General features: G+C 38.9%; 1 protein-coding gene across 1 annotated transcript; it reads right to left on the bottom strand.

Annotated features, from left to right (window-relative positions):
• Positions 1-43,311: 43,311 nt before the first annotated feature.
• Positions 43,312-47,093, bottom strand: LOC114313836 (F-box protein At3g07870). Its single transcript, XM_028260242.2, has 2 exons — positions 45,894-47,093; positions 43,312-43,773 (listed from the first exon to the last, which is right to left on the bottom strand). Exons 1-2 carry the CDS (start codon positions 47,085-47,087, stop codon positions 43,720-43,722), a joined length of 1,248 nt encoding a protein of 415 aa, XP_028116043.2. The 5' UTR covers positions 47,088-47,093; the 3' UTR covers positions 43,312-43,719.
• Positions 47,094-67,461: the final 20,368 nt, after the last annotated feature.

Genomic DNA, 67,461 nt, shown 5'->3' on the forward strand with positions numbered 1-67,461 from the left:
GATGAGGTACCTCGAAGTGTGTGCGTACGGACACGCAAACTGAGGCGATGGCAGAAACGATGCGAATGAGTTGCCTCGAAGTGCGTGCACACGGGCACGCAAACCGAGGCGATGATAAATGCAGTGAAAATGAGATGCCTCGAAGTACGTGCACACGGGCACGCAAATCGAGGCGATGATAGATGCAGTGAAAATGAGATGCCTTGAAGTGCGTGCACACGGGCACGCAAACCGAGGCGATGTTAAATGCAATGAAAATGAGTTGCCTCGAAGTACGTGCACACGGGCACGCAAATCGAGGCGATGATAAATGCAATGAAAATGAGATGCCTCGAAGTACGTGCACACGGGCACGCAAATCGAGGCGATGATAAATGCAGTGAAAATGAGATGCCTCGAAGTACGTGCACACGGGCACGCAAACCGAGGCGATGATAAATGCAGTGAAAATGAGATGCCTCGAAGTACGTGCACACGGGCACACAAATCGAGGCGATGATAAATGCAGTGAAAATGAGATGCCTCGAAGTACGTGCACACGGGCACGCAAACCGAGGCGGTGGCAGAATATGATGAAATGATATGGAAATGACAAATGGGCTTATACCAACATGAGTGATCCTCAGCCACACTCATATCGGATGCCGTCGGATAAAAAAGGAGTGCCTCGAAATGCGTGCACACTGGCACGCCAACCGAGGCGATGCTAAAATGACATGGAAATGACAAATGGGCTTATACCAACATGAGTGAGCCTCAGCCACACTCACATCGGATGCCGTCGGATAAAAATGGAGTGCCTCGAAATGCGTGCACACGGGCACGCAAACCGAGGCGATGCTAAAATGACATGGAAATGACAAATGGGCTTATACCAACATGAGTAAGCCTCAGCCACACTCACATCGGATGCCGTCGGATAAAAATGGAGTGCCTCGAAATGCGTGCACACTGGCACGCAAACTGAGGCAGTGGCAGAATACAATGAAACATGGCGAAAATGATATGCAAGCATGCTAATGGAATTTCAGCAACAACATATGGGGGAAACAGTCCCGAAATGAAGCGAAATGATGTGAAATGCAAGGAAATGTCCCGAAATGCAACATTAGGCACCCGAAATGGCCTATAGCCATGCTAAACATGCACAACATGGACATGCAATGCAAAGACAGAAGCTAGACAGCCCCAAAATAAGCACTTTTCCAGTTATAAACATGGCCAAACAGCAAATATAGGTATGGAAAAAATAGCATACAAGAATAGGGGCCAAGATAGGGGTAATGAAGCAAGTGGTATAAGCTAAACCCAAACTGAAAAATTTCCTTCTACAACACTGAAGATGGACCAAAAATATGAACATTTACAGTATATGGCAACCTCAAAATCAGTATACAAACATGTTAAAAATATGATGCAAAATAAGGCTCAAAAGGTGCTAAAACATGAAGTATATAAAATAATCAGCAAACAGAAAAAAAGTGTGAATGAAACATGAAGTATAGGCCAAAACAAGGCCACTTTCAGTTCGGACCAAGGTCCAAAAACAGAAGCAAAGAGGGCTATCAACTTATGCAAAAATGGGGCCAAATAAGGGATTGAACTACAAGTGACACATGGAGACACCAAACAATGTTGAGCCCTTCTCCAATGTTGAAGAGGGTCTCAAAATAAGCCCTAAATCAGTTTACCACATGCTCGAAAATAAATTTCTCATGGGTCAAAAATAGCATGCAAAACTATGACATACAAGATGGTCAATGAAGCAAGTGCATCATGGAGGGCTCAAACAGGGTTGACCCCTTAATGAGAAGTGAAGATGAGCTCAAAAGATGGCCCTTTTCAGTTAGGGCCGGAGCTTGAAACAAAAAGGAAGTGAAGCTTAGAAATGGATCAAGAAAAAGGGTCAAAAGGGTAAAAGTGTAACTTACCCTTGAAGATTCGAATTTTTGTTGCTTCTTGGATGGATTTGCAGCTTCTTTAGCCTTCAAGAATCCCTCCTTGCTGCTGGAAATGAGATGGTGGTGGTAGAGCTTGGTGGTGTAGAAGGAATGAAGGTTATGGACTTAGGTTTTTTTGAAGAATTGAAGAAGAAGAAGATGGAGGTGGCTATGGAGCTTTGAAGAAAAGTTTTTCTAACCCTTGTAGAGGAGGCCATCAGCTGGTTAAAAGGGCCAAAAGGGGGTGTAAAAGGTGGGGGAAATGGAGAGGAAAACTCCCCCACAAAATATCCCCCGGATACAGAAAATATCTGGGGGATATTGCCCAACAGCTGGAAAGGGTACAGTGAGGAGAATACGGCCGGCCTCATACTTTTACAGGAGGTGGCCGGCCGGCCACACCCCCTAGCCGGCCGGCTAGGGGTCAAAAGGGTCAAGGAGCTTTTCTGGCCGGCCAGATATTGGGGAGGTAGCCCTATGTGTGTACACCACAACCATCACTACTAAAGAAAGGGTCTTTTGAGTCGGTTTTTTGAGTCGGCAAATTTTACCGTCGCAAAAGTTAGCCTTTTTGAGACGGCACAGAGTTACCGACTCAAATACCAAACCTTTAGTGTCGGCACCGTTGGCCGACACAAAAAATTAATATTTGATAGTATTATTTGAGTCGGTTGAATTTACCGACGCAAAAGATAGACCTTTTGAGTCGGCATAGACCTTTTGCGTCGGTAAATTTGTGCCGACGCAAAAAATTAGACCTTTTGAGTCGGCATAGACCTTTTGCGTCAGCAAATTTGTGCCGACGCAAAAAATTAGACCTTTTTGTGTCGGCAACTGATGCCGTAGCAAAAAAAAAATTTATAACCAAGATATATATTTATTTACTTGATTATATTTAATAAATATATTTATTTATACATATACTTTTATATTAATATTGAGTGTATATACTATAAATAATATATATCTCGTTTAATATCTGAAAGAGGTGTGGTGGTGAAGTGGGTGTAGTGCGTTGACCTTGGGTCAACTTGTCCAAATGGGTGTGTGTTCGAACCTTGGGAGCCTCAGTGAGAAAATTATGAGTTAAATTTTTTAAAACATTTAACCGCTTTTTGAGTCGGCAATCTACCGTCTCAAAAAATTAAAACTTTTTGCGTCGGCAGATTGCCGACTCAAAAACTTTTTGCGACCCCACCATTTTCGTCCCTTGAGTTGCCGTCGAAACGCCGTCGCAAAAAGTTTTTGCGTCGGCAAATCCGCTATTTGCGACGGCAAGCTGCCGACTCAAAAGCCCTGCTTTTTAGTAGTGCATGTAATTGAAATTCCAAGAAAGTGGGCCCAAGGGGTTCAACAATGGCTCGGAAAGAGGGGGTCAAAAGGGTCAAGTTGACTTACTGGCCGGCCATGAACTTTTAGGGGCCTCTCAGGTGTGTACATCACAGATATGTGGTTCAAAGTTCAAGAAAAAAGGTCCAAGGGGTTCAACATTAGCCCGGAAGAAAGGGGTCAAAAGGGTCAGGTGACCTTAATGGCCGGCCACCAACTTTTAGTGGCCTCCCAGATGTGTAGATCACAGATATGTGGTTGAAAGTTGGCAACACTAGCTCTAAGGTATTCAACATTAGCCCGGAAGTGCGAAAAACGGGCGCCGGGAGGCTTCGGAAGAGAAATAACTGGTTGCTGCAACAATTGCTGGCCTCCCACCCTTCAGTGACCTTCCCTGTGATAAAACAGAGGTACTTGCCAAAAATGAGCGAAAACCGTTGCAAAACGAATGTTCCGGAGCCAAAACACGCAATTCGGGGTCCCGGAAATGGGCCGTTAAGCACCGAAAATGGTATTCGACCTCAAAGTGGGTTTCTCAGCCCCCAGTGTCCCTCAAAAGGGAGAAAATAGGAAGTATGCCAAAAATCAGAGCAATAGGAGGTGGTTAAGCGGTCCCGAACCGAGGCACACGGCCTGACGGCTCCGAAAACCGGGAACCGGACTCCGAAATGGGCAAAATGGCCTACGGCCACCAAATGTAGCCTACGGACATTGAGAGATGGTCTACGGGACCTCTCCCTTCCCTCAGGAAAAGAAACAGAGAAAACCGAGTCTGGTTCGCAAACCGGGACAAGGCACAGAAAAGGGTTCGGATGTCCGGAGGCAGGGCTCACGGCCGCAACTCTGAAGCTTCTGAACAAGCACATTATGCAACATCACCAAGCGCTCAATCGGTGACGTCTGAGTCTTAAGGTCGGTCAAAAATGGGGTGTCTACAGCGTGAGAAGTATCAGATTCTCGCGAAAATAGAGTTAAAACTGCCGACATTAAAGGAGAGGCCATCCGATGCTCGACTGGAGTAGTTTTCCCTCCACGAAGAGGCGTTAAAGGGGGGTTTGAGGTTGCCACTCCCCGAGATAGTAGTGGACGTGTTGGATCGGCTGGAGGTGGCTCCGGGCCAACTGATGCCCAATACATGGAAGATCTTACTGGCCTATGCGAGCGTGTGGCTGTAGGCGAACGAGGGGGCTGCAATGACGGTGGATGAGTTTTTTGCATGCTACAAGGCTTCGGGCCAGCAAGAGACTTGGGTCACTTTACAAGCGGCGACAAGGAAGGGTTTGGTGGCGGGGTTGCCGTCGTCAATTAAGTGGTAGAGGCTGCGGTGGTTCTATGTGTCCGCCAACGGGGGAGTAGGAGTGCGCACAGTGTGGAGAGTGCCAACCAAGTCGGTGGAGCCAAGGTTGGGGGCAGCGGCAGAGGAGAGGGTGAAGAAGGTAAAGGCATGGAGGGAGAATGAGGGTGCCAAGTGGGACGACTTCGTTCAGCCATCAGCCTTGTTTGCCTCAAGGTTGGGCTCTCAGCCGACCGGTGGAGATCTTGCGCCGGCAGAACTAGAGGCGAGGAGGAGGGTGCAGGAGGCGGAGGATAGGACAATTTTTGCCAAGGCTAATAAATTCAAAGAGTCACAAGTAGGCCGTCTGCCGAAGCCGATAGCGAGGGAAAGAATCCGACCGTGCCCCAAGCCACTAGGGGAAAAAACTTGGGTGATTTTGAGCCACGACCGCCCCCAGTGGATCCATTGAAGGAAAGAGGCAACAGGGAGTTGGAGGCTGTGTTGAAGGGAAAGAAGAAGAAGAGGGTGGACAACGGTGAAGAGGGGCCAGCGTTGAAGAAGATGAAGGAGGGAGTGGCGAAGGTCGCCCCAAAGGTGGAGCTAGAGCTGGAGGAGACAAGGGGTGGGGTGGGGAATGCCATGGACCCCGAAACACAAGTGGAAGGTGGAGCGACTAGCCCTGAGCAGGGGGCAGAGCAACAGCCCAAGGGGGGTCCTGTGCCCCAAGGAGAAGGAGAGAGGGCCAGGTTGAAGACCGCCATTTACCACGCTCCAGCAGTGTCCGGGCGACTGAAGGGAGAAGGAGGCGAAGCCAGGACTGCTGCTGATCGGCTCTTGGGAGTAGTGGAGGATGCGGCCGTGCGTTCGTTGGCAAGTTTCACAGAGGCCGAACTGCTAAGGGGGTTGTGCTCAGCCCAGATGGAGGTGACGGCCTTAGCAGGAGCCTTACTGAAGAAAGCGGCGTTCGCTAAAGGCGAAGTTAAGCCACTGAAGGCAAAGCTGGAGGAGGTGAATGCCCGGCTTAAAAATTTAAGGAGGGAGATCGGGGGGTGGAGGAAAGCCGCACGGAGTGCGTGTGTTAGAGGGCTGGAGTATGCCCAGAATGCCAAGAAAATGGAGGTGTTGGCGATGGTGCAGGGCTATTCAGCAGACCGTGCTAATGCTGAGCTGCTCGCGACCAAGTTAGAGCTGGAGACGGAACACCGCAAGGTGGTGTCGCTCGAGTTCCAGTTGGTTGGCGAACAGAGGAAGCTGGAAAAGGCCCAGAAAGCCTGCATCGTCGCCAACGAAAGGCGGGATGAGGCCATGGTCTGCAACGAAGATCTACGCGCTCAGTCGATCAAAGAAAAGGAAGAAGCAGATTAGAAGATCGCTGAGTTGGAGAGGGCGTTGGCGAACGAGCAGGTAGAGAAGGCAGGGTTGGAGAAAGCCTTGGAAGAGAAGAAGACCAAGTTGGCATCTGAGAGGGCAGCGTACCCCGACCTATGTGTTGCAGCAGTAGAGCAGTTCAAGGGGTCCACCAACTTCCAGATGTCTATTGACGTCGTTATCGCTAGCAGTTTGGCGAGAGAGGGGGATAGGGGGGCTGGCCCGTCGGGAGCGACCGCTGGAAGTAGAAGCAAAGAGGAAGTGATCCAGAGCTTCTAGTGGTCGGACTTCTACAAACATGAGATGGCTAAGTTCTGGGACAGTGGATGGAAGCTGTTTAAACGTAAAGTAGAAGAGTTGTTCCCAGACTAGGACTTCAGCAATGTGAGAATAGATGAAGACGATGTGGCCCAGACCCCCCTAGATGAAGGGCTTGACGAGGAAGACCTGGCCTCGAGCGAGGATGAATGATAAAATTTTGTTGTCGTTATTTATTTTTTTGTGATCGTGTAATTTCTGTAGAAAGTTGTATGTAACCGTAAATTTTGGGAATAAAACAACTTGTCTTTTGTATCATTGTTGCCCTTATTTCTTCTGAGCTGTAAATTTGGAAATAATTCAACGAAAAATGGGTATGAAATTTAGACTTTTGTGCAGATTAGCCTAACTTGTGAGAAAGGCATGATGCCAAAATCATTAAAAAATGGGCGCACATGAAAATGTTAAAGATGAAAGATGTAAGACTGATTTAGACGACGATGAACCTGAATTTTAACGATGTGGAAAACGTAAGATTAAAAATACAGATACTGCAAAAATGGGTTGGATTTTGACTAAGTATGGCCACCATGCTATAACATTAAATCATTAAAATCAGGCGCTGCTCAGTCTGGCTAAGGTTCTAAGTAACTCAGTTTGGCTAAGGCTTTAAGTAACTTAGTCTGGCTGAGCGCTTCGTGCTCAGTCTGGCTGAGGCTTTAAGTAACTCAGTCTGGCTGAGCCCTTCGTGCTCAGTTTGGCTAAGGCTTTAAGTAACTCAGTTTGGCTGAGCTCTTCGTGCTCAGTCTGGCTGAGGCTTTAAGTAACTCAGTCTGGCTGAGCCCTTCGCGCTCAGTCTGGCTGAGGCTTTAAGTAACTCAGTCTGGCTGAGGTTGCAAGCAGGGTGTTATTGAAAGACCACGCAGATAACTGAGATATAAGATTTTTGTCATTTAAAGCATAGCCTATTGATCGCAAATTTACACTATGTGAGAAAAGGACAAAAACATCCAAGTGTGTTGATTGTCAAAAAGAACATACAGCAATTGATCAATACAAAAATAGGGCTTTATTGAAAATAACGCTTCAAGTGCTCGGCGTTCCATGGATAGGGGAGATCTCGACTTCCATGTCTTGAAGCCGGTAAGTGCCCGGACGAGGTCTGGCCTTAACAACGTAAGGTCCCTCCCACTTGGCTGCCAGCTTGCCCTCAGTCAGATTTTTGGTGGCATGGGTTGTTTCACGCAAAACCCCCACGGCGAACTCCCTCGGTTGGACTTTGTGGTTGTAGTGTGTTTTCATTTTTTGTTGATATGAAGCCCGCCTGATAGCAGTGGTCTCTCGGAGCTCTTCAATCAGGTCTAGGTCTGCCCGACGCAACTCTTCAGTTAGTTCCAGATTCGAGTCTAGAACCCTCGGGGTGGGCAGACCGATTTCCACTGGGATGACCACCTCAGCGCCATATGTTAAGCGGAAGGGGGTCTCCCTAGTGGGGGTTCAGGCAGTAGTGCGGTAGGTCCAGAGTACGTTTGGTAATTCCTCAGCCCAGAGTCCCTTAGCTGCTTCCAACTTAGTTTTGATAATCTTCAGAAGAGAACGGTTGGTAACCTCAACTTGGCCATTGGCTTGGGGATGACCTGGGGAAGAGAAGCATGGCTGGATTTGAAGCTCTGCACAAAATTTCCTGAACTTGGCATTGTCGAATTGTTTGCCGTTGTCGAAGACGATGGCTTAAAGGATGCCAAATCGGCACACGATCGACTGCCAGATGAATCTGGTTGTGTTCTGCTCGGTGATTGTGGCGAGGGGTTTCGCTTCCACCCATTTAGTGAAGTAATCAATGGCGACGATTGTGAATTTGGTTTGGCCTCGGCCGGTGGGCAATGGGCCAACTAAGTCGATCCCCCATTTGGCAAATGGGTAAGGACTGCAGGGTGTGATTAGTTCTGTAGGAGGAGCCTGATGGATGTTGGCAAAGCGTTGGCACTTATCACAATTAAGCACGAATTCAGTCGCATCTTGATTGAGAGTAGGCTAGAAGTAACCGGTGCGAAGTATTTTGTGGGCTAGTGACCTGGCACCCGAATGATTACCACATACACCCTCATGGACTTACCTCATCACGTAGGTTGCTTGAGCAGGATTGAGGCATCTCAGGTATGGGCGTGAAAAGCCACGTTTGTACAAGAGGCCGCTGATGAGAATGTAGTTGGACGACCGAGCCCTGACTTTGGCAGCCTACTGTTTGTCGTCTGGCAGTTCCCCCTTTGTCAAAAATAGAAAGATGTCAGCCGCCCATGGAATAGGTTCGTTTTGGAGGAAGTGGACTTGCTGCTGGTTTGAGAAAATGGCAGGGTGGGCTAGGTACTCGAGGAGGACACCATGGCTGAGGTCTGACTGGTTTGTAGAAGCTAATTGAGCCATCTCATCTGCCTTGGAGTTTTCCGCCCGAGGGATGTGCTTGATGTGAAAAGTGTTAAAGAGGCGAACAAAGGAGAGTGCAATATCTTTGTAAGCCCGCATTGTGTCTTCCTTGGCCTCGAACTCCCCCGTAATTTGTCCAACGATGAGCTGGGAGTCGCTGAACACTCGGATATGGCTCACGTCGATGTCTCTGGCTAGGCGGAGACCTGCGATCAATGCCTCATATTCAGCCTCATTATTGCTTGCATCGAACTAGAAACGGAGAGCGAACTTGAAATAACCACCCTCGGGGCTGTGAGGATGAGACCAGCCCCATTGCCTTCTTTGCGGGATGATCCATCGACATTGAGGGTCCAAGAGTGGGGGTCCTCTGCCTCAGTGTTAAATTGTTGGGGCAGTGGGGACGTGGCTGGAGTGGGATTAGTAAATTCTAGGATAAAGTCAGCGACAGCCTGCCCTTTGATGGTTGTTCGAGGTCGGTAGGAGACGTCAAATTGGCTGAGCTCGACTGACCATTGCATAAGTCGGCTGGATAACTCTGGTTGTTGCATTATCTTCTTTAGAGGTTGATCAGTGAGGACGATAATGGGGTGGGCTTGGAAGTAAGGTCGAAGTCGCCTTGAGGCTATGACCAAGGCCAGAGCCATCTTTTCAAGTAGTGGGTAGTTCTGTTCTGCTCCCTTGAGAGCCCAACTGATGTAGTAGACCGAACGCTGGATAGAGCCGTCCTCCTTGATGAGGGCTGCGCTAACTGCGGTGTTCGATACGACTAAGTATAGAAAAAGGGGTTCACCCGTGATTGCCTGAGAAAGTAGAGGGGGTTGGCCATGCACTACTTCGATTGCTGAAAGGCTTCTTCGGATTTAGCAGTCCACTCAAAGGCCTGTCGAAGGACTTTGAAAAAGGAGAGGCACTTGTCCGTTGCGCGGGAGATAAAACGGTTGAGGGTGGCGACTCTGCCCGTAAGCCTTTGAACCTCTCTAACTGTTCTGGGTGATTTCATCTCTATCAGAGCCTTGATCTTTTCAGGGTTAGCCTCGATGCCCTGTTGACTGACCATGAAACCCAGGAATTTCCCAGATCCGACGCCGAAGGCGCATTTCTCCGAATTCAGCTTCATCTGATACTTACGCAGAGTGTCGAAGGTCTCCCACAAGTCTTCCAGATGATCAGAGGAGAGTTTGCTCTTGACGAGCATGTCGTCAACGTACACTTGCATGTTCCGACCTATCTGGTGATGAAAAACGGCATTGACTAACCGTTGGTAAGTTGCTCCGGCGTTTTTCAGCCCGAATGGCATGACACAATAGTGGTAAGTCCCCCGGTCGGTGATGAATGAGGTGTGTTCCTGGTCAGACGAGTGCATCAGAATTTGGTTGTACCTAGAGAAGGCATCCATGAAGCTAAGCATTTGATGACCGGTCGTGGCGTTAACAAGCAGATCTATGCGAGGAAGGGGATAACTGTCCTTGGGGCAAGCTCGATTGAGGTCGGAGTAATTGACGCAGAGCCGCCATTTACTGTTGTTTTTACAGACCAAGACCACATTCGACAGTGTAATAACCCCGATTCGAAATTAGCTACTAATCCGTAATTAATGATGCTAATGAGAGAATTAAAATAAATTATGGTTTATTATGTATTTTGCTTGATATTTGGCTTTCTATTTGTTACTTGTAGAAATATCTGTTTGGAATTCCGCTCTAATATGTAAATTGAAAGCCTTATCGGCATCTGAATTCGGAATTAGTTACGTTAATGTGTTATTTAGAATTTTTAGAACCTTTTGGCAAGTTTTATTAAAAATTGATTCAGAACGATTCATTAAGTTGCGTTTGGCAAGCCTTATGTTTTAATTAATGTATTTTAGCCTCATAACTCTATATGCATCACATTTAGCTCATTTGAGCTCATTTCTTTCATTTCCCCTTAGTGCAAAAATCTGAGAGTTTGTTTTAGAGAGAGAGAGAGAGTGCAATTCTAGAGAGAGAAAGGTAGAGAAATTGAAGGCTATAGCTTGAATTGATCAAAAAACTGTGCAAATATCTAGCTATTGAAGACTCTAGGTAAGATTACAACCTCTAGATTGTGTAACTAAGTCATTTAACATGAAATTTCTTCAAGATTAAGAGTTTGAATGTGTACATTGAGCTTAGAATAAAGATTTGAGTTGCAATTCATGCATGCATGTCCATTTTCTCACAAATTGAGCATAAACTCCAAGAATTCTCTCATGCATGTTTGAAATTCATCTTAATTATGGGAAATCTTCAAGTTTCAAGTTGTTTTGTGGTGTTTGATCATGTTTTGAGAAGTTTGATACAAGAAAAATCCATGCATGTTGTGTTCATAAACATTCTTGAAGTTTAAGTTGAAATTGGGAACTTTTGGCAAACCCTTGGGCCATGATTTTATGAAATGATCCTAAATGCTTCATGTTTTACAAGTTTACTTTGTTATCTCAAGTTTTGGGGCCCAAGAGATGTGTTTTGGATGGTGGAATTCGAGTTTTGAACTTGGGAGGTCAATCTGGATTTTCCAGAAATTTGACCCACGTTCGAGCGGGGACTTTCACGCTCAAGCGTGAACCCTGAATACATGCGCCACGCTCGAGCGTGGGTTGAGCGCTCGTCGAGCGTGAAAGCCTTGCATCTAGCACTTTTTGAGTTTACAGTCCGCTCGAGCAGGGAAAGCCACGCTCGAGCGGGGAAACCCAAGCTCGAGCGTAGACCTCATTTTCAGAAAATTTGACTAAGTGTTCCAATTCATATTTTGGCATCCTCATTGTATCTTAGGCATTCCTAAGACCTAATTAAGCTTTGATAATGAGGTTATGGATTAGAAACACACTAAGTGAAGAATGTACTAAGTTATGAGATTCAAGAGTGTGTTTTGAGCAATGTGTTAAGCAAGAAACCTATGTAATAAGAAAGCTAAGCCGTGTTGGCCACATGAATGTGTAATGATAAGACATGCTTGTGTTATGTATTTTGTGATTGTAGGTCAAGACTCGAGGATTGATTGACCGCTTACTGGAGCCACTGTGAGTAACGTTATCGTAAAGATACGTTTATATGAAATTATGTTCCAAATGAAATGTGATAAGCTATGATTTCTGAAATGATATATGTTTTCATGAACGAATAGTCCATGTTTGAATTCTATTATGGCATCCACAGATAGTCCCAAGTCATGGGGGACGACATGAAAATGCGGGTCCATGACATACAAGTAATTACGAGATCTCGTTAGCCACTTCATTGTGGTGATATGTGTTTAATCGGTATTTGGAACCGATTACTTTAGTCGGAAGACGTTTTGTGATATGTTCTATGGGATGTACTATTATTATGTTCTGATATGAGGATGATTATGCTATGATCTGTTTTCTGCTTATGATATGTTCGGATTTCATTCACTAACCCCTTTCCCTTAATGTTATTCACTGGGCTTTAGCTCACTGTTTGTATATATATATATATATATATGTATGTATAGGTGAGCATTCTGGAGTTCGACCCTGAAGGCTTTTGTTTGGATCTGTATTCCGTTGTCAGCCAACCATTGTACCTCACGTGGAGGTTCCCGAAGCGTCCTGTGTTTAAGTTCTGTGGTTTCTGTATATATAAGACTCGGTTGTTCTGTTGGCTGTACTTAAGATACTTTAATGTGTGTGGGTATAATATATGAATGACTTTTGATTATGTATATAAAGTTTTTAAATATTTTGTTTCATATAAGTCAGCATAGCTCATTGGACAACTATATTTATGTATTTGCTTCCGCTAGCCCCTTAATCTTGTTAATCTGTTCAGAGGCCTTCGGTAGTCCAAGGATTACTGGCCGGTTACGATGCTAAACCTATAGGGGCGGGTTTGGGTCGTGACAGACAGCCACCTGGGGTAGTCCACGTTTTTGATAAATTGTGCCTCAAGGAGCTTATCTACTTCAGAAGCAATAAGAGTATTGCGTTCCGGGTGAAAGATGCGCTGCTTCCGGCGGAAGGGTCGGAAATGGGGCTCAATGCTGAGACGATGGGTGATGAAAGAGGGGTCAATACCCGGCATGTCGGAGTGGGTCCAAGCAAATACGTTGTTGTGCTCAATCAAGAGGGCCGTAAGGTCGGCCTTGGCCTGGGAGGATAGTTGGCTGCCGATCTTGGCAGTTTTTATCGGGTTGGTGGGATTGATGGGGACCTCGACAAGCTCTTCCGCTGGTTCCCCTCTGACCAGCTCGTCCTCGTCTCTAACGTCGAGTCCTTCAATGATCATAGCCTCCTTTGGCTTGACCTCTTTAAGTGAAGCGACGTAACATTCTCTGGCCACGGTCTGCTCTCCCCTCACCGTGCCGACCCCAAGGTCGGTAGGGAATTTGATGGCAAGATGGAAAGTAGATGTGATAGCTTGGAAAACATTTAGGGCGGTGCGGCCGAGGATAATGTTGTAAGCAGAGGGACAATCGACGACGAGGAAGGTGAGCAACTTTGAGGTCTGTCGCGGGTATTCTCTGATTGTGATGGGAAGATCGATGGAGCTGATAGAGGTCACCCGATCTCCAGTAAAACCGACCAATGGGGTTTGGAGAGGGGACAGACTTTCTTCCCCGACCTTGAGCTGGCGGAAGGCATTTAGGAAGATGATGTCTGAAGAACTGTCGTTGTCGACGAGAACCCGTCTGACTTTGTAATTGGAGAGGAGGGTAGAGATGACGAGGGGGTCATCATGGGGGTAACAGATGCCTATGCAATCGGCCTCCGTAAAGGTGATGGGCTTCATCCACTGCTTGGGCTGTTTGGAGGGGCGGTCCAATGTGGCAACGTCTTTGTCTGAGCCCTGCTTTATTTTTCTGAGTTCTGCCCGCTGAGCTGAGCTGAGCGGGATGGTCCTCCACAAGCAAGCCCGCCAGCAATAACTCTGATCTCTCCAACAAGGGGGGCAGGGTTACCTTATGCCCGGGGTTGCTGTGGAGGGCGATCATGACCTTGGTTTGGTTGTGCGAGTTGTCAAGGAGGGGTGCGCCGGCGGTTGTTTCTAATAGGTTTTGCCTCTACTGAGGGCAGGCTTCCATGAACCGACTGAGACGTCCCTGACATATCAAGCCCTCGACCTGATCTTTGAGGTTAAGACACTCCTCGGTATTATGGCTATGGTCCTGATGAAAGCGGCAGTATTTGGACTGGTCTCGTCGGTTGGAAGGAGACCGCGACGGTTGAGGCCATTTTAGGTGATAGTCTCGTTGAATCTGGTTCAGGACTTGTTCCATGGGGGAGTTGAGGGGTGTGTATCGTTCGAACCTGCCGGGCGACCGGGTTGGCCCCGACCGGTCGGCTCGGGCTGGTCGGTCGGTATACTGAGGTGTTTGGTGAGTGTACTGGGTGTTTCTAGTTTCTAAGTCCTTTCTCTTCTCTCTGGGGGTCGGGTTTTTGGCTGTAGGATCTTGTCGGGCGGCTAGGGAATCTTCGGCGTTCATGTATTTTTGGGCTTTGGAAAGTGGGGTTGCCATGGAGGTCGGGGGGTTTTTGGAGAGGGAAAAAAGGAAATCAGATGATCGTAGACCGGCCATGAAAGCCGTGAGGATGACCTTATCGTCGTTTTTCGCTACCTGCAGGGCTTTGGTGTTGGAGCGGGTGACGAAGCTACGCAGCGACTTCCCCTCGATCTGACGGATATTGAGGAGCTGGGTTGCCGGACGCCGCTGGCGCTGGGCACCAATGAAATGGCTGAGAAAGGAGTCACTTAGGTGCTGGAAAGTGGAGATAGAGTCTGTTGGCAGTTGACTAAACCAGAGTCGAGCTGACCCCTTAAGTGTTACGGGGAAAGCCTGATATATGATCTCGTCAGGGAATGCATGAAGGACCATGAGGGTCCTGTAAGTTTCCAAATGGTCGACCGGGTCTGTTGTGCCGTCGAAAGAGTCGAGTGAGGGCATTTTGAACTTAGAAGGTAAGGGTTTGTCCCTGATGAAGGCAACGAACGGTGAGTTGGTTGTGGTAGATGGTTTTGTCTGTATATTCTGCATGACTCCTTAGAGCTGGAGCTTCATGGCTCGGAGTTCTGCATCCCAGAGAGGAATGTTATCACCACCGGAATGCAGCGGAGGCTGGACACTACTGGTCTCTCCCTCGGGAGTGGGTGCCTGGATCGATGGATGTGGGGCCTGGGGTGGCGGGTTCATATCTGGGGGAGGGGGTCGCAAGCCTTCCAAGTTGGGTGGGTAGGGCTGTTGGATAGGATGGCTCAGGGCTCGTTCTTGGTTGGGTGGGATATCTTGAGGTAGAGGAGAATGAGGGACGAAAAGGTCTCTTTGAAGCAAAGCATTGATCAGAGCTTGGTTTTGCTCTGCTAAGCGGTTGATGTTATTGGTAAGTTCTGTGAAGTACTGCGGCGGGTTATTTGGATTAGGAGGGTCGGCTTTGTGGTCGGCAGCATTGAGGTGAGAAGCCATGGATCTAGTAGTGACCATCCACCTTGGTGGGTGGTAGGGAGGGGTTATTGGGAAGGGGTCTCCGGCGACAATGAGCACAACTGGCGCGCAGAGCAAAATGTTTCCCACAAACGGCGCCAACTGATGATGCAGCATGTTCCGGATGGAACGAGTCAGACTGATCCACGCTTCCCAAACCAGTGTCCGAGGTACCCAGCCCACAAAGAAACCTGCACAAGAGTTCAACGGGGAACGAGGTGTCCCCCAGTGAACCCTCTGACGAGCAAGTTAGAAAAAGAGATGGAATGTAGAGATAGATTAGTGATAGAAAGCTTAACCTTTTTATTGTCTTCGATGCCTGCTTATATCCTTTGCTAATCATTTTGTTGTCCCTTCCGACCTGTCACCTTGGCCGAAAGTCTATGCTCTAGCTTACCTTGTTCATAGTGAGGTCGTTCTGTCCCGACAGAGAGGGGTTATCACAATAAATACTGTAAGGAGCTCCATTAATGGCTGATGTGCAGTGCAATAACTTTGTAGGATCTTTGTCTACTTATGTGGCTTGTCCTTTTCTTTCCATGTGTTTAGATGTCATTGGTTCTTAATGCCACGTTGAGCTCCAGCAACGTTGGGCCTTAGTATTTGAGTTATGTATTGGGCCCTAAGTGGTGGGCTATAACCTTTATGGGCTTACCCGTGTCACTTTCAATCTGAAAAGGAAGAAGAAAAAAAAAATGATGAAGCAGAGTATCATATCGAAGAAGAAGAAGAACAAACAGTCCATCCCAGAACAAGTTCCAATCCAAATCATCCTCGAAATCCTCTCTAGACTCCCCATCAAATCCCTCTTTTGTTGCCAACTCGTTTGCAAAGAATGGTTTTCTTTAATCTCAGACCCACACTTCGCTAAACTCCACCTCTCAAGATCACCCATCAGCCTCTTGATCAAACCCATCTTCAGAGACCACCGCGAATCCAGAAAACTCCACTTGTTCGACCTCCAAATCCTCCACAAAACCCGTCCCCGTGAATCCCATCTCAAGCTCACTACTGAAATCAACATCCCATATGCGGGTCAAGAAATTGTGAATTCTTGTAATGGGTTGCTCTGTTTGTGCTACAAATCTGTGATTTGTGTGTGTAATCCGATTCTAGGCGAGTACATTACCTTACCATATGCAACCTATGATGGACATTACTGTGTTCCCACTGTTACTGCTTTTGGGTTTATTCTCAGGACTAATCAATACAAGGTTATACGGTTTTTTATCGAACGGGTTGTCGAGTCAATCAACCCCATTACTGACTTAAAGACTTATCGTGATGATCCAAAGGCTATGATTTACACAATTGGTGATGGGTTGTGGAGAAACTTAGGTAGTGTTCCTTATTATTTGACGAATCACTCGTTCAATTCTTTCGTGAATGAAGCTCTGCATTGGCTTAATTTTACACGTGATAGTCCTGATTTCATTCGATGTTTCGATTTTGATAGCGATGAATTTCGGGTTGTTCTTGAACCTCCTGAGTTCGGTCTGCGTAAGGAGTTTTCAGATCATATACGTGTGGGTGTTCTATGAGGTAGTCTCCCCATTTGTGATTTTTCTAGTCCTCTTCGTATGGATATATGGTTAATGAAAGATTATGGGATTAAGGAGTCATGGAGCAAAGAGTTGGTTATTGAAAATGGGATTGGTAGAATAGGGAATTTGGATTGTTATGAGCCAATTATGATTCTAAAGAGTGGTGAAATCTTGATGCTTGTTAACAAGGATGCTCTTAAGATGTATAATCCTAAGTTGGGTAAATTCAAGAAGCTAAATACTTCTGGGATTAAATAAGAATTTAATGTGACTGTTCATGTTCCGAGTTTTGTTTCCCTCAGGGATGTTACCAAAAGAGAGAAATTTTCTTTGTGTGTTTAACAGTTGCCAATGCAGGTACATATTTGTATTTGTGGTTTTTTTTTTTTTTTTGGTTTTGTGAAAGTAAATTTTTGAAATTGAAATCGTTTTGCATCTTTATGAGTTTTTAGTATCTGCCATGGAAGCTCTTGTATATGTTATACTTGCTGATAATTTTCTCTATGTCAAGTTTGTCCACTATATATTTCTGTTGTTTGGCATTTTAACTTTGTTGAAGTTTAGTCTTGACCATGCTCATTTGTGTTATGTACTTTCACAAATGCGCTGTCACAAAATTTGTTAGGATGGAGTTTTGAATTTAGAGTCCAGGGGCACTTTCCACAAATAGAGACAATAGGCATTAGGGTTCAAGGAAAGGCCCAAGACAGATTCTTGCTTATTGTTAAGTGTTTTAACCTTTGCAAGTCCAGTCCAAATGTTTGTGTTTTTATCCTCCCTTGTATCTATACTCAAATACGTAATAGCTACTTTTGGGGTTGTTTTTGTTTTTTGAAAGAACACATTATGTAAGTAAGGATTTAAGTTTGGAAGAGCCTGGAGCTGCCTACCATCTTCTTCTTCTTCTTCTTCTTCACAATGAAATATACTTGATTGGAAGGCAACAGGTTTGGTTTGGGAAGTTCGAGTGATAATTAATGTCGAGGAGTGGCATATGCCATGGCGTAGAATATGCGAATAGGACCTTTTGCATTATTCTATCTTTTAACCAATATTATTGAGGTATTTTAATAATAATGAAAAAACTAGCTCTCCTTTGCCTTCAACATTTTCCTTGATGTGGCTTCTTGTTCTATAACTCTTTTTCCTCCTTACCACCATGTCATAAATCATTGATTTTCAATTTGAGGAATCCTGTGTTTCCCGAGAAGACTGTTATCAAAACCCTTAGGCATTATTAGAGTTTGGAAACTGCCTCTTGCCCCTCCCAATCTTCGAAAGGGGAAGAGCCAGAGGTCCCCTATGCCTTCTGCGTTTGGACCAACATCCCTCAAGGGATTCATAATGATAGTGATGGATCATTTATACTTGGAGTTACAATCACAACCCTTGGTGTGGTAGTGAGAAATATTGTTATTGAGGGTGGATAGAATAGGTTTGAGTCTTCTTGTTTCATCCCCTTTGATTTCTGCAACTTCAGCTTGGAGTTTTGAAGTCGTTTATCCAATCTGATTGGGGAAAACAACCTGATTTCTCAATCATTTGTTGGAATAATCTTTTGTGTAAAATAATAAATAGAAACAAATCAAACAAATAAAATAAATTACGTACAGAATTTATTTTACCTTCTGCAAACTTGGGGTGCCCCTTGGGGCCTAACCCAAGTGTTGTCACCTAGAACTTATATACACGCATAAGTTCTCTTCAAGTTTTAATGTGGGATAAGCCTTACAAGGAAACTCACATTTATTCTTGAATTGTCCATTCCACAAACCCAAAAACGGCGTCAAGTTCCCATTTACTCATAAATAGTTTTGACGAATTGTCTTCACCGTGTGATTTGCCATGCAGTAAGGAACACATCACCTCTTCGGACCCACCTCAAAAGACATGTGGACCCCATCCAAATTTGGGCTCAAAGTTGGCCTAAAATAAGCCTATAAAAACCAAAATTTTCAATAATCCCCCACATGAATGGAATTTGACGGAGAGAAAATGTAACAACATGATCTAATTACAAAGAGTATAGAAATTGGAAATATTCTGCAAAGGATAGGTAGCTTTTGGCTTTAAACCTTTCATTATGAGACACTATCAGATTTACTTGCTAACCAGTGAACATGATGTCTTGAACTATTCAGCCATTTGTGTAAACCAAGACAGTAGAACTCACACAATATATCCCCAGACACAGTTTAGTTCTCACTATTGTGTTCATTTTGGCCTTGAACAACCTGATTTTTCATGAGTGCTTTAGAGAATTGTAGCCCTTCACAAATCTCATAGAACCGGCCTAATTCACTCATATAGGTGATTCTTATGAAGAGTATCCTGCCATACTCCACTAGGTATACTTAGATATAAGAATCATTAAAAGTATTACTTAACTTAAAACGCTGCAGACATCACTATTTTATCATAGAAATAGGTAGGAGTTTGACTCCCTAGTGATCCTTATGAGTCATACACAACTCGGTTGTCCCTTTGAACCTAGATCTTGGGATCTCCAGTCAACTAGGTTGGGTTGCCATTGTGGTAACTCTTATTTAATAGGCTTAAGTTCCATTCCCCTCGGTGAATTTTCAACTATGTTGTTTTTAGACTTCACATATTTAATAGGCTTACTCTCTTGCTAACCCTTTGGTTAGTGGATCCGTTATGTTGTTTTTAGACTTCACATATTCAATGGAAATAATTACATTAGAGAGTAGTTGTCTCACGGTGTTATGTTGATGACGAATGTGTCGTGACTTACCGTTATACATATGATTTTGTGCTCTGCCTATTACTGATTGACTATCACAATGTATGCATATAGCAGGTACCGATTTTGGCCACATTAGAATATCTTTAAGGAAGTGGCGAAGCCATTCTACTTTTTCCCTAGCTTTATCTAAAGTTATGAATTCTGATTCCATAGTAGACCTAGCAATGCAAGTCTGTTTGAAAATTTTCCAAGATACAGCTGCATTACCAAGAGTAAAGACATACCCATTGGTGGACTTTGAGTCTCTAGTATCCGATATCCAGTTTGCATCATAGTATCCTTCAAGTACAGCTGGATATCTAGTATAATTAAGCCTAATGTTACGAGTAAATCGGAGATATCTCAAAACCCTTATCATTGCTTTCCAGTGTTCTACTCCTGGGTTATTCGTATATCTACTTAATTTACTCACTGCATAAGATATATCCGGGTGAATACAGTTCATCAAGTACATTAAGCTTCCAATAATTTGGACATACTCTAATTGAGAAATACTTTCATGTACATTCTTAGAAAGAAACAAATTAACATCCATAGGTGTTCTAGCAAGATAATCTTCATCTTTGTTAAATTTGTCAAGTATTTTCTCAATGTAATGTGATTGTGACAAAGCATATCCTTCTAATGTTTTGGTAATTTTCATACCAAGTATTACATCAGCAATCTCCATGTTCTTCATGTCAAAATGTTTATTCAACATTTTCTTGGTAGTTTTAATCATATCATTATTACTACCTATGATGAGTATATCATCCACATAAAGACATACCATAACATAGTCGTTGCTAGTGTTTTTAATATAAACACATTTGTCACATTCATTAATTTTGAATCCATTTGACATCATTGCTTTGTCAAATTTCTCATGCCATTGCTTTGGCGCTTGTTTTAAACCATATAATGATTTAACCAATTTATACACTTTCTTTTCTTTTCATAGAACAAAAAATCCTTCTGGTGGTTCCATGTAAATTTCTTTATCTAACTCACCATTTAAGAAAGCGGTTTTTACATCCATTTGATGAATTTCTAGATTGTACAACGATGTAATAACAATTAGCATTCTAATGAATGTTATTCTAATAACCAGTGAGTTCATCCGTTTTTTTTTTTTTTTTTGAAAATCCATTTGTACCCAAGAGGTTTACAACCTGGTGGCAAATCCACCAATTCCCAAGTGTGATTTTGTAAGATGGATTCAACTTCGTTGTTTATAGCTTCTTTCCTCATAGAAGCTTCAGGACTGGACATAGTTTCTTTGAAAGTTAAAGACTCATTTCCTAATAAAAAAGTTAGAAAATCTAGACCAAAAGATTTTAAGGTTCTAGCACGTTTACTATGCCTAGGTTCCTCTTCTTCATTTTGATTTATCTCTTGCTCTTGTTCTTGATCATGTTCTTAATTATTACTACTAATAGTATCATAAGATCTTTTATTAGTACTAGTCTCTTGTCTAGTTTTGTTTGGAAATACATGTTCAAAGAATGATGCATTTCGAGATTCAATAATAGTATTTAAATGCATTTCAGAATGTTTTAATTTATAAATCAAAAACCGATACGCACTATTATTTTTGGCATAACCAATGAAAATACAATCAACGGTCTTAGGACCTATCTTAGTCTTTTTAGGACTAAGAATAGCTACTTTAGCCAAACACCCCCACACTTTTAAGTATTTGTAAGATGATACTTTTCCATGCCACAATTCATAAAGTGTTTGATTCACTTTCTTTCGGGTTATTTTATTTAAAATATAATTAGCTGAAAGCATTGCTTCCCCCCACAAGTTTTGAGGTAATCCAGAACTTATTAACATGGCATTCATCATTTCTTTTAAAGTCCTATTTTTTCTTTCAGCAATTCCATTTTGTTGAGATGAGTAAGGAGTGGTGGTTTGATGAATTATTCCATGTTCTTTACAAAACTCACCAAAAGGTGATTCATATTCACCACCTCTATCACTTCTAAGTTTCTTAATTTTCTTATCAAGTTGATTTTCATATTGAATGAAAGTTTTTAAAGCTTCATCCTTGGTTCGAATTAAATAAACATAACTATATCTAGTATAGTCATCTAATAAAAGTGATAAAATATTTTTTTCCATCTCTAGTGTGAATTGATTTAAAATCACAAATGTCACTATGAATTAATTCAAGTGGTTCCGTACTTCTTTTAATTGTATAAAAAGGAGATTTGGATAATTTTGTCTCAACACAAATTTTACATTTATGATTTAAATCAATATAATATTTAGGTAAACATTCCATATTAACTATTTTACGCAAAGATCCATAATTAACATGTCCAAGTCTACCATACCATAAATTTGAAGACTCAAGCAAGTAAGAAGAAGATGTATTTTTATTAATAACAGAGGGTACAACAGTCATTACATTCATTTTGAAAAGGCCATCAGACATGTAACATTTTCCTATATACATCTCGTTTTTGGTAAGTACAAACTTGTCACTTTCAAAAACTGTCCTAAACCCATTTTTACTCAACAAAGATCCGGAAGCAAGGTTCTTGCGAATGTCCGGTACATGCAGCACATTGTTGAGAGTAAGCTCCTTTCTAGATGTCATCTTCAGAATAATCTTTCATTGTCCTTCAACTTTAGAAGTCGAGGAGTTGCCCATAAAAAGTTGTTCACCGTTGTCTACCGTAGAATAAGATGTGAACATCTTTTTGTCGGCACAGATATGACGAGTAGCACTAGTGTCCACCCATCATTCTTTAGGATTTCCGACAAGGTTTGCCTCGGAAATGGCTGCAAAAAGATTTATGTCATCAATACCATTGGAAATTTTGTCCACTTCGGTCATATTGGCTTGAGTAGACTTCTTGCTTGATCTTCTTTTGCTTTTGCCTTTGCTATGGCAATCTTTGGCCCGATGTCCCTCTTTGTCACAGATGTAACACTTGCCATTAAATTTGTACTTTTTAGTTTCCCTTTCTTTAGAGCCTTGTGAGGAACTTTCTCTAGAAAACTTCTATTTCTTGGCTTTTGGAGCATGTTCCACCACATTTGCCTTTAACTCCATTGGATGCTTACCAGCCCGCTTCTCTGAATTGCAGTTGTCCTCTTCAATCCTCAAATGCACAATTAATTCCTCCAAAGATATTTCTTTGCGCTTGTGTTTGAGGTAGTTCTTGAATTCCTTTCAGCCTTGTGGTAATTTCTTAATTAAGGCTATAACTTGGAAGGATTTACTGAGAGACATGTTTTCTGCAGGAATGTCATGCAGAATGAGTTGGAGATCTTGAACTTGGCTAATCACAGTCTTAGAATCAACCATCACAAAATTCAAGAATTTGCCAACCACAAATTTCTTTGAGCCAGCATCTTCTGTTTTGTATTTTTTCTCCAAAGACTCCCAAAGTTCCTTTACTGTCTTGATAGGGCTGTAGACGTTGTATAATGTGTTGTCAAGTCCGTTTAAGATGTAGTTCCGACAAAGGAAATCAGCATGTTTCCAGGCATCGACCGCAGTAACCACTTGTCGGTCAGTTTCATCCTCGTTTAGAGTAAGAGCATTCTCACGGAGAAAACGAGCCAAGTTTAGAGTTATAAGATATAACAGGATTTTCTGTTGCCATCTTTTAAAATCAGTTCTTGAGAACTTCTCTGGCTTCTCACCGTGATTGACTGACACAATCACAATAGGAGGAGGTGTAGGCGTAATTGCAGCCACCATACTAGTACTTGTTTGAGCATTAGTTTGAACAATTTCAGTAACTATGAATTCTAAATTATTAAACAAAATTATAATTCGAATTTTATACTACACAGAAAATTTAAACCAAAACCGCAGAATTAAATTCTGTAAAATAAAAGAAACAAGAATTGTAACTTTTATTTTCAATTAATTTGAAAATAAAATAAAATTTTATTTAACCAAATTAATTCCACACAAAAAAATTAAATTTCTGTAACACTTCAATAATTAAAATACTGAAACAAAATTTTAATTAATGAACACTCAAAAAATCAAAATTAATTTTTGACAAATTTCACAAATAAATATTCTGAATTGTTTATGACACCAGTATAGTACTACTAGTTGTCAAAGAAAATAGATAGTATATTACTACTATTTGTTTTTCCAACCAGAATATTATTTTGTAAAACCATAGAAAATAATTTTTGTGAGAAGAAGAAAGAGAAAAAGAAAACAAACGAAAAATTCTGTAAGTAGAATAATTCAAATCTTCAGATTAATATCAAGTTCTCATTCACTCATAAATGAATTTGACGAACAGTCTTCACAGTGTGACTTGCTATGCGGCAAGGAACACATCACCTCTTCGGATCCATCTCAAAAGACGTGTGGACCTCACTCAAATTTGGGCTCAAAGTTGGCTCAAAATAAGCCTATAAAAACCAAATTTTCCAACATCATTATATCCAGCCTTTTTCATGGCTCCTCATAAAAGTTCATGCAGTTGGTGCGAACATGAGCTCTCTTGCAGAGTCCCTTCAATTCTCTTGACCCAAGACAAAAAAAAGCGAAGCATGGAGATCTACATTCCCCTTTAAGGGTTCGCTCATGCTCAAGTTTGGTTGTTGCTGTTTTTTAGTCAGATGAAGTCTACATTTTCTTAAAAAAAAAAAAAAAAAGAAGCCGAAAGGAAAAGAAAAGAAAAAATAAGAGTTAAATAAATAAATAAAGAGCAAGAAAAAATCACTAGATAGCCATGGCATACATAATATTAGAGGTGTTTGGGTTGGTGTTGATTGCAATATATGCTCTGGGCTCTCTATAAAAGTGTAGTGTTTTGGGTAGAATGAAATTCACCTGAAACCATTATCAGGGACCACAAAGTGTTCATAGGATCATCGTTATTGTTTATGTATATATATCTATATAGATTTAAATATATAGATAGATAGGTTTAAATATATATATATATATATAGTTAGGGTATGCTTTAGCCTTTACCCTTTCGACCACTTTCCACTTTAGGCAATAATATTGTTTGTAGATTGTCTATAATCTCTCATATATAAAGGAGACCATGTACATTGATTCAATACAATAAATTCATACAGAGATTTCTCTCTCTCTCAACTTGTTTTACATGGCATCAGAGTGACAAATTTATGGCTCATTAACCAGAAAGCTTCAAATTTTCTGGTATTTATCTCTATTTCGTCACTGTTTAGATCTTTTTTGTTCTCCAAAATTTTCACACAACCTACCAAAGTGCTCGGAATCTTCTCACGATTCCAATGCCACCAACGGCGTCTTGAGATCAAATCGCACGCGCCTTCACGTGCCACTTTTGTCGTCGCCGCGTCACTCGCTTCCGCCCTCGTTGTCTCAAGCGTTCGACATCAGTCCCGCAGAATCGCACTGCTCGCGTCCCTCAGCTGCTTGAGTCACCTCAGTCGTTCACGCCCTAGTCACCATAGACTCGCGTCGTCTCAGCTGCTTGAGCTGCCTCAGCTGTTCACACCTGACTCTCTCACGTTACTGTTGACCCACGCTGCTGACATCAGCTCAAATTGATTTAGCCTCTTCAATAGGCCGGCTCAGTCCTGTTTTTGGACTTTTTGAGCCGGTTGAGATCGGTTCCCCACTGATTTCGACTCTCTGAATTCATTGGTACCCTCATTTTTTTTCAAATTCTGCATCTATAGTGTTGTTTTTACTTCATAGATCGCCTAGACTCTTCTCACCACCTTATTTCAGTTCTTAACGGGACCAATTATGTATTATGGGCTCAAGCCATGCTCGGCTTTCTCAAAGGCAAGAAACTTTGGCATATTATCACTGGGGATGTGCACAACCCAATCCAAGACACTGCTGAATCAGTTGACAAATATGTAGACCGCTTGGAGGATTGGGACAGTAAGAACTATCAAATCATCACTTGGCTTCGGAATACATCTACTACATCTATCAGCCTTCAGTTTGGTCGGTTCCAACTTGACTCTGTTTCCACTCTGGCAAAAGACATCTGGGATTTTTTGAAAGACCGATATCAGACTACTGGCCTTGCTCACCAATATCAGCTTCAGTCATCTTCACCGTATGCGTCAAAAGCCAACTCAGACTATTAATGATTTCCTCTCTCAAATTTATTCCGTTTGGGATTAGTTCGCTCTCTCTGAACCTCCATAGCCCCATACTGAGGATGCTTCCTTGTTTACTACTTCTCTCTCTATCGTGTCATCTAACAAAAAAAATTTCTCTACTTTTTTTATGTGTAAAACTCTCTCTCTCTCTCCAAAGATTTCCATGGGGTTTTCAATGAGTTACAACTCCTTCGAGCTGCGAAACTGCCGAAGTCTGTCGATCGACTTCTCCGGCCGGTATTACCATCGCACCTGAACCCTAATGTTTGTTAACTTTTTATTTTGAAAATTTATTAATTTTTACTTATTAGATAAAACTAACTTATATAAGTTGATTATTGATTTTTTAATTTATGATTTTTAACCGTCAAATTACAAATAAAATAAAATAAAACAAAACAGAGTGCATCAAACCGGGCCTAATGTTGTGTTTTTATTTTTGTAATTTTTTTTTTTGGTTGTTGATTATTATGGTTGTTGTTGGTTATCTCTTTGGTTGTGTATGTATGTGTGTGTCTATCTATTGTGTTTTGGACAAAAAAATGTTGTGTCTGATCTAAAATAGAACAGATAATATTGTGTTTGATACAAAAATTGAATAGTTAGGTTAAAAAATTGAAAAGATAAGAATGTATGAAAAAAATTTAAACAAAAAAAATCAAAAAATTGAACAGATATGATCAAAATTTGAGTAGATAGAGTAAAAATAAGCTTAATAAATTTAACAGATAAATTCAAAAAAATTCAACATAGAGAAAAGAGAAGAGAGAGAAACAGATAGAGAGAGACAAATAGGTGGAGAGAGAAAGTTTGAAAATAGTGTGAATTTGAACAAATAGAAAAAATAAATTATAAAAATTTAATAGATATGTTAAAAAAATCAACAAATAGACAAAAAAATTTGAACAGATAGATATAAATTTGAATAGATAGACACAAAATTTAAACAGATAGAAAATAATTTGAACAAATAGAAAAATAATTTAACAAATAGATATAAATTTGAACAAATAGTTGACAAAAACTTAAACAGATAAAAAAAGATAAGGGGTAAAATTTGAAACAAAATGTTCTCCAGGACTTCTCACCAAATTATTTTACAAAGTGTGGATCTCTTATCAACAAAAAATATCCCACCTAATGCCTTAGACAATTGTTAGAGTGGATTTTTTACCAATTTTCTCTTTTATATTTACTAGTGTTTGGCACATGTAATGTGTGTCAGTATTACCTGTCTCTAATTTTTCTTAATATATCGTGGCGACTCCAAAAATTTATAAGAACGGGGTCATTCCAATTGGTAATGATTACTAAGTTTCATAAAATTTATGAGAAAAAAAAAATTAAACTAATTACTAACATTTAAACTTGAGAAAATTATAATAAAAAAAATCAGAATGTAACCTTTGTAACAAAATGAACTCTATGAATCTTTAATTTTGTCAATTTAAATCATATCTTTAAAATATTTTATAAGCAACTACTTTGTTTCTCACTAGATCTCATAGTTTTTGGTGAAAAATGAAATAGGCTTGGTAAAAAAATTCTTTTTCCTTACAATTTCTCATCACTTTTCACCCAACTTATAAATGAAACCTGGAAAAAGAGTTCGCTTTTTTCATTATTTCTTCTCAAATCACCTCCAATCAGAGTGTAAAAATTTTGACTTTTAATTAGTGTATTTTTATTGTTATTTTTTTTATTGAGGTCAATTTGTTATTATCCAAAACTTCTAACATAAAAAAATATTTTAAAGCTTGTTGGTGTGGGTGGATGGACCCCATCTTCTGCTTTATAGGGTAAGCGAATTGATTTAGTTTGGGGTAAAATTAGAACTAATTCATTGTCTATGGTTTTCTAAAAATTAGAATTAAACCAATTCGTTTAAATTATGGAATCAATTCGAATCAAACCATTTAAATATGGTTCGGATCAATTTGGAATTATAGTTTCACATAATCTCAACATGTCATTATAAGAAAAAATATTTTTCCTAGCATTTTCTAAATCCTGGTAAAAGTCTCAAAAAAGCTGGAAAAAGTCTTCTCGGCATTTTTTTCAACGATTTTGGCAAATCCTGGCAAAATCAATGTCGAAAATACTCCCGGCGTTTTATAAATCCCGGCAATAATGCCAGCGTTTTATTCCCCGAAGATTTGTTAAAACTACTCTAAATTATAGGCTTTCCTACGAAAAGACTGGAACACAATAGTGATGCATTGAACAAACAAACAGAAAATTGGCTAAAGCATAGCAAAATGAGCAAATATTTTCACTTCACCTTACCAATCAAAAACTAAAGAAACATGCCTTCACAAGAGATATTGAAATCATGAATCTTATATCCCAAAATAATTATTTTAAATCACAAAATATAGAATACATGACAAATGGTCTAGATCGGTTCTAATTCGGAATCGTGAACTAAAAATCGAAACCAATCCGTGAACTATGGTTCCTTAATTTTCCAATCCAGAACCAAATTATGGATTCAAAAAATAAGACCAAACTTACCGGGTTCGATTGGACCGGTTTAGTTTGCGGATTATACGGATTCCTTGTTTAGCCTTACTACCTCATGCTGTCGCCCATGTTGTTGTACAACAATCACTATTGTTCCTTTGGTGAGGTCCACTTCGGGTTCTATCTTGATTATTTTTAGATGTTCATCTTTTATAATTTGTTAAGTAATATATACATGTAAAAAATTAAGTTGATTAGACATTGATAGCCTTTTAATAAGATCATATTTGTATTCAGATTCACACTTAAAATTACACATATCGTTCATTTTTTTAAATATAAATATATTTTGATCAAAAGATTATTGATGTCCGAGTAGCTCTATTTCTTACAAGTATGTACCAATCAACTGAATTTAAAAAGTACAATTCAAATAATATGTTAAAATTCACACAAAAAAAAGAGAGGCTAAAATCGCTAATAAGACAAATATCTCTTTTGGGGTCCTGGTTAAAAGTCACTTTTTGGTTTTTAACCTCGTTTGAGTCATATTACCTCTCTACTTTTTTACACATTTTTCACTAAAAGCCAAGAAAGTTAGAAATATTACATCAAATCCATAATTATTTCACTTTTTTTCTTATAAATATCATATCTAACTATAAAAAAATTCAACTCTCTTTTCAAATACAAATATTTTAATCTATTAAAATAACTAAAAACTAAAATAACCTAATAAAATAATCGACTTTACAAAAGAAGTCAATTGAGATAAAATTCGAACGAATAATACTTGGTAGCTCGAAATATCTTTGGCTCGAATGGCTCGATTGCCTAAAACGACGTCGTTTTGGGCAGTTTTTTTCCCCCCCTCTTATATCTTTGAAACAGAGGAGGGAAGAACAGAGAGAAGAGAGAAGAAGAGAAAGAGAAAGAGAGAGGAAGAGAAGAAAGAGAGAAAAGGGAGGGGGAACCATCCATTACCGACGCTGCCATCATCTGTGTGTATACACAGATAGATTTGTGTGTGTATACACAGATCTTTATAAATCTGTGTACCTCTCTCTCTCTCTCTCTCTCTCTCTGTGTGTGTGTGTGTATAGATTTGTCTATGTATAAAGAAGAAGAAGTGGAAGAAGTAGAAGAAGAAGAAGCACAACACAGCACATATCTAACCAGAGGAAGAACAGATACAACACAGATCTGTGTGTGTGTACAGTTTTTTTTTTTTTTTTTGTGATTGTTGGTTGTTGTTTGTAGGGGCCGAGAAAAGGGAGTCGTAGAGATTCTGGATAGTCGAATCTCAAAGAGTCGAGATTCGAGGCACTCGGCAATTGGCTCGCATGTTCAAATCCAACCCTATTCGGCCAAATAGCCAATTAGGCAAGGGGCCGAGTATAAGATGCGCCGAATATAAGCTGGAAATGGACCTAATCCCGAGGCCCATGGGAGAAAATATATAAATAGAAGAACATCAGCCAGAAAGAGGCACGTGAGAATTGTAGTGCTTAACTTACAATATAAGTATTCTTGAGTGCGGTTACTGACTTGTCCGTCGGAGTGCTAATACCGGCAACCCTGCCGGAGTGTATATTTCTTTTCAGGTGACTGAAAGAGGATCTCAAACGTTCTCCAGGATCAGAAGAGTATTTCCAAACCACATCTCCACAATTGGCGCCGTCTGTGGGAATACTCAAGCACATCCATGGCGAGCGTGATGGAAGATCCTCTGACAGTCACTATCGACCCTATACCGCAAGATGCAACCACTCCAACAACCATGCTTGGAACAGAGACTTTCGCCGCAAGACGTGTCTTGAATTTCACCTCACCCTCACCTTCAGAGCACGACACAATGCAAGCGATCCTGGAACAAGCACAGCAAAATGAACAAAGATTGGAGAACATGATTGCAGAGAACGAACATCTCCGTCAGGATTTGGTCTTGGAGGTGGCGAAATCCAAACAAGCTGCATATCAAGGCCCGAAACGACCCGTGAGGGCAGCTGGTCGACGATCTCGAGCCCGACAACAAGATACTGATAGCAACTTTGACTGATTATCCTCGGAGCTCAAGAAGAAGTGACGATCCGAAATTACCAGTTCTTCTGAAGAGAGTCCCCGTACAAGGCGTAAGCAAAGAAGAAACAGCTTGGATGACGATCAAGATGATCATTTTCCGCGACAGATCCCAAAGGCAGTGCTACCCAAAAAATTCAAAGCACCGTCATTCACCCTGTACGACGATAAATTGGTACAAGACGGCCGACTACAACAGTACGTCCGAAAAGGCAACCCAACCCAAGCAATAGCCTTGGCATAGGATTCACGTTCGCTCCACGCGATCCACATGTTATACAGCCTGCCAATGTCATCGGCGGTGCACGCAATTCAGTCAAAGTCTAACCCTCAAGAGTAACTCACTCCAGCTAAACGGACCCATGAAGCCAAGGTTATCACTTTCGATGATTCAGATTTGGTCGGAGTAACATTGCCCCACATTGATCTCTTGGTAATTGAGTTGTGTGTGAACCGATTCACCGTTGAGCGCGTACTCATTGATCTGGGGAGCACATCAGAGATTATGTACTACAAGACATTCACCAAACTTGGCTTCTTCGAATCTGATCTCTCTTCGGTCCCTTACCCTTATTCGGTTTCAATGCCAATCCAGAGTACCCGTTGGGAAAAATCAGACTTCCCGTACGAGCAGGTACCCGAACAGTGGATGTGGGATTCTTGGTCGTCAAACTACCGTCGCCGTATAATCTCATCATGGGGTGATCCTAGTTGCATACTATACGAGCTATCTCCAGCACCTATCATCAGCTGCTCCGCTTCCCGACGGAACGCGGTATTGACTAAATTCGTTGCTCCTAGAAATCGGCACAAGCATGTTATCTCCTTGCTGAGAAAACGCCAAAGGAACTACAGGTGAATTTCATTGAGTTGCCGGATCGAGAAAGCCTCGACGATGTTGGGCGGCCTCCAAATGAAAAGGCAACGGAAGATTTAGAACGAGTTCAAATCGATGGAAGCCCCGACAAGTTCTTCATGGTCGGCGCCTCCTTGCATCAGGCCGACAAACGGCAGCTAATATATTTCCTACTCAGCAACCTTGATATCTTTGCATGGACTCCGTACGAGATGCCGGGTATAGATCCGTCAGTTTTACAACACCATTTGAATGTCGATCCTAAGTGTAAGCCGATCATTCAGAAAAGCCGGCGGTCAGCCGCAGAGCACACTGCCACCATTGTTGAGGAGGTTGACAGGCTGCTTGACGTCGGAGCAATTAGGGAAGTGACCTACCCTACATGGCTCTCTAATACGGTGGTGGTGAAGAAGAAAAATGGGACTTGGCGAGTGTGCGTCGACTTCACGGACCTAAACAAAGCCTGCCCAAAGGATTGTTTTCCTCTTCCCAGGATAGACCAGCTTATAGGCGCGCCATCAGCGTATGAGCTTCCTTGATGCCTATGGAGGTTATCATCAAATCGCCATGCACCCAGAGGACCAAGAGAAAACCACATTCCTCACCCCAAGAGGAACCTATTGTTAGAGGAACCTATTGTTATAAGGTAATGCCTTTTGGGTTGAAGAATGCGGGAGCAACCTACCAGAGACTGGTCACCACCATGTTCAAGGAGAAACTCGGCAAAACTATGGAAGTGTACATTGACAATATGGTGGTCAAATCCAAAGAAGAGCAGAATCATATAGCCGATCTGGAAGAGACATTCGCCATCCTACGCAAATATGGAATGAAGTTGAACGCTTCCAAATGTGCGTTTGGTATTGGCTCTGGAAAATTTTTGGGCTACATTGTCAACCACAGAGGAATTGAAGCCAACCCAAGGCAAATCACAGCAATCCTGGAGCTCAGCTCCCCTCGTTCAGTAAAGGAGGTCCAAAAGTTGATGGGGATGGTTGCTGCACTCAACAGGTTTATAAGTCGGTCCACAGATCGCTGCTAACAATTCTTTCATACACTACGGTAGGGCAGGGCCTTTGAATGGTCTGCCGAGTGCGAAGCCACTTTCAACGGCCTGAAGACCTACCTCTGCTCAGTACCACTCTTGACAACACCCTCTGCTGGCGACCCGCTCATTTTGTACCTGGCAGTTTCTGACCGAGCTGTTAGCGCCGTATTGATAAAAGAAGAGTTGGGGGAGCAATGGCCAGTATATTATGTGAGCAAGGCAATGGTTGATGCCGAAACACGCTACCTTCGGCTGGAAAAGCTCATCCTAGCCCTAGTTATGGCGGCAAGGAAGCTCATGCATTACTTCCAGGGGCATAGCATTGGGGTGCTGACAGATTATCCCCTCCGATCAATACTACACAGTGCGGAAGCATCTGGACGTGTATCAAAGTGGGCTCTGGAACATGGCCAGTACGATATTCAATTTCTACCCAGAACCTCAATCAAGGGACAGGTGCTTGCCGACTTCGTCGCCGAATTCACTGAGGGCCTTGCCGACTTCAAGTCTGATGTCACCAACTCCAAGTCAGATGAAATTCGACCAAAGCCGAGCTGGAGGATTTATGTTAGGGACATCTGGCAGTTGTATTGTGATGGATCGTCCAATCAACAGGGCAGCGGAGCTGGAGTTGTAATCATGACCCACGACGGCGCAATAATTGAGCAGGCCGTCAAGCTCGGCTTTGAAGCATCAAATAACGAAGTCGAATACGAAGCCCTTTTAGCCGGTTTGCGGAATGCGCATTTTCTGGGTGCTCGTCGTCTGCTTGTATTTTGTGACTCAAAACTGGTGATCAATCAGTTAAAGGGGGAATACACAGCAAGAAACGAGCGTGTGGCGGCCTACATGAAAACGACCAATTCCCTGTTGGCAAAATTTGACCATCGTGAGTTGAACCAGATAACACGTGATCAGAACACCCATGCAGACGCCTTGGCTTGCCTAGCCTCCGCAATCAACTCAGAGGTTAAACGGACCATCGAAGTAGGATTCATCCCAGAGCCAAGCATTGGCCCTCCGAAGGAAGTCCAAATCAATGTTGTCGAATCTGCAACAAGTTGGATGGATCCCATTGTTGCATTCCTCTCTTCTGAACAGCTCCCAGAGCACATGCTGCGAAACAAAGCCATGCGATACTACCTGGATCCGCAAGGAAGGCTTTATAAAAAGTCACTCTCCGGCCCATATTTGGAATGTGTGCACCCGGACAAAGTCGGAGAGCTTCTGACCGAGATACACGAAGGCCGTTGTGGAGCCCATTCTAGCAGACGCTCTTTGACCCATTGAGCTATAACGTAGGGGTACTATTGGTCGACAATAAGAGCGGACGCCGAGTGTTATGCAAAAAAGTGTGAACAGTGCCAAAAATTCTCCCCGTTAAACCATCTGCCTGCTGAAGAGTTAAACTCTATCACCAGTCCTTGGTCGTTCGCCCAATGGGGGCTTGACATCGTAGGACCATTGCCGAGGGCCCCCGGGAACAAGCGATACCTGATTGTCGCAACAGATTACTTCATGAAATGGGTCGAAGCGGAGGCATTAACACACATCCGAGATGCTGACGTTAAGCGCTTTGTGTGGAGGAACATCATAACACGATTTGGCATTCCCAGAGCTCTTATCTCAGACAACGGCACCCAATTTGATTATGGCGTATACTGAGAGCTGTGCAGCAAATATGGTATTCAACCTTACTTTTCTACGCCGGCTTACCCCCAAAGCAATGGCCAAGCCGAAGCTTCTAATAAATCCATCTTGGACGACATCAAGAAGAGGCTGGAAAAAGCCAAAGGAAAATGGGTCAAAGAATTGCCGAGTGTACTGTGGGCTCAGCGAACTACACCGAGAAGATCAACTGGAGAAACGTCGTTTGCCCTATGCTTTGGCACCCAGGCAATCTTACCCCTAGAGATCGGCCACCCGACACTCAAGTCGCAAGTTTTTGATACGGGCCGAAACGACATGATGTTGGCTTTGGACTTGATTCTAATCGAAGAACGAAGAGACCGAGCCCTTGCCTCCATGGCACGGTACCAGCAGCAGCTGGCAAAGTCGTACAATCAACGGGTTTAGCTGCGCCGCTACTCACCAGGAGAATTGGTCCTAAAGAAGGTGCTTCCGGCTGACAGGAAACTGGCCGATGAAAAATTGGGTCTTAATTGGGACGGCCCCTACCAGATTGATTCAATCGCCGGAGTAGGGGCATATCGGCTCAAAGACATGTCAGGAAGGAGTTTGCCACGGCCCTGGAATTCCACGCATTTACGCAAATTTTATCATTAGCCCGACTTGTTGGACATGATGCTTGTTCCGAACTGTTCACTATGTACATCTTTTTTTCTGTAATACAAATATTCTCATTCACCTACTACAGAATCTAGTTCAAAGATGTGCCGATAAAGTCTTCGGATTCGGAGCCCCATCGGCGAATGACGTCTTTGGGCCGATAAAGCCTCCGAATTCGGAGCGCCCTTCGTGGATATCACGATGGGCCAATTCAAGTCTCCGGATTCGGAGCGCCCTTCGTGGATATCATGATCGGCCAATTTAAGTCTCCGGATTCGGAACCCCATCGGCGAATGACGTCTTTGGGCCGATAAAGCCTCCGGATTCGGAGCGCCCGTCGTGGATATCACGATTGGCCAATTCAAGTCTCCGGATTCGGAGCGCCCTTCGTGGATATCACGATCGGCTAATTCAAGTCTCCGGATTCGGAGCCCCATCGGCGAATGACGTCTTTGGGCCGATAAAGCCTCCGGATTCGGAGCACCCGTCATGGATATCACGATTGGCCCATTCAAGTCTCCGGATTCGGAGCACCTTTCGTGGATATCACGATCGGCCAATTCAAGTCTCTGGATTCAGAGCCCCATCGGCGAATGACATCTTTGGGCCGATAAAGCCTCCGGATTCGGAGCGCCATTCGTAGATATCACGATTGGCCAATTCAAGTCTCCAGATTCGGAGCGCCCTTCGTGGATATCACGATCAGCCAATTCAAGTCTCTGGATTCGGAGCGCCCTTTGTGGATATCACGATTGGCCAATTCAAGTCTTCGGATTCGGAGCCCCATCGGTGAATGACATCTTTGGGCCGATAAAGCCTCCGGATTCGGAGTGCCCTTCGTAGATATCACGATCGGCCAATTCAAGTCTCCAGATTCGGAGCCCCATCGGCGAATGACGTCTTTGGGCCGATAAAGACTCCGGATTCAGAGCGCCCTTCGTGGATATCACGATTGGCCAATTCAAGTCTCCGGATTCAGAGTGCCCTTCGTGGATATCACGATCAGCCAATTCAAGTCTTCGAATTTGGAGCCCCATCGGCGAATGACGTCTTTGGGCTGATAAAGCCTCTAGATTCAGAGTGCTCTTCGTGGATATCACGATCGGCCAATTCAAGTCTCCGAATTCGGAGCCCCATCGGCGAATGACGTCTTTGGGCCGATAACACAATGGTGTCAATTAAATCAAGCCAAACAATGTCCATTCAAGCGTCTGGAATATGTTTATTTAAACATTTATATAATAAAACGCATGCAAGCATGTGTGTGCCGAACAAAACTTATAACAAAACATTGAAAATAAAATGCTTTTTTACTCGACCAACAAATAATTACATAATCTTAGAGGCGATCCGCGTTTTAACTTTTATAACGAATATTTTTATTCGGCGTCTCCCTCATCATCACTCTTTTCAACTTCAAAGGTGGAAAAGGGCAAACGATCATGATGATCTAGATCACACAAGTTGAAATCGACACCCCTCGCTCGGAGAGCCTCTGCGGCCTGAAGAGCCGCAAGCCAACCATGCTTAAAGCTGCGATTCTCGCATCGGCAGACCTCCTCGGCAAGTGTCTCTTTCGTTTTGTCGATCCCAACTTTTCGGCCAGCATGGAAACCCTCCTCGTAACCCTTGGCCTTCGCATTTGCTACGGCAAACATGCCTGCCGTGTCTCGGTCGGTGATGGCATGACTCAATAGCCGTTGGGTCACCCTCTCGTCCACAATCGAGTTAGATTGACCCGCCACATGCGAATCGGTGACTTTAACCTTTCTAAGCTCCCTAAGCTCGCCCTCCGCCTTCTCCACACGAGCCTCCGAACTGCGGACCCGTTCGTCCATTTTCTCCATCTCCAGTCGCGCGACGCGCAGACGCATGCCGACTTCGTAGGCGGTGTACAGCCCCTTCACCGCCCCATGAATTCCTTCTCAAAACACTTCAAAATTGCGTCGTCCAACCATCGATTGTTGGACTTCCGGTGGAAAGATTTGTCAGGAAAACTCGACCGCTACACCCGGATCATTGATGATGGAATCTGCCTCAGTCATCGATTTATTCCCCACGAACACCGCAAAACTCAATGGTCATGGCGTCGCGTCTGACTCATTCCTCAGTCGTGGTCGCGGTGAGCTTCCCCGATGATGCTTCTCTCTTCGAGGTGATCTGCTTCAATGACTTGAAGGTTGACGTTTTTCACTTTCCCTGGACGCCCTTCCTCCCGCACGCGCAGGCTCGCCACTGCGATTCATCGCAGTATCTAGTTCAGCCAGCGTTCGTCCCTCTCCTCTACTGTTGAAGAACAATCTGTTTGACATTCGCCCTCGCCCCAAACTATTTCAAATCGAGTCTGAATAAGAATAAGTGGACCCACTGGCGCGAGCTCACCCCATTTATTCGTAGGCATGCAGCGACCCCGAGAAAATTTCATTAACGCTTTTGGCAGTCTTCAAACGCCCTCGCCCCATGCCTAATTATCTAAACAGCGATTATGGGCGAATGCCTTGAAGTACATGCACTGGCTGGGGCAAGGGCAGATTTATTTATCTAACCGGCCTAGCATCTTGACCCCATGCCGATTAAAGTGTGCCACAGCCACTTCATGTACTGATTTTTGGCTTTTTAAACGGCCTAATTATCTAAACGGTGATTATGGGCGAATGCCTTGAAATCCATGCACTGGCTAGGGCAAGGGCAGATTTATTAATCTAACCGGTCGAGCATCTTGGCCCCATGCCGATTAAAGTGTGCCACAACCACTTCATGTACTGGTTTTTGACTTTTTAAACGGGCTAATTATCTAAACGGCGATTATTGGCGAATGCCTTGAAGTCCATGCACTGGCTGGGGCAAGAGCAGATTTATTAATCTAACCGACCGAGCATCTTGGCCCCATGTCGATTAAAGTGTGCCACAGCCACTTCATGTACTGATTTTTGAATTTTTAAACAGCCTAATTATCTAAACGGCGATTATGGGTGAATGCCTTGAAGTCCATGCACTGGCTGGGGCAAGGGCAGATTTATTAATCTAACCGGCCGAGCATCTTGGCCCCATGCCGATTAAAGTGTGCCACAGCCACTTCATGTACTGATTTTTGGCTTTGTAAACGGCCTATCATCTAGTCGGCAAGTGTACAAAACGTTTTATCCAAAACAGCAACAAAACAATTCCGTTCATTAGTAACAGCAAAGTACAAAATGAATTTTCATTAAGTAAATTGGGCACAAAATTGTAACCATTTTACATATGAAAATTACTTGACAAAAAGTTGTAAAAAGCTGAAAATTACATGTAAATCCTAAAACAAAAAATAAGAGCCGCCCAAATTAGTCCTCGGAGTCAGACTCCAGCGGCTCAACATCCACTTGCTCGTATGGAATTGGCGTAGCCAATGTCACATCAGCAGTAGTAAGGGCTTTGATCCAGCCATGTTTAAATCCTCGATTCTCAAATTTGGGGACTTCGCCTACATATTCATCAAAACAGATTTTTTTCCAGCGTCGAATGCACTGGAAGCCTTCAGGTCGGCCGCTTCCTTCGCCGCCTTCATCTCTTCTAACCCAGCCTCCAATTTAGAGATCACCTCCTGAGCCAATTTAAGCGCGTCGTCGCTCGCATCTGCCCTTTTCTCGGCGATTGATCTCAATGCTTCATCATTGCGGGCTCTCTCCATCTCGGCCTCGGCACGGGCGCCCTCCGTCTGTGCCCTACTCCTGTGGCCCTCAACCTTCGCTTGTAAACGGCCAATTAGCTCGACGGCATCGTGATAGCGACGACCCATGTCGGCTATTCTTCCGACGGCCTACAAAACAGGAAGATAAGAACAAAATAATATTTGCGTAAAGAGAAAAGACAAAGTGCAGATATATACCAAAAAAGTGCCGATTGCGTGGCCAAGCCAATTGCAACCAGATCCGGCTCTGCCCGAAAAGCCGTCTTGTCAGCAGGCAGTGAAACGGACATCGCCAAGCTGAGTGCAACCGCTGGATCTTTGATCACCGAAGCATCAGAGGAGATCGGCATATTCTTTATCTTGGGCTGGATAACAAAAGGTATGATCACATCTGACTCCTCCAAACGAGGTCGTTTGTCGGCACGTTCTTCTGAGCCGGCCTCGACATCGGCAGGGTGTTTCTCCACCCTTTGCTCAGCTTCCACACTTGCCTGCACAAAAGGTTCTGCCTCGGTACTTCTGTTCTTTTTCGTCCCCTCAATAACAGGCAAGGAGGTCCAGGACTGAGATTCGGCAGCCCGAATCTCCTCCGCCCTTCGCCGCGCGGCCATCCTTTCCGCGTTTGCCTTCTTGGCAAGTTTAGTGAGGCTCAACCCAGCCATATCTTCCGGGAACGCCCCGGGAAGGTCCTCTAGACCGTGTAAAATATCGTCGAGTGGACGGTCCTCCCGACCAGAAGTGGATGAAGGATCAGCCGAATTGAGGCCGGCTTCTTCAAATGCTAACTTCAAAGCCTCGTCAACCTCAGTTTCGAATTGGTCTGACTCGACGGCCTCAGCTATTTTCGGTCGCTCCGAATCTGATCCCTCGCGACCAATTTGCCTCAAATTTTTGAAATCAGTCAAGATAAGGGCGATAAGACACTCCTCACCCTCTGGAATTTGAATGTTCTCTGCCACCGAAAAGGCTGTATAAGTCGGCTCGTAGCGGAGCAGAACGTGGGCTGCCCTCCCTTGCTTCTGAAGACTCGGTCGGCCGAAATACTTGAGCGCAGTCTTGATTTCCGAAAGGACGGCGTCGTCGATCGATATCAAGACTTTCTTCAAATCGTTTCCTGTAAAAGCAAAACCATGAGGTCCCGAAAATAAAGTTTAATAAATATAACAAGTAAATAAATAAAAGAAGATACTCGGCCTCCTAGTTCGCCCCTCCGTCTAGGAATACGATCCAGGCGATCCTCACCTTCGCCGAATTTCCAGTTTCCTTGGACGACGACCGTAACATCATCGACTCGCTTCCCAGAGCTGGAAAGCATAGTCACTAGTTGATGGTCGGTGTCTTTGGCCCTAAGGAAATAACGCCCGTGCCGACCAGAAAACTTGGCCAAGGCGTAGCAATGCCGAATTGCAGGAATGCCAAAGTTAGGCCTAAGGCAGCGATTTAGTGCGATAATCCCCATCATGATCCTATAGAAGTTGACGTTGGGTTGGGAAGGGATTAACTCCCAACGGCAAAGCACGGCCCTAAGAAGAGGGTGAAGGGGAAAACGGACCCCACCCTCTGCGATTGATAGAAGAGGGAAGACGATCGTGGTCTCATCAACCCTCTCCATATCGAGGGTGCTATCTGCCACAAATAACAGACGAACATCATCAGGAATGGAAAAATGGCATCGGAAGCCAGAAATTCGATCTGGTGAGAGGAGATCTTTTAAATGTTTCGTCATTCCCCTAGCCAATAGGATTATGCTAAACCAAAAGAAAAACAAAGAAGAGAAGGAGAGAACTTACAAGAGGCGAAAGAGATAGAGAAGAGTAGGAAGTTGCAGAGGTAGTTCGGAAGGCAATCCAGCGACGGGCGTCTAAAAGCATGTATGCATTTGAAAAGACATCGAAATTTCAAATCGCAATAAATAGAAACGTACGAAGAGGCGGGAAGTTGAAAAGATAACCGGGAAGCGTGTGTACAGACATTTGCGTTGGAATACGGTCAGCCGCTGAATTTCAGCTCTAACTCTTCAAGTTCGAAACCAAACATTACAGCCAACTGTCGTTAGTGGAGTGCTTGGGGGGCAATTGTGGGGGCCGAGAAGAGGGAGTAGTAGAGATTCCTGATAGTCGAATCTTGGAGAGTCGAGATTCGAGGCACTCGGCAATTGGCTCGCATGTTCAAATCCAATCCTATTCCGCCAAATAGCCGATTAGGCAAGGGGCCGAGTGAGGGTCGGTCTATTATAAGATGTGCCGAATATGAGTTGGAAATGGACCTAATCCCGAGGCCCATGGGAGAAAAGATATAAATAGAAAAACATCAGCTAGAAAGAGGTATGTGAGAATTATAGTGCTTAACTTAGAATATAAGTATTCTTGAGTGCGGTTACTGACTTGTCCATCGGAGTGCTAATTCCGGCACGCCCGCCGGAGTGTATATTCCTTTTCAGGTGACCGAAAGAGGATCTCGAACATTCCCCAGGATCAGAAGAGTATTTTCAAACCACTTCTCCACATTGTTAATGATGATGTATTGTTGTTGATGTTGATGCTCTCTCTCTCTCTCTCTCTCTCTCTCTCTCTCTCTCTCTCTCTCTCAGTTTCCCAGCTCCCTCTTCTCTCTTTCTTCTATCTTCATATTCTTCATCTTTAGAGAGAAAAGAGGAAAAAAAAATCCAAAACGACGTCGTTTTGGAATTCGAGCCATTCGGAGCGAGCCTTATTCGAGCTACGTAACATAACTGAATTCGGACTGAGTCCCATTAAAAAATAGTCACCCATTGTTCCATTATCCATGCCACAAACAAAACGATGAGAAGCAGTTAGCAAGGAATTGAGATATATAAACATGTAAAGGTAATTTAGGGAAATAAATAATGTTATATTGGGCTAGGCATAGGATTATCTGACTCGTAAAAATTGTTCAATCTGAATCATTCGCGTCTATTTGGGCGGTTTCGCAAAATTGTTCGGGTCGAATGCGGTTTACAATTTTCTTATTTTGCGGGTTATGGACGGGTTGCGGGTTTTACCCACACTCGCGCTCGCACTCACCTACTTACATCTGTATATAATTTTTTTTTTTTTAAAAAAAAAAAAAAATCTAAACCATCAGATTTTCTTGTAAGTTTTGTAAGTGTGTAATCCTAATTTTCTCTTCTCTCACTCACTTTAATCTGATTATCAAACCTGTAGGCTCTAACATTATAACATTATAATAATATCACGCACTGCCTTGTTTGAAATACTTATTATTCAATTGGAATTTTTTTAATTTTTTGCAAATCTAGTTATGTGATTTTTTTTTTTTTTTTTTCTATGTTAGTTTTTATTTAATTTTCATTCTAATTTTTTGTAATTCAGTTTTAATAGAGGATAGTGTTGAATCTCCTATAATCAAAAATATTTGAAAAATGGGGAAAAAAACAAACAAAAAAATAATTTTTTAAAGGAAAAAGCTCAATCCACAAACCGTCAGCACATTTATGAACCCTATTCGTACAAACAACAATTGTATTGCAGGCGATTGCAGGTTTAATTTTCCCAAATCACAGACATACAGATAAATCTAAACCATAAATCAAACTATCAAAAATCAATCTGCAACCCCCTAAATGTTACATGCTTTCGTCTACACAAATTCACATTATAATATAAGAGTAATGATACACCCCTCTAATTTTGGAGCTCTAATTGAGCTCTAATGATGTGGCAGAGAATTAAAAAAAAAATAATAATGATAGAGATCACTAAAAGTGGTGCTCTAAACTAGCACTAATGAGTTGGTATCCATTAAAAAAAAAAAAAAAAGCACTGTGACAGTGGGTGGGACTCACCACCACATCATTAGTGATAGCACTAATTAGTGCTCCCACCCATTTTCCTAAATAAAATAAAATAAAATAAAATAAAACTAAAGCCAAGATATCACATTACAGTAGAGTCCACTCCCATTAGAACTCATTAGAACTCTTTCATTAGAACACCAAATCATTTTTCGTATAGACATGCATGAATGTTTTACTTTATCAAACTATTGCCATACATTGATATAAGAGCAGGCAAGGCCCATACAAAAGAGACATGAAATTAGCAGTTAATAGAATGATAGGGTTTTGAAATTAACACCTCTCGCCTAGGTATAAATATTGTGCGATTTTTTTTTTATATATTTTTTCTAAATCTCAATGAAGATTAATTTAATTTATGGAAAAGATTAATATGTTTTGAAAGATTTTTTAATTGAATAGATAGTTGTAAGGGAAAAAAAAAGTGATTTATTGATATGTATAATGTGATATTTTGCTAATAAAATTAAATTTGTTGCTTTTTTGACATTTTTGTAACTTTTTGGCTCTTGTCAGACAAACGCTTTATTTAAAGTTTTACTTAAGATTTTAGTTAAAAAATCGTAAAGTCACTATAAAATTTAGTAAGGGTTGGAAATGAAAATGGCCTTTCTGATTTAATTTTATAATGTTTACTAATATATAATTTTGTTAGATGGGTTGAATTATATACCATTTTAGGATTGAACTTGGAAGATATTTTAGGTCTGCAGTTGAGTCACACGAGAGATTTTTTGAAATTTCTGACTTATACCCGGCTAATTCAATGTTTGTCTACGCTTAACTTCAACTCTATTTTTAATCAATCATATTTTTTAAGGCATAATGATAAAAATAAAAATAAAAACAAAAACAAATAAAAAAAAGAGTGTGTCAGAGGCTATTATTTATTATTTACTTTTAGTAAACAATTAGATTTGTTAATATGAATATGCTTTGAAATTATTTAGTTGATTAATTTATCAGATAATTTAAAAAGCAAATGTAAAATAAATTATTCACACAAAAAAATAGGCTCACAATTTTAAACGTAGAAAATATCATTGAAAAAAAAAAAACACAAGATCTAATCTAATCTAACCAATCAATACACCATAAAGACAATAATAATCACAACTTACAAATCAACAGTTACAAAATCTACATTATAAAATTCACAAATTCGTAAGAATACTGGTATATTCACCATTTTCGTCCTTCAATGGATGATTGAGTCCATCACAAACTGAACACTATCTACCAATCCATTAAATTAAAGCACTATTGAAATTTACCAATACAATTACCAGTGTAGGAAAAAATATATATACAAGCCTTCAAAGATTAAACAGTTGATTGCACACGCAATCAATTACAAAGTTTTTACCACTGATTTTCAATTAGTTTATTTTTATATATTTTTTCATTTGTGTGCTATTTTTCACATAATTATCTGCTGCAGAGTTGCTTTGCATTGCACCATCTATATTTTTGTAGTCTTTCATCTTTAGCCAATGGTAAATGTAAACAACATACACATCATAGTTGAACTTGAACTTGTTTAAAAGTACAAAATATGCATAAAGTCTTAGCTATTACAAAAACCACAAAAAAATAGCAAATAGCATCCACAGTAATTTTAAGAAGCAAACATCCATTAACTTACAATACAATAAATAAAAGGAACTGTCTACAAAACACATAATACAAGTTATGCAACCACCATAATGCAAGTTATACAACCAGGGTAATGTGCTGGACAAGAGATGAGGTAGTGTTTGGCCATAAGTCATTATCTTCTCCATCTTGATCCAGGCTACCCGAAACTCGTCATTAGGCAACTCCACAAACACCTCCCTTTTGAAGGGATTCTTGATTAGTTCCGTGCCAAACAAAGTACAATGGATCTCCTTGTGTAACCCCAGGGAGCATCTTCAACTTCTCAAGACAGTCCTCTTCCCAGACCTGTGAATTCCCCACTATGATTGTATGCTTTATTGTCAACTCATTCCTCTGTCTCCGCACTGCATCATACAGTTCCTCCATCAATGGGATATCCTGGAGGCATCACTTGTCCTCTGCTTCTGAATTTTCCTCTCCTGCTAGTAAATAATAACAATAATGAGAAGAATAAGGGTATATTACATTAAACCCCCTCAATTATGATCTATTTTTGAGTTGCCCCCTAATGTTTAAAACTAAACACTTAACCCCCTCATAGTTTCATCTTTTGATACTGAACTCCTTCTGTTAACAATTTGTTAGACAGAAGCATGCCATGTGAGTGACACATGACTGACCAATTGAGTTATTAGGACAAAAATACCCTTACTACTTATTTTTGCATAACCAAACATGACCTCAACATTAAAAAAAAAAACCGAGAGGAAAAGGGGAAGGACGAAGAGACCTTGAGGGTAAGAGGAGGATGTTGAATTGGGTGATGGAGGGAAAATGAGGGTGAGGGAAAAGGAAGGTGTGGTTGGTGGTCGTAATTGACTAAAGGGATTGGATAAGGCAAGAGAGGCGGCCGGCGTGGGGGAAGGAGAGGTGGCTGGACGGGGAAAAGAATATGTGGGCATTGGTGAGAAGGGGGTGAAGTGTTGAGTTTTAAAAATTGAGGGGAACCACTCAAAAATGAGTCATATAGTTGAAGGGGGTTTAGTGTAATTTACCCTAACAGATAATAATAATAATAATAATAATAATGATGATGATAATAATAATAATAATAATAATAATAATAATAAAGCAATCCAATGCACGAGTTTAATACTTTGAAATTTGAATATCTAAAGGAATACTTTTGATTTGTTTTGTGAAGACAGTAATGACAAGATGCTATTTTCTCCCTAAAATGCCATCACTTTTTCGAGAATCAACCATATGCTACAACCACACCCGGGTTTCACAATCAAGTGTTTATGAAAAGGGAAGTGCAATTGCAACATATGTAATGTCCATCATACAAAACAATGATCAGGGCCACTACTATGCTTTACACTTAGTCATAGTTCCCTATTAATCCCCAGCAATATGAATAATCATTTTGCAAATCTGTGACTGGTTCTCCATCGCTTCTAAAAGTATCACATCAAGATCAATCCACCACTTCATTGAATCAGATTAGCTTCCACAATTTGCATGCAAAAAGTCAAACTACTCTGCACCCATACAATGGTTTTTACTGCAACAAGAGTTACAAGACCTTGTTCAATAAACATTTATCCAAAATTGAGGTTTGTTTTGTTTCTTCATCTTCAAATGGTGGAACAATAAGCATAGCATACAAAATAGTTGTTTAGCATGCCATAGTTGATATTTTGTGGGTTTAAGAAAAAGGGACAAACACACACACACACACACACAAAAAAAAAAAAACATCAAAACCAGGGATAAACTGTGGGTACAAAAATTTAAAAATAAATAAATAAAAACAGTTCTGTTGCAATGCAAAACAGGGATAAGCCATGAATCTAGAGAAATGTTGCAAAAATGCATACACAAACAAAGCAAAGAGACTTTACATGGTTCTGTCAAGAACCTACATCTATGAGCAAAGACAATCAAGAATATTTCACTATGGTGAAGAACATGATGGTAAGGTGTGGCTCCAGCTCTTCCAAGCTTCATTCCTTTTTACATAAATGAGTTCTTAGAGAAACCCCAAAAAACACTATATTATATATATGGGTTTAGAACCACAAAAAAATAATTGGGTTGGGGGGCATTACCATTGGATTCCTGTAAAGGTAACAAAACAAGAAGCGAGAATCCATTTGGCCTTTCCTCTAACATTAGGCTTGTGTTCTCTATTGCTTGCAGAAAGGCCTGTTAGGCTCTAACTTTAAGACACCATCCTAACAATTTGTCACAAATTCTTCAAAAACATATTCATCAAAATAACATAAAAGCATTAGGCCTCAAGAAATTGTGTCACATCTCCAACATGTTTAAGCAGAATTAAAAGCTGCACATCTTTGGAGCATGAGGAAGCAATACAAAATCTTAGAAAACACATTAGTCAATTTTGTTCAAGACAAAAATTTCAACAAAGTTAAAATACAGACAACAAAAATATATAACAAACAAATCTAAAAAATAACACAAATATTCCCCAATTATAACACATTTTCATAATAGGTAATAGAAACTCAAACAATTTTGATTTCAAAAATTTACCTTCACAAAACTAAACAAAGAAGAGAGAGAAATGTACCATCAAGCTTTCACCTTTGGCAACATCCTTGAGGGAAACAAAGCTTGGAATATGAGCAATCCCATAAAATTCTGATTTGATCCCATAAATATTTAGGTTCTTAAAACTACCCAACTTAGGATTATACAACATGAGAACATCCTTGTTAATAAGCATCAAGATTTCCCCACTCTTTAGCACCATAATTGGCTCATAAGAGCCCCAATTCCCGCTCTTACCAATTCCACTTTCAATTACCAACTCTTTGCTCCAAGATTCCTTGATCCCATAATCTTTCATTAACCATATATCAATACGAAGAGGACTAAAAAAATCACAAGTGGAGAGACAATCTCGTAGCACACCCAGGCGAGTATGATCAGGAAACTCCTTATGCAGACCAAACTCAGGAGGTTCAGGGACAACCTGAAATTGTTCGCTGCAAAAATCAAAACAACAAATGAAGTCGGGACTATCACCTGCACAATTAAGCCAATGAACAGCTCCATTCACGAAAGAATTGAATGAGCGATTTGTCAAATAGTAAGGAACACTCTCTATGTTTCTCCACAACCCTTCACCGATTGTGTAAATCTTAGCCTTTGCGTCATCACGATAAGTACAAAACTCAATAATGGGATCAAAAGACTCAACAACCCGTTGAAGACCAAACTGTATCACCTTGTATTTGTTAGTCTTGGGACTAAAACCGAAAGCATTGATGGTACGATCATAGTAAATTCGATCATATATTGAAGATGGTAAGGTAATGTAGTCACCCAGAATTGGATTGCATACGAAAATTTCAGAATTATCATTACACAAGCAAAGCAAACCATTGCAGGAGTTAACTATTTGGCGTCCAAGAAGTGGGAAGTTAATTTTGGGGTTGAGTTTCAATTGGGCTTCGCGGTGACCGATTTTATGGAGGGTTTGGAGGTCAACCAAGTGGAGTTGGTTCGATCCGCGGTTGCGGTAGAAGGGTTTGAGCAAGAGGCTGACTGGTGATCTTGAGAGGTGGAGATTGACGAAGTGAGGGTCTGAGATGAAAGAAAGCCAGTGTTTGGAAACGAGTTGGCAATGGAAGAGGGTTTTGATGGGGAGTCTTGAGAGGATTTCGAGGATGATTTGGGATGGAAGTTCTTTTGGGATGGAGTTTTTCATCTTCTTGTTGGGTATGCTCTGTTTCACCATGGTGCCTTCTTTGGTGGACATTGTTGTTTCTCAATGATTGGAAAAGAGTTATGTCCCAACTGTTATCTATATTAGCAATTGAAAAATGGTATGGATTTGAAATAATTTATTAAAAGTTATGTTTGGTTTTGGCTTTTTGACTAAAAAAATATGCTAAAAATAAAATTAGTTATGTAAATTAATAAGATAGGATGTCACATTTAAATTATAATTATTATATTTTTTTCTCAAAAAGTCAAAAATAAAAACCAAACGAGGCTAAAATAGCCAAAAAGCCAGGCTATTTTAGTTTTTTCCAAATGAAGGCTAAATTTTCTATTAAATTTCTCATATAGTGTGTGACTCGCATAAACTCGTATGTGTGTAGATTTTACACTCTTGTGAAAAGTTTAGTAATAAAATATGGGTAGCGTTTTGTTGAGTTTTAGAATTATAATTTGAGTGTGGAGTTATATTTTGAGTTTGTGAGTTTTTGAATTATGATTTGAAAAGATAAAATTTGTTTGGTTATGAATTTTAAAAAGAGTTTTCAAACTAGTTTTGAAATGAGAAAAGTTATTTGGTTAGAAGTTTTAAAAAAGTTTTCAAAACTTAATTGAAAAATTTATAATTTATAATCAAACACACAACTCAAAACTCTATTAAAAATTTTATTCAAAACTCAAAACCAAATTCTTTTTAAAATTTTCAAAAAAATAATTATTGAAAAAATTATTTTTTAAAAAAAAAATTAAAAAAATTTAGCAAATATTTTTTTATTTAAAATATTAAAAAATATATTCAACTAGTGTTTTAAAATTATTTTTGATTGTGTATTTGGTTCAATTTTTTTTTTTTAATTGTTTTGTTTGACAACGATCTAAAAAAAATAATTTGCATATTTAAAAAATATCAAAAACAAATATACATTTTTTGTTTTCAAATAATAGGTTGTAATTGCAAAAATAAAAAAAACAAAAAAAAATTGTTCCGGACGTCTGGTGGGATGTCCGAACGAACGACTCAATTTACAAATTCAAAATTCAAAAAAAACATGCATTGGAATGTATATTTAAATGTGGCATTGGAATTGATTTTTGAAAACTAAAACCAAACATAACATTCAAATATGATGATAGAAAATTAATTAAAAACTCACACCAAACATAGCCTCAATAAATTATTTGAATTTCCTAACATAACTTTTAGCAATTTTAGTTGGGATGGTTTTGAAATTTGAAACATTTGGGCAGTTGTTTTTGGAGGGAGCTCAAGCAGAGAGTCTTGCTAGAACATTGATGTTGGATCCCGTTTGTTTTGAGAGTAGAGGGTGGGAGCATCTCCAACGGTAGTAGGCATTTTACCTATCTAAATATTACTATAAAGTATATATTTTATTTTGCCTATCGACTGTTTTATGTTTTTACTCTAACCATACTCTTTATTTTAGCTATTTATCTAAATACTATTAATTTTATATAATGCCACATCAACAACAAAGATGGAGGGAAATGATCCTAATGATTGAATACATTTTGCCTAGCATTGAAGGCTAGCTACATGTAGCTAGTGAATATGAGTTGAGGCAAAATGCCTAATCATATGTCTAGTGCATTGGAATTGAAAAAAGTGAATCACACTAGGCATTTTAACTAACAAGTATTATATGATGGAAGTGGGGTCCATTTAGTGTTGTGTTTGTTTATAGAATTGGGGAAGAGATTATGATGGAGGAGAGGATTAAAATGGAGGTTGGAAGGGGGGATTGGGCTGGAGGAGGTAGAGGTGGAGGTGATATTAGAAAAATAGTGAGGGGACTGTAATTTTTTTTATTTTTTACATGTTGGGCATTTTTTTTTAACATTAATGTTTAATTTTTTGTTTATTTTTATTTGTTTTATTATTTTATATAAAAATAATTTAATAATTCCTATACTAACAACTATCATCAAAACAAACACAATTTTACTTAATCCCCTCACTATCAATCCCTTCACTATTAATTCCCTCACTATGAATTCCTTTCATGCTACCTCTGAAAACAAACGGGGCCTTGATATATAGACCTGGGGGAAGATTGAGGTGAATAGATGGGAAGAAAGTTAGGGATGGTGAGACCTTTGGCATGTTGCTTACCGTATAAAAAGGATGGATATGAAGGTAGGACAGGATATAAGGGTGTTTTGGAAACTTTTCAAAAAAATTAGCTTTTTATCCTTTTTACATAAAAAAAGTCACAAAAAAAGTTATAAAAAAGTTAGCTTTTTTAACACAAAAAAAAAGCCAAAAGACCACAAAAAAGTGTCAAAAAATCAATTTTTTACTAACTTTCCAAAACACCACATAATATAAGATGCATTTTACACACTTTTTTGTCTCCTCATATCTTGCATTTGGTTGCTTAGAATATAGGGAGTCCAGATAGTATATGATATAAAAGAGGATATGCAATATCACTTTCCATAATATTGTGTATCTCCCACCATTGGATATAGGGAGTCTTTTATCTAAATGTCAAAAAATTTCATTCAAATGTCAAAAATAATCACTCTTCTCTTATCATATCCTATATCCAATCTTAACCAAATATAGTATAAATGATCTCAGAGCATCTCCAACGGTGAACCATTTTTTTCATCAAATCCGAGGGGGAAAAAAAAAACGATTTCCTCAGTCTGATATGAGGTGCTCCAACGGATTACACTGTAGATTGCATCAGAAGACTGGGGACGTCCAGTGAGACGACCGACCAATCGACCAGTTAAAAGACTAAAATTCTCTCCCGAATTTCTCCTTCTGATTTTTCTTCAACTGAGCCATGTACTGAGAAGCTTCTTGTAATTTTCCAAGCATCATCAAAGACTTTTGCAAATCAAGAGCTCCTTTCAACAAATCTTTCATTATTTCTTTTGAATTCCCAGCAAACCTCGTTCTCTTAGACCACGAATCGATCACTTGGTTGATCTTATGAGCGCCTTTCAACACCTCCATAAGCTGAAAGCAAGATGGGTTGCTAGGTGAATCTTCAGCGACATTTTTAGAGCCCATCTCCTCTCCTCTCCTCTCCTCCTTCCTTGTGTGACTGATGATTTCTTTCGATTTTATCTGATTTTTTAGAACTAGTTTTGGATTTTCTAATTGTCTTACATTCAATGACACCTTTGGGATCATCACATGTGACAAATGATCTGTAGACAGCTGATCTTAGACTGTCTTGAGGCATATTTCTATGACATAAAATTCCATTGAAAGAGTTAAATGATGATAATCTAGTTAAATTTTGCATAAAATAGTTGCGTAATTGGGTTTATTCTAATGATAGTTTTCAAAGATACACAATTCTTTGGTGTTGTTGAAAGAGAAAGCAAAAATAAACAATCAGTTGCCGCCGAATGAAACAAAAAATATGAATGTTAAAATACTAAAAGATCATTCTCCTATTGAAAAATTCATACACTCAAAAGTATAATTTTACACTAATTTCTGTCAATTTTCAAGAAACCAACAAAATTATATGGGGAGAGAGAGAGAGGGAGAGAGAGAGAGAGAAAGAGAGAGAGAACAAGCCTATAGTAAAAAATGTGAATGTTAAAATAATGAAATATCATTATCTTGTTTAAAAATTCAAACAGGAGCAATTGGGTATGTTCAAGTATAATTTTACACTAATTTCTGTTCATTTTTCAAGAACCCAACAAAATGGAGAGAGAGAGAGAGAGAGAGAGAGAGAGAGCAATGCTATAGTAAAATTTTGAGTGTTGGATCTGAACTTGAGAAAGGTTGATTGTAGATGATAGTAACAAACAGAAAGCAATAACATCATATGTCCATGAAAATTTCAAGCATGATACCTGAATTCTTGGGTATTTTCTCTGCAAACAAACAGCCTCTGTCAACCCTGTTCAACCCAATTCTCTATCCTTTGGCATCTACTTGAAATCGAACCAAACATTGAAGCACTGCACAGGAGCTTGGCATTTTTTGTATGTAAGGGACGACCGGTGGGACGTCCTATGGATGACCGGTGGGATAACCGGTGGGACATCCAGCTAGTTGTCCGGTGGGACCCACCTCCAACGTAAATACACAGTGTTTTGGTGAAATCTGCCGAGCTCCTCAGTTTGGTGAAATTTTTGGGTGGTTTTCATTTTGATATCAGTTTGATGAAACTGTTGGAACCAAAAAAGTTGTTTTTTTTCACCAAATTCAAATTTGGTGATGGTTTTGCTTAGTCGTTGGAGATGGTCTCACAGTATATAATTCACCTTATATCCTACAACATATTATATCTAATTTTTATACTTAAGTATTACATATCCTCTTCAAACTTTTATATTCAATATGGACAACCAAATGAGGCCTTTGAGCAAAGAAGAAAGGAACAAAGGCCCTCTTTGCTGCAGGTAAAAAAAAATTAAAAAAATAATAATAAAACTAGTTATAACTTTTTTTAATTTGAAAAATTGTCTCAAATAGTTTGATATAATTTTTGCTTACAGAGGGCTTGTTTAGGAAGTTGGCTATTTTAGTTGATTTTTTTGACTTTTTTGCTATTTTAACTTGGCTAAAAAAGTTGTGTTTTGAAAGTTATTGTTGTTGTTGTTGTTTTTTTCTTTATTTTATTTTAATTTTTATAGTTGTGAGAGAAAAAGTGAAGTAAAATGAATTATCCACATAATTTGTTGTTGCCCGAATCGCTCAAATTTATGTTAGCCAGACAACTCTCCTTTACCGCGATCGTCACAAAATCACTCTATCATTTGGACGACCGATATGAACAAATTCGGACGACATCAAATTCGGTAGATCTAGCATTGTTGAAAAGTGAAATGATTATAATTTGAATGTGGCATTTTATCTTATTAGTTATTTTAGCCAAAAAAAAAGTCATTGCCAAATAGGCTTAGACAAAATAGACTAAAATAGGTAAGAAGACAAAATATCACATTCAAACTATAATTATTTCACTTTTTCTTTCACAACTGTCAAATTTTAAAAAATGTTAACTATTATTTCAAACATAACCTTTTTTAGCAAGGTTAAAATAGAAAAAAAAAAAATTTAAAAGCCAACTAAAAATAATTTACTCTTAAACGGGGCCAGATTATTAGTTAAAAATAACTTTAATAAACTAACCAAAAAAAAAAACTGATTATCTAATTAGGAGGGAGATATTTTTAACTTTTACTTTTTAATTATCAATTTTTTATTTACAAATTGTGCCAAATAAGCTTGTTTTTGCAACTCGGCTAAAAGCCACTTTTTTTTACTATTTAACATTTTTTTTTATCACATCATCTCTCTACTTTTTTACCTTTTTTTTTCAAAAAATAAAAATAAAAAGAAATTAACTTTTAACATACTTTCCGACACAAGCAAAGATAGAGAATTTTAGAAAACTTTTCCATATCTTGAAAAGTAATGAGTGAATGATTTAGGGTTTGTTTAGTTTGTATATCAAGAAATTATTTCTCTCACATGCATCTACTATATATCAATCAAACATTTTTTCTTTCTCCTCTCTCCTATACATCAGTCAATCACTTTTTCTTTCTTCTTTTTCCTTCTGAATCACTTTTTCTCTTACATACATCTACTCAATTACAACAAAATATCAAATCATCTTAAACTCCCAAACTCTAAAATTATTTTCAAAATATAAACCAAACAAACCAAAAAAGTTTCTAAACTCTCTCCCTCAAATTTTTTTTTTTTGAAAATTTATCTCAAAACTTAAATCAAACACACCCTTAGTCCTCGTTTGACAATGGGCTAAAATGAGGTTGGTGGCTTTTTTAAGTCTCGTTTGGGAATAAGCTATTTTAATAACTTTTTAATTTTTTATGAAATGATGTGCAAAAAAGTAAAGAGTGATGTGACAACTTATAGTAACTTTTTAATTGGAACACATAGTTGCCAAGTGAGACCTCAGCCACAAAAAAAAAAAAAAAAACCAAACAAACAATCAAACAAACAAACAAACAAAATAAGGTAAAAGTTAATAAGACAAAAATGTTACATTTAAACCATAATCATTTCATTTTTTCTCTCACAAAATGTCAAAAAAATCAAACTTTCTAGCCCTAGGCTAAACAAAAAGCCGACCCATTTCCTAAACAAAGCCTTATTTAGCGTTTGGTTTTGTTCTAAAATCATGATTTGGATCTTTTTTTTTTCTTTCAAAATTCATAACCAATAAATTTTTTACAACTCAATTCAAAAACTCTTTTCAAAACTCATAATCAAATTCTTTTTAAAACTCTATTTTAAAAAATATTTTGTTATCTTGTTTTTTAAAATTATTCAAAATTCAGTTTTTTATTCAAAATAATCTAATTTTTTGTCAAAAAGATCACTAAAAAAGTTAAAAAGTCAAAAAAACTAACTTTTTACCAATTTCCCAAAACACCACATTCAACTCCCTCCAAAAACAACCACTCAAACCTTTCAAATTTAAATACCATAAACTTGCTATATTTATACCATCTCCAATAGGAATGGCAACGGGGCGGGGCGGGCCGGGGATCACACTCCCCGTCCCCGATCCCCGATTGTAAAAATCTCCCCGGCCCCGGCCCCGATCCCCGACGGGGACCCTACCACCATCCCCATCCCCGCCCTCCAACGGGGACCGGGTTTCCCCGACCCCGAAAATTCCCCGCCCCCAAACTTGTTTCAACAGCAACACAATCAATAACAACACAATCAACAACAACAACAACAACAACATCATCATCATCCCCAATCAACAACATCCCAATCATCAACGGTTCATATAAAAAAAAAAAAAATGGATAGATACAGACATACATGAATAAATACAAACAGATCTGAGATCGGCGTCGCGGATAGTGGACGAAGGAAGGAGGATCGGCGATGGTGGGTAAGCCATGGACGAAGGAGGACGATCCGCGTCGCGGAGCAGCCGACTGCGAGTGCGATGACAGAGGATGATGATCGGAAGAGGAGGAGGAGGAGGCGGCGGTAGCATGGAGGAGGAGGAGGCGGCAGTGGAGAAGGCGACGAGAGGGAGGGCAGCCGACTGGGTGCGGAGAGAAGAGAGAGAGAGAGATAGATCAGAGAGTGAGCTGAGGGTGAGACAGAAGGAGTGAGAGAAGAGACGGGCGAGAGAGAGAGTGTAAGACAGTGTAATAAACAAACATATAAACATATATATATATATATATATAATATAATATTCAAAGTGGCAGCCTTTAACCAAACCAAACACACACACACACATATATATATATATATATATATAATATAAATCGGGGGATGACCGGGGCGGGGAGCGGGGCCGGGGCTGAGGATGAAATATGTATCACCGTCCCCGGCCCGAATGTCACTGGGGATTTATTTTTGAATACCATCCCCGGCCCGTCGGGGGTATTTTTCGGGGAAAAACCACTCTTATCGGGGACGGGGGGTCGGGTCCCCGTCGGGCCGGGTTGAAATTGCCATCCCTAATCTCCAAGTATCATTGATCTTGTTTGATTTTGGTTTTGAGAAAATAATTTTCAGTAAATTTTATGTTTTTTATTTGTTATATTTTAATGTTTTTAATGAAATTTTATTTTTTTATTTGTTATATTTTAATGTTTTTAACGAATTTTTTAAATATATTAAGTAATTTTTTTTAATTTTTAAACACATTAAATATCTTTAAAAAATATAATATTTGTGAATTATTTTTTAAATACCAAAAAAATTTAAAAAATTAATGAAAATTTAGTACATTTTTTTTTTATATTTTTGTATATTTATTAATTTTTAAAAATATTTTTTTATAAATATTTTACTATTTAGATACAACTAAGTAAGGTACATTTAAAAAAGTAAAAAATTGTTTAAAATTTTAAAAAAATATTCACCAAAAATAAAAAAACATGAAAAATAAAAAAATTCAATTTTGAAAAAACAGAATTTTGCAAACTGAAACCAAACGTACTGATTAATTCTTTTATCAAATTAAAATTTGATAAAAAATCATCAATTTTCCTGTTTCAATAGTTTTATCAGATAAGTATTAAGGGCTGGTTTGGTATATTCCAAATAATCCAAAAAGCTAAAAGTTATTAAAAAAGTTAAAAATTTATCACTATTCGCTAAAAAAAAATAAAAAAAAAAATTTATTCTACACAAAAATTATTACAACTCAGTCTGATGTCCCATAGACTTTTGCTGATTTTTTTTTTTGAAAAATTGTACAAGCGGAGTGCACAAACAACACGGTGTTGTTCGGCTCGTGGGAGCCCATCACGGGCCTCTTTTTGATAATCGGAACCATTCAATGTGTAGAACTCGTCGAGTACTATATACTTGAAAAAAATCACATTGATTAGATATCACTAACTATATAATCAAATCCATTTTGTATAAAAAAAAAGGATGGTGTTATAGTTAACGGTTGAAAAAAAACTAATCTGATCAGATAGCTATCGATATCCGATCAACGTGATTTTTTACAAGTATATAGTATTCGACGAGTTCTACACATTGACAAACGGGACCCGTGGTGGGCCCCCACGGGCCGAACAACATCGTCCAATGTAATGCCCGTAAAAGAGGCAACCATTTCTTATATCAAATCACCTTGCCCAGACGGTACGGGTCGTACTGCCTACTCTTCCTAAGTTCTCCTACACACTAATTTATACAATTTTTTAATACATATTTTTTCATAAAAAGTCAAAAAGTTAATCCAAACAATCATATTTTTTTCGTCAACTTTTTAGTCTAAAAAGTCAAAAAATGCACTTATTTAGGACATCCCAAACAACTCTTAACTTGTGGATATGATAAATCTTTTACCAAATTGAGGATGGTTAGTAGATTTCATCAATTTACTGTTCATAGTCGTTTCATTTTCAATGTCTCCTAAATGTCCCGCAGATGACCACTTTTTTGTAAAAAATTATGAAAAAACTATACTGACCAGTCAACCGGCCAGACATCTGTTCGATCGACCGGTGTTTCAATGAAAGTTCAAAATCTTTCGTTAGAACCCTTGATATCAAATAAAATTTTTACTCAAATTAATAATAATAAAAAAAACATAAATTGTCGGAGATGCTCTAGGCGGTTTTTAGGCTAAAATTCACAAAAAGACAATAGCTTTGTTTGGGAAGTTGGCTATTTTAGTAGGTTATTTTAATTTCTGATTATTTTAGTAGATTAAAATTTTTGTGTTTAGGAAGATGAATGTATTTTTTTGTAATTAAGGCCAAGTTTGGGAAGACTAAAAAAGTGTACTTTTTGTCTTTTTGGACTAAAAAATTGAGGTTGAAAATATGGATGTTTGGGTTAACTTTTTGACTTTTTATTGAAAAATGTGTAATAAAAAATTGTAAAAATTGATTTGTAGAGAAAAATTTGAATTGGGAGTTGTGCAGCCGTAATTGTTGACTTTTGGTGAATAGTGTTAACTTTTTAGCTTTTTGAGTAACTTTTTGGCTTTTTGACTTATTTGGGACTTCCCAAACTTAGCCTAAATGTGATGTTTGTGAGAGAAATAGTAAAATGATTATAGATTTGATATAACATTTTATTTTATTAGCTATTTTATTTTATTTTGCTTTTTTTGTGAATTATAGCCTAAAAAGTAAAATTTTAGCCTTTGCCAAACAAAGCCAACATAGGCTAAAATAATTAACAAGATAAAGTGTCACATCAAATTCATAATGATTTTACTTTTTTTTCTCAAATATCACGTTCAATTACAAAAAAATCTAATCATCTTCGTAGGCACAAAAATTTTAGCCTATTAAAATAGTTAAAATCTAAAATAATTTACTAAAATAACAAACTTTCCAAACAAGCCCTTATCTCCACACCTATATCATCGCTACTTTTCATTCTTTCTCATTCAAGCCAAACAACAATCTCCCATCAACACCAGAAAAGCAAACAAGAAAAACAAGAAACGATGATGAAACAGATCATACCCAACAAGAAGAACAAACACTCCATCCCAAAAGAACTTCCAACCCAAATCATCCTTGAAATCCTCTCAAGACTCCCCATCAAAACCCTCTTCCTTTGCCAACTCGTTTCCAAACACTGGCTTTCTCTCATCTCAGACCCCCACTTCGCCAAACTCCACCTCTCAAGATCACAAGTCAACCTCTTGATCAAACCCAAGTACCGATCGAGTCTACTCCGCTTGGTCGACCTTCAAATCCTCCATAAAATCCATCCCCGCGAAGCCCAGTTGAAATTCATCCCAAAAATCCACTTCCCATCTCTGGGAAGAAAGAAAAGCAGTCAACTCCTGCAATGGTTTGCTTTGCTTGTGTAATGTACCTGAAATTTTCATATGCAATCCAATTCTGTGTGAGTACATTTGCTTACCATTCCCAATATATGATGGAAAATATGATCGTTACATCACTGCTTTTGGGTTCAGTCCCAAGACTAACCAATACAAGGTTATACGGTTTTTTATCCAACGGTTTGTCGAGTTTTTCGACCCCACCATTAAAAACTTTGTCGCGTCCTTTTTCAACCCCTTAACTGAAGAGCTGGACGACTCTTTTGACCCCATTACTGAGTTAAGGACTTCTCGCGAGGAGGCGAAAGCTATAATTTACACAATTGGTGAAGGATCGTGGAGAAACATGGGGAGTGTTCCTTACTTTTTGACAAATCACTCATTCAATTCTTTTGTGAATGGAGCTCTTCATTGGCTTAATTTTGCGCGTGATAGTCCCGACTTCATTTGTTGTTTTGATTTTGGGAGCGAGCAATTTCGGGTTGTCCCTGAACCTCCTGAGTTTGGTCTGCATAGGAAGGAATTTCCGGATCATATACGAGTGGGTGTGCTTCGTGATAGTCTTTCTATTTGTGATTTTTCTAACCCTCGTCGTATCGATATATGGTTAATGAAAGATTATGGGATTAAGGAGTCTTGGAGCAAAGAGTTGGTTATTGAAAATGGGATTGGTAAGAGAGGGAATTTGGACTGTCATGAGCCAATTATGATTCTAAAGAGTGGGGAAATCTTGATGCTTGTTAACAAGGATGCTCTTGTGATGTATAATCCTAAGTTAGGTAAATTTAAGAAGCTAAGCACTTATGGGATCAGATCAGAATTTTATGGGATTGCTCATACTCCGAGCTTTGTTTCCCTCGGGATGTTGCCAAAGGGGAAAGAGTTTCTTTTGTCTATTAAGTAGCCAATGGAGGTACATCTTTGTGTTTCTTTTTTCTTTTTGTTTAATCAGCGTAAAATTTTTAGATTGAATTCCTTATGTATCATTCTGAGTTTGTAGTATCTGCTATAAATGCTCTTGTATATGTTAAACTTGCTGACATTTTTCTGTGTCAAGTTTGTCCACTCTATTTTTGTTGTTTGGCATTTTAGCTTTGTTGAAATTTATTCTTGACCAAAATAATTTGTGTTAGAGCATCTCTAATTCTTCACCAAATCTTTCATCAAATTTAAATTAAATGAAAAATTTGGTGAAAATGAGATCTAATTTATTCATCAAACTTGCATCAAATCAGGTTTTCATAAAAAAAATTCATCAAATGAGGGATGCATAAAATCTTTCATCAAATTTCCCACCACCTTTTTTTTCACTTAAATTTGATGAAATTGCTCAAAGATAAGGGTTGGAGATGGGTTTTTTTCACTTGAATTGATTAAATGAGGATTTTTGGGATAACTTACGCATTTTAAAAATGATTTGATGGAAAGTTTAATTCTCACCATTGGATTGAGCTAATATTAAATCAAGCTTTGATTTAAATTGGCGAAACAATTTGATGAAAAAAAAGGTGAAGGGTCGGGGATGCTCCTACGTACTTTTCCTAGATTGATGTATGAGTCCGGATCCGCTGCCATTGTTCCCTGCAATGATTCCTGCCGTGGGCCAAAATGGTGTCGTTTTGAACTCTTTTTTTTTGGTCTTTTCATTTTTACTTTCCTCCCCTCTTCTTTTCACTCAACTCTCAAACCAGAGAGACGAAGAGAAAAGATGATGATGCGATGACGACATCACGGTGAGGCGATGGCAGCGGCGAGTGGTGTATGAGTACATGCCACAGGGGACTTTGGCTCAGCCTTTGTTTGAGTGGGGTAAACTTGGGTACTCTCCTCTTGCTTGGAAGCAGAGGGTGACAATGGCATTGGATGTGGCCAGAGGGGTTGAGTATCTTCACAGCTTAGCACAACAAAGTTTCATTCATAGAGATTTAAAACCCTCTAATATACTTCTTCGAGATGACATGAGAGCCAAGGTTGCAGATTTTGGTCTGGTTAAAAATGCACCTGATGGGAAGGACTCTCTTGAACTCCGTGGCTTACTATTGAACCAATCCTACCTCGCATCACCGTGCCAACAGCGACAGCGAACAACAATTGAGCTCCCAAACTTTTCCCACTCTCAAACATACCAAATGCGCCTTTCAAATCTAAAAGTTCATAACCCAAACATCACAATACAACCAAACAGTGCTAAGAATAAATCAATTGAACATAAAATGGAAACATAACAAGAACCCATATGTCAAAACAAGCAAATAAACGATATCCAAAAGGCAACAACAGTGAAACATTTCAAAATCAACACATTCAGATTTAGAAATTCACATCGCAAATATGAGAATCATTTTGGTCTTTCGTTTGGCTGGGTTATGCGAGTTCAATCCTCGCCGGTGCCGTCGTCTTGCCGGCGCTGTCACTCTCTTCTTCATCTCTATCTTCGGTCGTTCGTAGGTGCTCTGCTTTGAAACGTTTGAAAGCTTAGGAGAAGAAAGAAAAAAACAGGGTGAAAAAAAAAAGAAAAAAAAAGAAAAAAAAAAAGGGTTCAAAACGACGCCGTTTTGGACTACGGCAAGGATCATTGCAGGGAACAATGGCAGGGGATCTGGATTCATTGATGTATTACTTCCACTTGCACAAATAGTCAGACAAAAATTATTAGGATGGTGTTCTGAATTTAGAGTGCAAGGGTCCTTTTTGCAAATAGAGACCATAGGCCTTTGGGTTTGAGGACAGGCCAGTCAGCTTCTTGCTTGTTATTCAGCGTTTGCAAGTATCCAAGGTTAAGACCCCTAGCCTAAATGTTTGTGTCTTTCTCCTCCCTTGTGTCTAGACCCAAATTTATGACAGCTGCCTTTGCAAGTATCTGGGATGTTCCGATCATTCCTTCCCTCCGTCTTCTTTGTTGTGGGTTTGGCTTTCGCAAAACAAGAGCTAGTGGTATGGCTTTGCAAATGCTCCATCTATATTTGCCCTGTAGCTATTGTCTACTAAGTGTGTTTTAGTTTTAATTTGAAATTTTGAGTACGTACTGTTGTGGAATTACCTACTAGGGAAGTTGGAGTAGTAATTAATGTTGAGGAATGGTGTATGTTATAGAGTAGCAGATGAGAACAGGACCTTTTGCATTACTCTATCTTTCAATCAATATTATTGGGTTGTGTTAAAAAAAAAAAAAAGAAAAGAAAAAATTATTTGAGGTAGAGCATAGCTCCCTTTTACCTTCCTCCTTCTCTTAGCTGTGTCTCCTTGTTCTATAATTCTTCTTTCCCATTGTGCCTATTATGGGAGTTGGAGTGATATTTAATATTGTGGAATAGTGGTATATATTATAGAGCATTAGAAGATGTAGAATCAGACCATTTGCATTATTCTATTTTTCAAACAGTACTATTGAGGTAGAGCATAGCTTCCCTTTATCTTCCTCACTTCTTAGACGTGGCTTCTCGTTCTCTTTTTCATCGCTCTTACCATCAATTTGAGGGATTCTAGGTTTCTCAAGAAGACTCTTATCCAAACACTTGGGCATTCTTAGAGTTCAGAAAATGCCCCTCCCAATCTTCTACAGGGGAAGGGGCAGTGGTCCCCTGTGCCTTTTGTGTTTAGACCAATATGCCTCAGGGGATTCATAATGATAGTGATGGATCCTTTATACCTGGAGTTGCAGTCAAAACCCTTGGTGTTCATAGTGAGAGAGTGGGATTGATGGTGGATATAATGGGTTTGAGCCTTCTTATTTCATCCCCTCTGATTTCTGGAACTTCAGCTTGCAGCTTTGAAACCGTTTATTCATTACCCTCCCCCCGCTAGAAAAAAATGAGAGGAAAACTGGGGAGAACAATTTGATTCCTCAATCATAATATCTAGCCTTTCTCATGGCTCCTCATATGAAAATCCATGCAGTCAGTGAAAACATGTGCTGTCTTGCAGATTCCCTTTCTTTAATTCTCTCGACCTAAGTCAATTGCCTTTGCAGTAAGGCTGCTCTCTTGGAGGTTCAAGCTTGGAAATCTGTTTTCTTCTTAAAGGTGTCAACCACACTCATTTTTGCCAGCTGCTTTTCAGTCAGATACAGCCTAGTTGTTAACCTCACTTTCTCAAAAGAAAAAAACAAAACAAAAAAAGTTAAATAAATAAAGGATGAGGGGGAAAAATATCAAAAGATATTATAGGCCTATCAAAAGAATTTAAGAAAAAAGAATGAAGTTCAGCTGAAACCATTATCATAGCCGTTGAAGCATTCATTGGATCATGAATATGCATGTAAATCCACTGGCAAGTTACGTCATATTGTATTACACTGATGCGGTTTGGACAAATTTAGACTATTGCTGTTGCGGTTCAAGTTCATGAGATTGATTAGTATCCAGTACTGAGCCACTTTCCTGCAAAAGTTGTGTCATACTTTAATTGGTTTATGCATGCTTGATGATGCCAGGGCAGAAAATTTGAGTTCATTATTCATTATTGGGACATTCATGTGGAAAATCCAACATGATGTATGTTGGTTAGGTAAAACTTTGTAGCAGTAATATAATTCATTTGGGATTCATACTCCTCCCTATGAATAAAAAAGTTGTCTACTTGGTAGACCAATAATCTCTTTGATCCCACTAGTACTGATATTGATTGGTGTGCATCTCTTCTGTATGTACACTAATAAATACCTTTGTGCTTCTTGTGTACCTGGCATGATTGTATGTGCTAGAAGATGATCTGATTGGTTTTTAGTTTGGTCCATTTTTGCGGAAAAGGTACTATGGTTTGTGCCAAGTAATGGAGTAATTATTCATATAAGATGAATTTGAGATTATGGGCGTCTGTAGAAAATTTGACATGCTGGTTTTTTGAAAAATTTATGACACAAAAAGCGTTTGAAAGATCCAAACTGGTTTTGCTTAGAGTATGCCACTGTCTAACTTATAATTTAATGAACAGGATGCGCAGAGGCTGAGCGCGAAAGGAACTGAAGCTTTTTTCTTTACTGGGAGGAAGAACGATAGGTTGTAGTGGTGCTTCAGATAGTGAAAGTTCCGTTTTGGGTGAATTAGTTAGTAGCTATGCTTGCTGCTATGCAATGGCTATTTTAATTACCATAGCTTCTTGTTTTTCTTGCCTTTTGCTCTAGCTTTTTTTACTGTTTCAGCACAAACAAGAATTGTTTAAGACTATGAACTTTGGGATTTAAGGAATGGTTTGCAAAAGCTTTGTGAACTGAAGTTTGTTTGGGTTTAATAATATGTTATTGTTGATGATGCAAGTAGAAAATAGGGGGAGTAGAGAAACTAATTGCAAGTAGGAAATATTGGTGGATAGAGAAATTAATTTTAGGGTTATTTACACTTTTTTGCCGTTATAGTTTGATTCAAATTTCATTTCGATTCTTATAGTTTTAAATTGAATAGTTTAAAGTCAACGATATAGAGAAAAGGGCAAAATTTATTTTACATTTTTGTGGTATGATTCGATAGCACTTTCTCTCTCCATCTTTTAAAAATAGTCATGTCTCTCATGTGATTTTGGACTAAATTACAATTATTAAAATTGTTAATTATAGATATGAAATGATTATATTACTTTTAAACTTTATATTTTTTGTCATTTTTTTTTTCTTTCTATTTTTCATTTCTCATATACATAATTTATAATGTTTAGTATTAATTTAATTAAATCACAATTAATTATAAAGTTTTAATTATTTATTATAATTCTTAAATTTTTCTTTTTGTTTTATTTTAATTATATTTTAGATCATAATTAATCCTAAATAGTTAACTATTTATTATTAACTTTTTAATCTAATTTTAATTTAATTATATTTTGGATCATAATTAATCTTAAATTCTTAATTATTTGTTATAATTTCTAATATGTAATCTAGTTTTAATTTAATTACATTTTGGATCTATTCTTAATTATTGTTTATTTTATATTTTAGATATATATTTTTTATTTTAATTAACATATTAATTTAATTTTAGGTTTGAAAAAAATGAGGATAAAATTATAATTTTGTCGTATTAATTTAATTCTAATTTTTTTAAAAACAAAAGCCATTCTAAATAATAGTGCGTGTAATACATTTTTTGTTAGTTTGGATGAAAAAATTAATGGTAATACTTTAGTTTAAAATCACATGGGGACTTTATGGCTATATTTGAATGATAAGAGCTAAAGTGCTTCAGTCTCAAATTATAAGGGGATAAAATGAATTTAACTCTTGAAAAATTTAACAAAAATTTGGATGGAAGGATTAGAAACTAAACTATTCAATTTAAGATTTTAAAAACCAATGTAACATTTGAATCAAAATGCAGAAGTTTAAAAATTTTAAAAACCCTTATTTGTAAACCAATAGAATGTAAGTGATACATGTGTCCCGGTGCAAGTGAGAGCTATGTCTTGGAGCATAATTCTCTCTTGCATGCCCCCTGGTTTGCTATTAGTTTTCTTATTTTTCATTTGACATTTTTCCTTAATAATTTTCAAGCAGATTTTTATTGATGCTGGCTCATGTGAGCATATCATTATGGACTGATTAGGTAACTGTATTTGGTTTTCATTTTTGGCTAAATAATCACAAAAAGACAAAAAAAAATTAAAAAATCATAAAAAGCCAAAAATCACAAAAAGACAAAAAAAAATCCACTATTTCAAAGTTGAAAAGCTAAAAAAGCCAATCAAGAATACAAAACGAACAAAAAAGTCACACACTAAAAAAGTCAAAAAAAATCAAAAAGTCAACTAAAAAAATCATTGCCAAACGAAGGCTATGAAATTTGGGTTAGGCATATGTTTGAGGGAAATTCTAACATCCTTTAATATTTTTTTTGTGTTCGTGATTTTTTTGGAATTGTTCATATGAGATATTTATGCAACGTTGTAACGAATTGAAAGAGTAATTAAATATGAAAATGGAATATTTGTTATGCGGAACACAATACTCACAATTGTACGGTTATTAGAATCTATTTCGGATATCAATAATTTAAATTGTTTATTTTTAAAATATATTAAGTAAAATATATTTATAAAAAATCAAATTGATCAAGTGTCTAACTATTTCATTAAATTGCATTTCAAATGAAAACTCCAATCATTTGCAAAGTAATGAAAAAATTAAATTTGCCCGGGCTTTATAGATTGTCTTAATTATTAAATGGGGTTTTCTAAAAAAATGAAAAGAAATAATTAAAGCAAAAAAATAAAAATAAATCCATCAAACAAAACTTAAAAAAAAAAAAAAAAAAAAAATTTCCCTTTAATACGTGCGTGTAGGGTTCTCATTTACATTGATAGAAAGTGAAATAAATCCCAAGAAACTGAATTCTCCAATCCAAATAATAAATTGAAGGGAAACATATCATTTTTAAAATTCAAATCGTCAAAAAATGATGCATAGAAGATGAACTCAACTAATTAAGCGTAAAAATGTTTTACAGTTGTGTTTATATCATGTATTTAGAAAGAAATTTATTGAAAGAATTGGATTTATCTTAAGCTCTTATATTAATTTGAGAAAATTTGAGGAAGCTGCGAGACACGTATCATAAATTTTATTTTGATAATTTAAACGATTTGTTTTTATATAATTCTCAATTATATCGGTCATAAAATAATCATAACCTTGGGTTTATAAATCGTGATTCAAACACATCTTTCCCAACAAATCAAATGATTCTCTATCTTTCCCACCTCTCAATCTTATCCTCCTTGTAAATACATTTGCTATAAATACCAGTACAAATCAAAATTTCCCAACCTCCCTCAGAGTTTTCCAACCCTCTCATACAAGAGAAAGATCTCAGGATGATGAATCAGAGCATATGGAAGTAGAAGAAACAGTCCATCACGGATTTTTTTATGACACATTAAGGTGGTTTTCATGTATCATACATAAATAAATTTTGACCATTAGATCTAAAAGTAAAATAAATCTAACCATTCATGGGTAATAATTAAAACTAGATTAAGAAATCTAGGTAGTTTCGTAAAAAACAAGGTAGTTTTCAATGGTTTTAAAACCAAAAAGTGGTTTTCAACTTATAACAATAACGAAGTACACTTATTATGGGCTATTTTGGGAAGATGGTTATAATCAATTTTTTGGTTAAAAATTGAATATAAGCTGATTATAATCAACTTTTTGTGCGAGAGGGAAGTCGGTTATAATCTGGGAAGTGGATTATAACCCAATTCCCAAAAGACCCCTATTTGATATGATTATACTTACTATTTTTAATAACTATACTTACCATTCAATTATTAATAAAATACACTTAACCCACTATTCATGTAATAAGTAAACTTAAAAAATTAAGTTATAATAAATTTTCAAAACCTCTAAAATAAATATAAAATTTATAAAATGGAATTTAAGAAAAAAAATATACAAAATAAATGTAAATTTTATACATTTTATTATAATTTATTACATTTTATGAAATATGATTTTTTTAATTTATTTATCTACTTAATGGCAATAAATGAAACCTAATTTCCTTTTCATTTACAACACTTGAAAATAATAAATGAAATTAATGAAAAAATATAATTAATAAAATATAGGAAAATAATAAAATTTAAAAATTTTAACTTTCCATGATAGTTTGAATTTATAAATTTTAATGTTTTGTTGGAACAACATTTCACCTAGTTAGAAGAAAAATTATGAGATTTAAGTGGTGAGAAAAAAAAAAAAATCAAGTTTGATGAAATAGTAAGGGCAATCTTAAGTTTAGTTTAAATGATTGATTAATCAAGTTTACTAAAATAGTAAGTAGAGTTCCATTAAGTAGAAAGTAGGGGTGAGCAGCGGATATACTGATCTGTCAAAACCGACTGAACCGAACTGATCCGCCACATTTTGAACGGATGCGTGATGATAAGCGGACGGTTGCGGATTGATTTTCTCCAATCCGCCAATTTGGTGGACGGATGACGGATTTGAGATTCCTTTGGCCGCAACCGAACGGCCAAACCGCGAGCACCCTTAGTAATTTATAAGAGTTTGTGTTTTCAATTTGTTTAAATATTTTATTTGTGTTTTCAATTGAAAAAGAGTTCAAATATTCTGAAAAAAAGTTTTCAACTTAAATATATTTTTTGAATTGAAAAAAATAAATGTATTATTTATCTATATTTTTTGATTTTTAAATCTAACTCTAAAAGTAATAAATAGAAAATATAATATATGTTGGTTGGTTTTTGTTTTCAAAAACATATATAAATGTAACAATATAGAGACATACAATTTCTACTATTGCTCTGTTCATGGTTTTAGTGGTTTGAATTTTTTTTATATTTTAAGAACTACAGATTGTAATACTTTATGTGGATGAGGCATGCTGTGATTGTAATATGTAGATGAGGCATGCAGTGATTGTGATATTCTAAAGTTTCAAACTTTCTTTCTTTAGGTGAGGCATGCAGTAATTGTAATACCTTTTTAAGTCATTGATAGTAATACTTTACTTTTTTTTTTTTTTTTTTTTTGAGGAAGTGCACAAGTTGAACTATGTTGAAAATTTATAAAATTTCAAATCGCCAAACCGATTCGTATCCATCTGCCAAATTGCCAATCCGCTCAATCCATATCCATCGGATTGGCGGACGGATGCGGATTGATTTTCTCCAATCCGCCAATCTGGCAGACGAATGGCGGATTGGAGGTTCCGTGGCCGCAACCGACCCGCGCCCACCCCTAGTAGAAAGTATTATTTAAGTGATGAGTCAAGCTTGATAAAGTAGTAAGTAGAGTCTAATTGAATAATAAGTGTTGTTTAAGTGAAGTATCAAGTTTGATAAAGTAGTAAGTAGAGTCTTATTAAGTAGTAAGTGTGGTTTAAATGAGTGGTACGTAAGTCTGATAAAATAGTAAGAACAATACTATATACACTAATTAGTGTACTAACTAGTATATCAATTGATGATGTGACATAATTTAAGAGATTTTTGGTATTTATAATTTTTATAATGAGTAGGGTCAATGATAATGTCATAACTAGTGTTGGTACACTAATTGGTGCATTTAGCACCACCGAAATAGTAAGTATGGTTTAAATGAGTGGTTTCCAACTTACTACAACAACTAAACACACTTACTACTTGATATGGTTATTGAGTAGCAAGTGTGGTTTAAATGAGTGG

The sequence above is a fragment of the Camellia sinensis genome, chromosome 7 (genome assembly GCF_055761805.1).
Source record: "Camellia sinensis isolate YWXY chromosome 7, ASM5576180v1, whole genome shotgun sequence".
NCBI lineage: Eukaryota > Viridiplantae > Streptophyta > Magnoliopsida > Ericales > Theaceae > Camellia > Camellia sinensis.

Excerpts from the sequence above, each read along its gene's own strand:
- LOC114313836 (XM_028260242.2), bottom strand. The coding sequence starts at position 47,087 with ATGTCCACCAAAGAAGGCACCATGGTGAAACAGAGCATACCCAACAAG. Across the intron at positions 43,774-45,893 it reads CCAAAGGTGAAAGCTTGATG|GAGAGGAAAATTCAGAAGCA; the intron begins GTACATTTCTCT and ends ATTTACTAGCAG.